Source organism: Podarcis liolepis (assembly GCF_965112155.1).
Source record: "Podarcis liolepis genome assembly, chromosome: 1".
Taxonomy (NCBI): domain Eukaryota; kingdom Metazoa; phylum Chordata; class Lepidosauria; order Squamata; family Lacertidae; genus Podarcis; species Podarcis liolepis.
Window position 1 is genome coordinate 114,913,922 of NC_139554.1, and position 72,089 is coordinate 114,986,010.

Genomic DNA, 72,089 nt, shown 5'->3' on the forward strand with positions numbered 1-72,089 from the left:
GATCTGATTGTACATTGAGTTCTTCAGACAGGAGGAACGTTCCCACGTTATAGAGCAATCCGGAGACGGAAAACTTTTATTAATGTGTCTGTGTAAAACAAGAACGCCCTTTCTCACCAGCAAACAGTGTTTCAGTCTCTCTTGTGTGACTCTGTTGAAGAGAGCCATTTTCTTGTTACATCCCATAAAGCAGGTGTAGGGAACCTTTAATTCTCCACATGTTGCTGAACTCCAATTCCCATCATCCCCAGCCATTGGCCCTGCTCGCTGGGGTTGATGGCTGTTGTAGTTCAGTAATACCTAGAGCCACATAAAGCTTTATAGGTCAAAACCAGCACTTTGAATTGAGCCTGGAAACCAGGGTTGGGAAATATCTGGTTTTCAACACTGTAATATTTCACCAGCAAAAAATAATGACATACCAATATATCACGATGTCTGAAATAAGGGTGGAGCTGCATAGAGCAATTGGCTGGCTTCACGTTTTTTCCTGCATCGTGATCTTTGCTGGTCTTGTGATTCACTGCCTCCTCAGGAGGCAGGGAAGAGCTGAGTCGGCAGTTAACAAGGGCTGCAGAAATCGAAAGAAGCATTGGCTGGATTTTCCCCACATTGTGATTTCTGCATGGCACATACACACACACACCATGATCCATGATATATCGCCAGGTTAAAAATTATGAAACCGATATAACTCTATGGACCTCAAACTGGTTTTGGGCGATATACCCATTTATTGCCCAGCCCTACTGAAAACTAGTTGGTAGTCAGTGCAGCTGCACCAAAATTGGTGTTTATATATTCAGACCATCTTGCCCTGGTCAACGACCTGGCGGCTGAATTCTGCATCAGCTGCGATTTCCAAACCCCTGACGGAGGAAAGGGGACATTCCCTCACCCTTCTGCCCTTGAATGAAAGTGGGACAAGTCAACATAAAGAATAATGTCTCTGGGTATTTGTAGATTGACTTTCGCTCACTACTTACTAATAAATCTACCCATCGTGGTTTCTCAAGTGCTGATGGAACTGTAACATTTTGAGGGTAGATGTCTTCCGAATAAGAACATTGTGGTATGAGGGCATTTTTATGTGTCGTGCTGCTGTGATATGTAAGAATTTGACATTTGGGTTCTGTGAACATGGCAAACTCACTAGTCCTCTCTGAGTTTGACAGATTCACATTGTTCCCTGATTGATGAAGTCTACCTGGTGTGCTCCTCAGTGCTGCGCTAGTTGCTCAGAAATTGCTCTCTCAGACTCAGAGTGCCTTTCCACCACATTAACATATCACGATTAATCCATATTTTATTATGTTTTGGTGTGAGAGATCACAATTATTTACAGATCGTAATAAAGACAGCCATCAGCTTAATAGGTGCTTTTGAATAACGGACAATCTTAAAATCAAGATTGAGAAAAGCCACACAATGGGAACAGTAAAAATGAAACTGCTGAACCCAGGAAAAAAGGTTTATGCCATTACTGTAGGAATTGATAGCTTCAATGAGGGCATAAAGATATCCCTGGCATTTTCCCAAAAGCACACACATCCTTGCAATGCGGTATTACAATGCCACTATGCCAAGAGTGTCCATACTATTAATAAAATCTAGGCTATGAAAGCAATACTCACCAACTGTTGCTATTGATGTATCCAGTTTTCAAAGAGTCACGCATGGCAATGCTTTAATGAACTCTAAAATTACTCTGGCAATGTGAAAGCACAGTGCTTTCGAAAATGACCTTCTAAGCATGCATTTATTACGTTTCCAGATGTTCTTCTATGCTAGAGAACAATTTTGACTACAATCGTACCTTGGAAGCCAAACGCCCTGGCACTTGTACATTTTGGCTTCCAAACACCGCAAACCCGGCAATGAGTGTTCTGGTTTGCGAATGTTCTTTGGAAGCCAAACGTCCGATGTGGCTTCTGCAGCTTCTGATTGGCTGCAGGAGCTTCCTGCAGCCAATCAGAAGCCATGCATTGGTTTCTGAACATTTTGGAATTATTATTATTATTAGTGGTAGAAGTAGTGTTTCTACCCCGCCCATCTGGCTGGGTTTCCCCAGTCACTCTGGGCGGCTTCCAACAAAAGATTAAAAATACATTAAAACATCAGTCATAAAAAACTTCCCTAACCAGGGCTGCCTTCAGATGTCTATGGAAGGTCATATAGTTGTTTATTTATTTGACATCTGATAGGAGGGTGTTCCACAGGGTGAGCGCCACTACTGAGAAGGCCCTCTGTCTGGTTCCCTGTAACCCCACTTTTTGCAATGAGGGAACCGCCAGAAGGCCTTCGGCGCTGGACCTCAGCGTCCGGGCAGAATGATGGGGGTGGAGACGCTCCTTCGGGTATACTGGGCTGAGGCCGTTTAGGGCCTTAAGGGTCAACACCAACACTTTGAATTGTGCTCGGAAACGTACTGGAAGTTGAACAGACTTCTAGAACGGATTCAGTTCAGCTTCCAAGGTACGACTGTACTCCTGACCACTAAGAGATATTGCTACTCTTCTGGCCAGCAAATAATGGTGGTGGTGGTTTGCATTAGCTCTGTGAGTACCCCAAGTTATGAAGTGAATTGGGATAATTCAGAGAAGATTCTCCCATTTTCCAGGTACATCGAGCTGCTGTTATATTAAGTATCAGTCAGATCAGGAAGTAATCTTCTTTCTTTGTTATTTATTTTTGCTGAAAAATGGAACCAAGCAGACTAGAAATACCCAGAGCTTAAGAACTGAGGAAATGGAGAGGTGTTGTTTTGATGGGCACGTCTAGATTTTATCGTACTGAATGATTATCTCAGTGCACTCAAATCACAGAGATTTCGTAGAGGGGTTAAAAAAAATTTTTTTGGATGAACCTTCCCCTATGCAAATCAAAAGAGAGAGATTTATTGCATCCCCACCCCTCAATTTGCAGTTTGAGCAGAATCCTACCCACCAACACTAATCCTTGGAGCAACAGGGTTCTTGCCTGGGGGTGGCATTCCCCATCCCTGGGAATTTATGCTATATTTCCACCACCCTCTTTCCCTATGTACGTGAATATTGCTGAGGGATAAGAGGCTGTATCACCAAAAACACATGGTGGGGGACAGAAGCCTAGTCTCCAACAATGACCCTTGGGAGTAAAAAAAGGTAAAGGTAAAGGACCCCTGGATGGTTAAGTCTAATCAAATGTGACTATGGGGTTGCGGTGCTCATCTCACTTTTAAGCCGAGGGAGCAGGCGTTTGTCCACAGGCAGCTTTCTGGGTCATGTGACCAGCATGACTAAACAGGGTCATTGCTGGAGGGTGACATTTCCCCTGCTTCAGTCCTCCTAAGAGATCCATGCACTACTCTCTGTGATTCCCACAGGTACTGGGAAGAAAGCAAGGAACAATGGGAGAAGAAACCTTCATGTGGCTGCAGCCTCCATCCAAAGGGCAGGTCTGGCCAGGAAAGCTCTCCTCCATCCCCCTCCATCCCTCCCTCATCCCCCCCCCCATTTTCTCTTCCCTTATTTTTTAAATTTTTGTTCACCCCCCCATTTTTAAATTTCTATTTTAAATACATGGGTGTGCATGGGTGTAGCCAGGATTTTTCTTGGGGGGGGGGGACAGGCTTTTGTTAGGGAGGGCAGAACCTCAGATTTGTATTGATTTGTATTTACTCTTATTACTTTGGGGGGGGCAGTTGCCCCCTGCCCCCACCCCTTGGCTACGCCCGTGTGTGTGTGCTCTTTTTTGCTCTTCAAAATATGGCAACCCTAACAATGATCGACTGTCGTATTTATATATCAATGAGGCACATCTGGTGTGGTTGGAAGTTATTCTCTGGTCCTTATCTCTCCTCTAATAAAATACCATTAAGAATCAGTGTACTGGGGTGGTAGACCTGGATCCTTTTCCCAACTAAAAAAAAAGAAAAGTAGAAATTAGTTCACATCTGGGAACAATTTGACTCCTTGCTTAGCTTTAATCAGGAAGGATTAATGATCGCAGTCTGGAATTTAGTTGGGTTCATTTAATGGAAAAGTTGGTGGTTAGGCTTCTAAAATCAAAGATGTCCTTAGAAGTAGTCAGATTAAAGGTGGTGGCAGCGGGAAAGGGAGAAGAGATAGATACCATAAGCTTCATCTAACAGAAACGTCACTATAGTTCAATCATCTATAGATATATATAATATGCTAACTGACCTGATGATCTGAAATGTGTTGCAGCTGGTACATGCGACTCTTCCCATTGTGGCTGCACAAGAGTTGGCAAGCTGCCCCTTGCTTCCCCTTACCATGGGATGGGGGGATGCTGCCTGGAGTAGCAGACAGTGACCGCAATCCAATGGGTGCTAGCCTGGGCCTCCCTCTTTAGTCACAGCAAGGCCTGATGCTTACATGAGCAAAGGCAGGGGCTATATAACCCAAGGGGAAACAAACAATTTAGGAGAAGAGAACCCTGTCCAATACAAGGTGGGGACAACAGCTCAGAGTCCCCTCACTCTGAGACACTGGTGAGGAGCCTTGAAAGAAAAGGTCGGCTAGCGGGAGCCTGTAGCCTCCTCCACACCCAGCATGAAGGCATGTCCCCAGGCCCCACTTTCCTAACCATAGCTGTCAACCGTCCCTTATTTGGTGGGAAACTCCCTTATCCCAGCGCCGTGTCCCGCTGCTGTCCCTTATTGATGATGTCCCTTAAATTTCCCGGGTTTCATGCTCACCCAGCTCGGGAGGGAAGCAGCGGCTCGGGGTCCTCTGCCGCGAGGGAGAGCGTGCGCTGGCACCGTCGTCCTGGCACGAGGAGTTCCATCGTCCTTTCCCTGCCCAAGAGAGGGGGGGAGGGAGAGAGACTCTCGCCCACGCCGCCCGTGAGCCCAGAGACAGCAGCGGTGGTGGCAGCCGAGGAGGCGGCCTGAGGGAGGAGGAAGAGGAGGGGATGGGGAGGAATGCAGAAGGGCGGTGCTTCAGCAGCCGTGGTGGCGCCGCAACCACCTCATGCCTCTCCCAGCACAGAAACCATCTGACTTTGCTCCAGGTGTCACTGGGTTACCATTTCTCAAAAGGAAAGCCATGCTTGTCTTCCTCTTGCTTTCCTAGCTAGGCTGCCTATACTGACAAAGAGAGGAGAGTTTCCAGCATTAGAAGGGAAGTCCACCCCTTCCTCTTCCTGAAGACTCCCGCAACCTCCGTTCATCTTCCGAGCCAAACAGAGTCCAGTGGCCAATTCTGGCTCTGCACTAAGAGCTGCAAGGCATTCCTCTGAAAGGAATCAGTGGGTCCTATAAGGGTCCTATAGTGGCCTTGGGTAGTATCAAAGTCCCAATGTCAGGTGTTTGGCACCATGCCACGTTGTATAATCTAAGGCACACTGGAAGACTCTTGAAAGGAGACATTTGTACATTTCCCCCACCAAGCAGGGGCGTGAAGCACACCCCAAAATGATTAAGCTGCTCCCACACTCTGGTGTTTTGTATATACCTAGCCTGCTTCCGACAACCTGTTTGTTCAGTATTCATCCTGATTTGTTTGCCCACGATTTGTGGGGCAGCTAAATGACGCTGCATCAAGCGTCTGCTATCCCAAGCTTTCCAGCTCATTTCCCCATCACTTTCCTTACAGCAAAATAGTCCAATTTTGTGGTGGTGGGGACATGTTTCTTGTGCAAGGGTGCTAGATCCACTTCAATTTACACAACCTGAATTTGCCAATATGCACTGAATGCCACCCTGAGAACAGTGGCAGTCGAGAAGCACCCAGCGTCAAGACGAAGAAGGAGGAGGAGGAGAAGGAGAAGAATTTGATATCCCATTTTATTACTACCCTAAGGAGTCTCAAAACGACTAACAATCTCCTTTCCCTTCCTCCCCCACAACAAACACTCTGTGAGGTGAGCGGGGCTGAGAGACTTCAGAGAAGTGTGACTAGCCCAAGGTCACCCAGCAGCTGCATGCATGTGCAGGTCAAGGCGGCTCCCTGATTACTACGAATGTCTGAAAAGAACCAGGGCCTTTGTAGAGCTAATGGTTAAAATGCAGGATGCACTGCAGGGCAGTCTGCCAAGCCAAGCAAGCCAAGCCAAACATGGGAGAGAATGTTGTTGGGCTGTGGGAGTTCCACTGCTCCTTTGCACATTTGGATTCACCTTTGGGGAATTTCCAGAAGCAGCTGAGGAACGCAGACCGACTCTGTGTTGTTTGCCAGTAGCGATAAAAGTCAGGTGCAAATCCTGTGGGAAAATGGATGTTTTGCGAGCGAAATATTAAATGAACAGTGAAGCAAACAAACAAAAAAGGGGATTTTTAAAGATCTCGTGTATTAGAATTCTAAACATTGTTTGGTCACTGTGCTGCCAAATGCAGCAGTTCTTTCCAAGGATATCAGGACAAAAGGAATGAGGAGGTAGAAGGGGAACCAAAACAGTTTTATTAACAAATAAACAGCAGGCATGCAAAGCATAAAATAAAACATAGTCGACAGGAGCTACCCAATCTCCCCTTCAGCTGCCCGGAGCCCCAGGTAGAGCAGCAGGAGAAAGACCCCGACCGTCGGTCTCCCAGCATCAGGTCCTTTGATCTGGGTAGAAGCTCTCCTGGTCCCCCCCACCTATGGCTTTTATAGCCTGCCTTGATGTAATCAAGTGCACCAGGCATTGCTCATGATTAGCTCAGGACCCTGAGATGGAATTAATACAGAGCGGCTGAGAGAGTCTCCCACTACCTGCAGCCGGCATCCAGCCAGCACTTGCAACCCAGAAGAACCCAAGAAACTCCTGACAGGTGTGTGAAACACAAGAATCCAGGAGACCTCAAACTGGGGATGTTAAAGGGAAAGGGACACGCCACCTAACTCCTCAAAATACAATTGTCTTCCGCATTTCCACTACAGTCACCCTGTTTCAGCAGTTCTGGACTTCCCACCCACCCATACCAATACAACAAAGCATAGACAGCTGCTACAGATATATGGATGGTATTGCACTCTTGCCTCTAGCTCATCTAGCTCTCCATTCACAAAGAGGTTTGCTTTCCATGTTTATTTTTCTTCACGTTTTATTTATTTTTTTATATATATATATAGATAAATTATTACTGTTTGATACGTACCAAGAATATAACATCTAGTGTAACAGACAGAACAGAGCAATATACAGATATTATTTCAGATTCATCAGAGGAAATGTATTCTTAATCACATTTTTCAACCTCTGCCTTAATAATCAAAATGAATATGGCTATTTGCATTTTTCCACTATACAGTAATTGTGGGATGTAAACACAGGAGCAGTCAATGACAACATTCCTAGAGTGTACATGTTAGAACATGGGGAGGGATGTCTGTCCAGCAAGCAGTTAAACTTCCTGGGGACGGACTTCCTCCGCTTGTGACCAGAGGTGGGTGTGGCCTCACCTGTGCAGGTAAATGATAAAAGCACTTCATCTTCTGAAGGAGCAACATGCCCTCTTGGCTCTCAGCTAAGAGAGGACAGTACTATTTTCCTATAAGATAGATTCTGAGTGTATTTTACCTTTTTTAAGCTGTCTGCCTTCTGGGATCATATTGTGAACAGAACGTGAGTAAACTCTTTTATACTTTTATAAAGACTGTGTCGTGTCTTGTATTTTAAGAGGGAACAAAAGGGGAAATTGCCAGAGTAATTATTATAGAGGTTCTAGCGAACCTGTGCACACGTTACCATTGCGAACTTAAAGGGGAATGTTTATAAACTCTGCTGATATTTTGGGAACTTGTTAGCACAAGTTGGATAAGGATATAATTAGTCAATATATCCTCTCCTGCACCCCAGAACATTCCCACAGTAATCATAAATGATTTCATACTTATTTTAATTTCTATCCTGTCCCATACAGGTGACTATGTTCTAACTCTTTATGCCACATATTTATATCTACATCTAAGTACCTGCCCACATTTATTTACACATCTCCACATACACACACATATTTGAATATGCAACTGCCTTCTACATTTATATACAGTGGTACCTCGGGTTACATACGCTTCAGGTTACAGACTCCGCTAACCCAGAAATAGTACCTCAGGTGAAGAACTTTGCTTCAGGATGAGAACAGAAATTGTGCTCCGGCAGCACAGCGGCAGCAGGAGGCTCCATTAGTTAAAGTGGTGCTTCAGGTTAAGAACAGTTTCAGGTTAACTTCCGGGTTGGCGCCATCGCCGAATGGCGGATTCCCTCCGAGCTCCGGAGGGAGTCTGCTCGACAGGGGTCGGGTTCTGCCGCGCCGGCGACGCGGGGACCCTCAAAACCCACGGGCGCGGATGCCCGTGGACCTGGTGACTCGGCGGGCACCGTTAGCGCCCTCCCGACCCGCGAAGGAGCCTTTTTAAAGGCTACGGAATGGGGGACGGGGAGCGGCGCGGTGCTGTGAGTCTACTGCTTCCCCTGCCGAGCGAAGCCGCATGCCATTCGTCGGAGAGCGCTGACTTCTTCCTTTGAAAATTTGGACTAAAAACCAAGAACAACAACCCGTGAGTAATTTGGAAACTGGATCAAAAAAAATTCCTTTTTTGTGGATTCGGCACGAGCGGGGGAGGTGCAAAGAGGAAGTCCGTCTCCCCCCCCCCCATTGTAAACATTTTAAAGCAAGGATTTGACAACTAAGGTCGAGAGAAGAGTCTTTTTTTCCCTTTTTTGATAAAAGTTATTAATTCCACAGATTTAAAAGTATAAGTTACTGTGCTGGAGGATAAGAGCTTATTTTCTGATCAAGTGCCACCCTTCCCGGGACCGGGAGTGATCCGCGAGAGGAGCCTGCTGAGGAGATACAGAAGATTTTGACAGCTGTCAAATTAGCTGTCAAAGTCGGAAAAAATAGAAAGCTTTGGTTTAGCCGGTTATATTGTTACAAGTTGTTGAAAATAAAGAAGGACCGAAACAAATTAACTTGACTTTTGGACTGGAAGTGAAAGAAATACTAAATAACCAGAATCCCTCTAGAGGGGGTTCAGGGACATTACAAGAATGGAAATAGGTCGGAAAATACTGGCTGACTTGGATGAGGTTGTTTTTCTCATGGGAAAGCTGCGAAAGATGTACGAACAAGGTCATGTTTTGTCTACAAGTGCTACAAATTTGAAGTCAACAGCAAATATATCTATTGAGCTGGAAAAGGACTTGACATACAAAACCCAGGCAGCTGGACAAGAAAAGAAACTAGAGACTAAGGAGGAGGAAGAGATATACGCTGAACAGGAGGAGCAGAAAGGAGGGGCTGAAATGTTACAGAAGGCAAATGAGAGCCGGAGGCCTGCCAAGATGGATTTAAAAGAAAATAAGGATTGGAAGAGGAAAACTTGGTTTGAACTTAGAAATGAGGAATGGAAAGATCTTCTTTTGTGGGGATCTGAAGATCTAGGGACTATTAATTTGATCAAGGTGGAAGCTGGAGCTTTTGGGACATTTGGATCTAAGAAACAGGATTTGAGCTCCACCTTTAAACAAGGAGGCCTGGCTGGAAGGAACATGGATATTATAGAGAGAGTGCCCCTTCGAGACTGGGTGTTAAATACAAGGGACTTTCAAAGAGGCCGGCAGAAAGGGACTGGGATAGATTTAAGGGCCTCGGACGTGAGGTTGCCAGGCTGATAATAGATGGACTAATGGACTATGGTTTTGGGATTGAAACCGGGGAAAGGAGGGTGCGGTTTGGAAATCCAAAGGGGGCTTGATCTTCTTTATTCTGTGTTTAATTCTGTGTTGCTATTAGTATAAGAATGGGGAATTCGTGGAAGGGAAATAGGGTCGACCTTAGAAAAAGTTTTCTATAAATGATTGAGGTACATAAGTTAAAAGTTGATATATAAATTGAATTAAATATAATAATGAATTAAGGTTAAAAATTTAATATAAATATAATAACAAATTAAGGTTAAGAAATTAGAGATAAGAACTTGTTGGATAAATATTTGAACTTGGAATACAAGAAGGGGAGGTGAGGGGAAGTCGTGGAAAAAAGTTATTGAAAATGGGATTGTAAAGGATGAACTCTTTTTTTCCCTTTTTTTCTTTTTGTTTTTTGTTTTCTGTATTATTCGAAACTCTAATAAATATTATTTTTAAAAAAGAGAACAGTTTCAGGTTAAGAACAGACCTCCGGAATGAATTAAGTACTTAACCCAAGGTACCACTGTACTGCTTTCCCTCCAGGAAGTTCACAGCAGTACACTTAGTGTTCATTTACTGACACAACAGCCCTTTGAGGTAGATTTGGCTAAAAGGTTATGTCCTGCTCAAAACCAGCCAGCTTCCTAGCTGAGTTGAGAATTGAACCCATCTTCTAGCCATGAAAGATACTCTAAGAAACCTTCTCATCTGTCAAGCTCCTTTCTAAAAAAAAAACCCCAAAAACAACCATTGAGCTCATTTGATTTATTGAAACCTGGTAGTATTGTTTGATTTTACATTGTGCCAAGTGGGAGCTGGTCACTGTACAAATATCTTTCTCACATCTAGCCAGCCCAGCCCACACTCCTTCAAGGGATGTGGAACAGTGGAAACTTCATTACTTAGATAATGCTAAGTAACCCTGGAATGGATCTACCTTTTATCTGATGTTCTGGGGTATGAAGAGCTGCTCTAAGCAATGGTAGTTCTGACCAGTGAGGCAGAGCCAGAGAAGCATTGACTACAAGGAAAGGAACTCTTCATTTCCGACAGGTCTTCTTCAATTGGAGGTGTCACAGTTTTCACAACCTCCAAGGCCACGTGCATCTTGGACGGCTTCCCTTCATTTAAACCCCTCTGTAAGTTAACGACTAATCAGAAATATCCACTTTGAAGTTCTCTTGTAAATCCAAGGTCGGATTTCTTTCCAAGGTTTTAATGAACAGCACCAGAAAAGGTGCAGGAGAACAGTTCATCTTTTCTTTTCCAAAGCCCAGGCTAATCACACTGAGGAGCAAAACCTTTTTAATGGCTGCGACCAGAGACTCATTAAATGAGAGGACTATATGATGAACAAACTGTGAGCTGTGTGTGGTTCTTGGCTACAGTCCACACTCTATTGAAAAGGAACATATGTATTCCTTACTTTAACACTTGAGTCTTTGGCTCATCTACTTTCTTGAATGGCAAACTCTTTGTTTCCTTAACTTCTGAGTTTTAGAAAAGGGAGGAAAAACTTTCTCCAGAGGACCGAGCATCCTTTTGTCTGAAGCAGAATTTTAATAAATACGTACAATGTATAATTGATGCTTCCATGAGAGTCTTCAAGGAATTTAAAACAGTCTTGGATTTAATAGCAACCAACAGAATTGAGACAGAGTGAAACTATTGCAGCTGAGCACAGAGAAAAGGAGGTTTTAAATTGATGCTGTGTATTATTCATTTTGACAACTGCAAACTCGCAGGAAAGATAGCAGAGAGTCAGGAAGCATCAGCTACACAGGGTAATCCTAATTTATTACTAATACAAAAACTGATCTGAAGTTAAGCACATATTGCCCAGCCAAAAAGAAAAGGGAGGGGGAGAGAAGGAGCACAGCAGAGCAGTCTCCATGTAGCAGCGTTGCAGGGACGCTGCTAAATACTTTGGGTGCAGCATAAATTTGCACAAAATTTGCATGGGCTAATTTATACATATAGCCTCTGTGAAATGAACATGGTGATTGGCTGGAGTTTTACTAGCACTGTGCTTGTGGTGCCCTCACTGCAGTGCCCTAAACAATGGTAAAAAAATTAAGTTTAAAAAGGGGAAAGAGATCTGGAGCCCATCGTGAAGCAATTTGGGCTTCCTGGACCACCTACTATACTTGAAGGAACGCCTCTCCCTGTGTTAAGATCTTTCAAAAGACCCTTTCCAACATAGCACCTCTACCAGGAACGGTGCATTCAACGGTGATACATGAAAGCACCTTCTCTGTGATGGCTCCTCACTTACGAAATGCCCTCCCCTCCGAAATATGATTGGCACATACCTTACTTTCCTTTTGGGAACCAACTTAAAATGGGATGTTGATAACTGGTTGATGCCCAGGATGGAACCAGCATAGCATGAAGAAGTGTTTTAATATGAGTGGTATTTTTAATGCTGTATTTTATCTGCTCTGTTTAGCTGTGTTTTTTATCTTACGTTTGATATTGTAGCTTGCCCTGGGCTTGGTAACGACAAAAAGCGAGTTAGAAATTTCACAAACAACTTTTTAAAAATTCAGTTAACTTACTAGAGAAATGCATTTGCTTTGGGGGTAGGAGTTGTGTGCCATACCCAAATTTCATCAGCCAGCCTCTCCTCATGGCCTGTCAATATGAGATTCCAATATGAAATTTTCCAGAGGCAGTCCAAACAAAGTTCTAAAAGGGCATGAAGTATGGGTCCTATAATGAGTGTATTTAAATATGTGTTTTGTTCATGTAGCCCTAGAACTTGGTACTACAGGAGGTTTTTTAAAATTAAACTTTATTAAATCACAAGGACATACAGTAATTACCAAATAACTCTCTCTCTCTCTCTCTCTCTCTCTCTGTGTGTGTGTGTGTGTGTGACATGGAGAAACTATTATATTCATCAATGTTTGTGATGTTTTGGGCTATAACTCCCATTATGGCTATACCAGCTGGGGCTGATGGGAATTGTATTCCAAAATGCACCAAATTGGCAAAGGTTGATCCAGCTCTGCTATCTATTTACACTGACAGGGGCTCTCTGAAGTCTCCGGGTGAGATTTTTTCAGAGAGAACATTTAACTTCACGACAAACAGAAATTCAAGAGTTGATGGGGATAGATGAATCGGTCGATTTCAGTTTCCTGTCAGGTTCTCGTTTCCCCCCATACTTCAATTCATTTCTCCACATTTCCACATGGGGGAAAAATCCTCACGAAAATTCATTAGCATTTTGGTGCAAATTTCTCCCAAGAGACACATCTTTGGATACTGTTTTACTACATAAACATGTTTTTACAAAGCAATTTTGCATACCACTGCACATTTTTGTATGTTACGTTCGCAAATATGTGCATGTTTGTGAAAACTTTAGTATACACGTTTTTGCAAAACATGACACCGCTGGAAAACATGACCGCAAAAATTCAGAGAAACGCCAATTTCAAAGGATAGTTGTGTTCCAGTCTGCTTATTGTGCCAGCAAATCCACGTCAACAGATGATGCCCTTCCTACCTTTTACACGACTGTTAGAAAGCTGGAAACAAAAGAGACCACCCTCTACCCTACAGTGTTTAAGGGGAAAGTGCAGTCAGGGTGGGCCGAGATGGAGGTGCAAAACATCAAAGTCGCTGTCCCCCACCTCCCCAAGCCACTTTAGAGGTAGAATCGTTCCCTCACTGTGAAAACATGCCTTGGAATATTGCCTCTAGTCGAGAACTTTAATGATCAGAACAGAATGTAGGTGTGTATTTGCGGACTTCTTTTGTGCCTCATCCTTTAACTTCAAAGGGCACAGAGAAACACAGCCAAAGCATCTGCAAACATTAGCAGCCAGCTTTTAGCAGGCACCAGATTACATCCATATAAGCATGTGCCTTTAATTTTATCTGGGGGAAATGTTCTGGCAAAGGGCTGTATTAAGTAAAGACAGTCAGCAGCTGGCCTGAATTGTGTTCCACTCAGTCTCCTTGACCTTGCGATTCACTGAGATACCACTAAGGGGAGCCCTCTTTGCAGTAAACTTGGAAGCCCTTGACTGCGTTGATCAAAAGCTTGGCCATAAAGATAATGTGACATTTTGATTTTCCCCAAATTGTGTTTAATCAGAAGGCAACCAGAGATAAGCAGTTTAAAATGAAATCTGAATGACAATTCCGAGTTTCCACATTTTAATACCTTTTGATTAGGCGGAAGGAGAAATGTAAATGGGTCTGAATATCAAAAGCTTGTACGGGCTTAAATAAAAACTAAAAAAATAAATCGGGTTAAAGCTGGAGGTTTGAAAGTAAAATACTATGTTACAGGGGGAAACTGCCAAACGAATCATCCTGTTAACTTAACCTCTTTTTATTTCACGTTTCGAAAAAGGTAAAACCACAGTTATTGTAAGATAGGCACATAGGGAGAATTTCACCCATAACAAAATCTGTTGCTTTTCATTTAACGCAAGACACGTGAGTTTGTGAACTTGCAAACAGAACATTTGCGTAATTGATAGCTGGGTAAATAACAATGCAAGCCTCATTAACGGTTATTCCTTTTTTTTGGATCTCTTGTTGGTGTAAACTTGGAAATATGAATTTATAAATGTTGAAAATACTTTGGTAATTAATAGCCCTGGGTAAATAAAAAAGATAAGCCTCATTACAAATAGGATTAATTCAGGGTATAAGTTATTATAGTCTGGGACCCATAATTAACCCCTTTCTTGCACTGTAGATACTTGATTTATTGCTGAAGTTGTTCTCTCTGCGGCTCTAGAATGGTACACTGGACACATTCCAAACTATGAAAGTTTAACACAGTGGAATAGGCATTATATAAATTTTAGTGACCTGAATGTACACAAGGGATGGTGCTTAGGGAGTATAGAGCAGAAGCAATATACAGCAAAGCACATATTGCAGTAAATAATACACTTATGAGCTCAGGCTGTATTCCTGGGCACATAGCTAGGCAACTTAAATCTCACTGAAGTAGATGGGATTTTTGCAGCCTCACGGTTTCAAAATGTGGGTTCTCACAATGGCTACAGCTCCCCAGGGTATCAAGAAAAATCTCTCCCTCGAGAGCAAGGGGGAAGCTCAAGAACGGAGGGGCTAGGTGAGCTCCTAGGAACCCAACCTAGGAGAATTCACATGAAAATGTGACTTGGCCACACTGCATTGTCCCTGAAAATGCTTGCCACATGACAATAAAGGTAGGCCACAGCCTCGGGGCAACACTGCAACCATGATGCTCCATTCTTGTTCAGATCCATGTGGATCGTGAGAGTCCGCACACGAAGACCAGGGAAGAAATGGTTCCCCAGTACAATGCTCCACATTTGTTGTTGTTGTTTAGTCGTTTAGTCGTGTCCGACTCTTCGTGACCCCATGGACCAGAGCATGCCAGGCACTCCTGTCTTCCACTGCCTCCCGCAGTTTGGTCAAACTCATGCTGGTAGTTTCGAGAACACTATCCAACCATCTCGTCCTCTGTCGTCCCCTTCTCATTGTGCCCTCCATCTTTCCCAACATCAGGGTCTTTTCCAGGGAGTCTTCTCTTCTCATGAGGTGGCCAAAGTATTGGAGCCTCAGCTTCACGATCTGTCCTTCCAGTGAGCACTCAGGGCTGATTTCCTTCAGAATGGAGAGGTTTGATCTTCTTGCAGTCCATGGGACTCTCAAGAGTCTCCTCCAGCACCATAATTCAAAAGTATCAATTCTTCGGCGATCAGCCTTATTTATGGTCCAGCTCTCATAGCAGAATAAAATTAAATCAGGGGCGAGAACCCTTCAGCTTCCAGCATCCCTAACTACTGACCATGCTAATGGGAATTGGAGTCCAACAACAGATGGAGGGCCACTGGTTTTCTGACCCTGATTTAGCAGGTCATGAAGGAGTCCTTGGACTTGTGTGCTCCCCCCTCCCTTCTACTCTTCTTCCATAAGCTTTTTGTTTCCAGTTTGCTTAACCACAGCTTAGTTCCAACAGACATACTGTGGCTATCATCAATGATGGTTTGCTCGAAGTCAGCCATCTTGACCCCATGGTTTTGTGTGACGTACAAATTTGGCTACTTAATACTTAACCTGTCCACAACTTTACACAGGATCACTGCCAGTTTCATATACAGTGGTACCTCGGTTTACGAACTTAATCCATTCCGTAAGCCTGTTCTTAAACCAAAACCATTCTTAAGGCGCGCTTTCCCTAATGAGACCTCCCGCCGCCGGTGCCCTTCCACTGTTAGACCGAAGTAAAGTTCGCAAACCGGGACACTACTCCCAGTTTTGTGGAGTTCATAAACCGAATTGTTCGTAAACAGGACTGTTCTTAAACTGAGGTACCACTGTACTCACAGGAGGGCCACAAGCTTCCTCCCCCCCCCCCCGGCTGAAATTGGTCCTGGCTCAATATTTCAGCACAAAAGGATGTCTTACACCTGACCTGACTGTAGACCAGGGTGGTCCAACATGCAGCCTGCATGTAGCCCTCGAGGCCTTTTTCAGTGGCCCTCAGCCTGCCCCCAGCCCTCACACTCAAGTGGCATAGCGTGGTTTGCCAATGCTCGGGGGCCACACAGAGGGCAGGGTGGGAGGGAAGCAGACCGAGTACGCATGCGTATTCATCTGCATAATGGCATCCACATCACCCAGAAGACTGCAGCCTCAGAGATAAGAAGAGTTGTTCCAAATGGACAAGCTATTTTCAACAGAGTCCAGCAATGGAATCACACAGCTGTATTGAGGCAGCACTGGGTGTTGAAATTTTGTGCCCCTAACAATTTTGCGCCCAGGGCAACTGCCCCTGTAGTCACCCCACCACAGCCCCAATGCTACACTACTACTCATGCTGCCTTCCCAAAGCTACGAAAGTGAGGTGCTGGGCTTTGGAAAAGAGGCAAAGGGGGTCTGACAGGGCCCAAAGCCTAGTTAGCATTTTCCTAGAGGGAGATGCTCTGAGTGCTGCCATCCAGAGTGTTCTTATGTCACCAGGGATGTTGGGATCTGTAACCCTTGTTCATTAGAGAAGACAACACTGCACATCTTGCCTAGGACAGGATCCAAATACCGACCCTGTCATGCCTCCAAGAGCCCCTGAACCCTGCTCCTCTCCCTTTCCAGTTTACATAGCTGAGGCGCACATTCCCTTCCAAGTTCCACATAACTCCGTAATGGCAGCATTCAAGGCACCAGCAATCCTAGAAGAGGCACATTTTCCCATAGTACATAAGCGCTTGGTGTAAACACAGACGCCTTGAAAATTTGGGGGGCATGGGATGATCGAACCAGAGATGTATTGTAGAGGTAAAGGCATGCATATTCTGAACACAGGTGCCAGAGTCATCATTAGCATAGCATAGTTATTCAAGAACTGCCTGCAGCCCTCACTCCTGTTCCTATTCTCAGAGTAGCAACATTCAAACCAAAATGCCCTTACAAAACATTCCAGGATCTCTCTTCTAACAATCCCAAAGGAACATCTCCATTTGTTTAAACAGTTTCACTTGAAAATATATGCTAGCAAAGAGATTCATGATGTTAATAACATCTACATGTGAACATCCCAGTTGATACCTGGAACTCGTGAGTCTACAGCTATTAGTTTGAGCATTCTTCCTTTTGTGTTGTAATGAAGAAAGCAGCCTTGCTTAAGCTTTTGAAGTCACCATCCTATAGGCTAACGGTATACTCAGTTCTAGTTACAGGTAGGTAGCCGTGTTGGTCTGCCATAGCCGAAACAAAATATTTTTAAAAATCCTTCCAGTAGCACTTTGTTGTTGTTGTTGTTCTTTAGTAGTTTAGTCGTGTCTGACTCTTCGTGACCCCATGGACCAGAGCATGCCAGGCACTTCTGTTCTCCACTGCCTCCCGCAGTTTGGTCAAACTCATGATGGTAGCTTCGAGAACACCATCCAACCATCTCGTCCTCTTTCGTCCCCTTCTCCTTGTGCCATCCATCTTTCCCAACATCAGGGTCTTTTCCAGGGAGTCTTCTCTTCTCATGAAGTGGCCAAAGTATTGGGGCCTCAGCTTCATGATCTGTCCTTCCAGTGAGCACTCAGGGCTGATTTCCTTAAGAATGGATAGAGTAGCACCTTAGAGACCAACTAAGTTTGTTATTGGTATGAGCTTTCGTGTGCACACTCATACCAATAACAAACTTAGTTGGTCTGTAAGGTGCTACTGGAAGATATACTCAGTGACCAAGGGTGGATCCTTATGTAGCCACGCAAAAGAGGGTGATGTTAGCAGACTCAAGGTTTGCAAGAATTCTAAACTTAAGGGAGGAAATGCTAAAGTGAGAGGGGCCACAAAAGCCGAGTGTGCTGAATGGGCAGGGGTGCTGCATGACCAGGGTCAAGGGAAAACGGAATGGAGTTGTGTGGAGAAGAGCACGCCTGCCTGTTCAGCACCTTGGCAGTGCAACCTTTTATTGCAACTCCTACTTGTGAATGTTCTGTACACAGACTGATGGTGCATTAATAGCAATTAATAATTCACAACACTATCTGAATGCCCTCCCAGAAATGAAAAAGGAAACAGAGATTCAGGTTGTTTGGTGTGTGGCTTCCTTTAAAAATAAAAATCGAAGGCTGCTTTTATCTGTTCTTGCAGAATCTGCAAATGTTCGCGAGAGGGGATGATGATCTTGTTCATTATTCTAAGCACTGAGGTGCTACAGAGAGAGAGAGAGTGCAGGTTTGTTCCATAAAATGTACAGTTGCTTTAAACTAAAGCCACCTTTAAAATGAACTGTGTTTTATTGATGAGTAGGTTAAGTAAATGGGCGATTTGTCTTTTAGTCACCATCTGGTCAGGAAGCAGTAATCCTTCCTATTTTTATTCTTGCATTCCTCCGTTCAAGTTGAGACTACTTAAGGAAGAGTATACATAGCATGTGTTCGTAAGCCTGTTGGAACCTCAGGGCAAAGTTAGTGCAGAATGTACGCACACAGACACAAACTGGCCCTACCCCAGTGTGAAACCTCCCTCCTCTCCCATCTTAGTACTGCTGCAACTGGAGCACCCAGGCCCAATCAGCTATTTTGCCAGGAGTTGCAGGCCTAGGTATATGGTGGTTGCTGGGTAGTCACAGAGTACAATCTCTTTCCCTCAACTATTTTTAGGCCAAGGTTGAGGAGTGCAGTCCCTCCAAGTGTCGCTATTTTCCAGGGACAGTCCTGGATTTACAGAAGCCATCCCAGTTTCTGATTTGATCATAGAATGTCCTGCTTCTCCTTAGGATGTCCCTGGTTTCATCAGAGAAATGTTGGAGGCAGTGCCGGATTTATGCATAAGCTAAACAAGCTATAGCTCTCTTGGGGGCCGCAAAAAAAGGAAAAAAACCTGGATGTACATTTCAAAATATAAGATACAAAACAAACAAAATAAAATCTACATACAGCAACAGTGTTTTGTGTTGTGTATGGACCTGTTAGGTCCATGAATGACCATATAGCATATATTCAACACAAAAAACAGTGACAATTTGTTGTTGACAAAGGACAGCGGGACATATAAAGGGCCCCATTACCTTCAGTAGCTTAGGGCCTCATCAAACCTAAATCCAGCCTTGGTTGGAGGGTATGGAGTTATACAACCCAGCCCCCGAACCAAGGAAATAAGTAACTATACAACCTTTAGAAGACTTCTGAAGGCAGCCCTGTTTAGGGTATTTGCATGCCATTCATACAAATAAATCCGCAATCGCAAAATAAATTAGAATCATAGATATATAGAATCGCAGAGATGGAAAGGACCCTGGGGTCATCTAGTCCGACCCCCCTGCAATGCGGGAATCTCAGCTCAAGCATCCATGACAGGTGGCCACCCAACCTCTGCTTAAAAGTCTCCAAGGAAGGAGACTCTCCAAGGAAGTAGAGTCTACAATCTTCCGAGGGAGACCGTTCCACTGTCGAGCAGCTCTTACTGTCAGAAGGCTTTTTTCGTATGTTTAGTCAGAATCTCCTTTCTTTTTTAAAAAATATATATTTTTTTTTATTCAGGATTTTCTTGTTTTACAGAAGTGTAGTGCCTCGTTGTTGTTTTTTCCCATGTAACATTTTTACAAATCCATTTCATTTGTTGAGGCATTAGGGGGAGAAGAAAAGAAAAAAGAAGGGGGTGGAGAGAGGGAAGATGGGTAGGGGTGGGGTCGGGTGGCGGTGTTTCTATTATGTTTAATGTATGTAGAGTTTGGTGTCAGCGTTGCTTGTGTTGTTCACTTGTGTTCCTTTGGTGGTGAGAGAGGTTGGGGTTGCCCTAGGGTGTGATTGTTTGCTTGTGGTGGGAGTGTCCCAAAACCCAACTATTCTGGACAACAGCCATACAAGAAATGTGTAAAATAACTAAGCAAGTAATAGACATCACCCCAGAATTGGCCCTACTAAACATCTTCCAAGACAACAATGCCCATTTACACCACAAAGAACTCATAACCCACCTGCTCTCAGCAGCCAGAAACACCATAACCAGACACTGGAGAGACCTGTCAGGAGTAAGCATGGACCAATGGTACCAAATAGTATGGGAAACAGCCCTACTAGAAAAATTAACTAATAAACTGAAACTGACACGGGGACAAACAGAAGAAGACGCCTTCACCCCGGTATGGCTCCCCTTTTTCACATACACAGCCCAACAGGACAGTGACAATAATCCACCAACAGCATACAAATCAATATGGCTAACCTGATCCAAAACACCCACCCACCTCACCCACACAAAGATCACCACAGAATCTCCTTTCTTGTAACTTGAAGCCATTGGTTTGAGTCCTACCCTCCAGAGCAGGAGAAAACAAACTTGCTCCCTCTTCCATGTGACAGCCCTTGAAAGGTTAGAAGATGACTATCATGTCTCCTCTTTTCCAAGCTAAACATACCCAGTTCCTTCAAGCACTCCTCGTAATTATAATTAGGCTACTAAAATGTTGCTAAAATGGCACACATTTTAAACCAAAGCACTTTCCAAAATTGCGGCAATTTCGAAACCATTTTAGACAGCAGAATGGATGACCTCAATTACAGCGTTTAAAATTTTGCTTCCTTTCCCAGCTGATCTAAAAACAACTCGTTTTGGAGGGAGACGCTGACCTTGTAACTGCCCTGGAACCAGTTTTGATGAAGGGCAGTCTAAAAGGTTTGAAACCAGCCTTTACCCAACTGGTACCTTCCACATAATTCAGCTGTCATCATTTTGGTCATGTGGGCTGGGGTTATGGGAGTTGTAGTTCAAACATCTGGAGAGCACCATGTTGGGGAAGACTGATTTAAACAAACACATACATATTTATATACATACATACATACATACATACATACATACATACATACATACAATGAATGCTTACCATCTAATGCTGACAAACATAATACAGCAGTCTACATCCCCTAGGGCAGTCTTTCTCAAACTCGGCCTCCAGATGTTTTGAGACTACAATTTCCATCATCCTTGTCCACTGATTCTGCTAGCTAGGGATCATGGGAGTTGTAGGCCATAAACATCTGGAGGACCGAGTTTGAGGAAGCCTGCCCTTTGTTGTTCTTGTTGTTGTTTAGTTGTTTTGTCATGTCTGACTCCTTAGGGAACCAGAATTTCATCAGGGAGAAAGCCAGTAATGGCAGAGAAACACCCAAGAAAGGCATTGTAAATTACTCTGGCATGCTTTTACCATATCAACTAACAGCAAGGTCAACTGTGAAATACCAGCTTATGTCAACTATCAAATGTTATCAGATATCTACTGTCAGATAATGGATACTGAAGTCAAATATGTTTGGGTGGCCCAATACCTCTATCAGACAGTGGGAGCATATTTGGCAAATATGTGAGCATTCACAGAACATCTGGAAAACACTCGACATCAAAAGCAGCAAAAGAGAATTTTGAAGAGGAAATTCATTTCAGCTCCTCCTGCCACAAATGTGCCATCTGCAGACAGGATGTGGTCTGCTGTGATTGTTGCCCTTGTATTTTAGACACTCTAATAAGCTTTTAATATTTTTGTCCGAATTGCTCTGGACAGCATATGAAAGCAGAGGACAGAAAGAGTAAGATCATGGTTGCTTTCATCAGTTTTTCAGAAAAAGGGTGGGTTCTGTGTTGAAGTAAGGGTACTGAAATCGCTGCTAAGAAGCTCAAATGACTGACACCCTTCTTTGGAAATAAAACCAATGTCCAGATTTTAACACAAAAAACTTTACTTGCAGAAACTTATGGATGAATTAAAACATATTATTTACAGTCTCATGCTTATCCAAGCATGGACTTACAGTCTCTTCTTCTAACTTTCAAACAGCTGTATTTTCCTCTTTCCAGAGCTCAGCACTCAGCCTTCTGTATCTCAGTTAGGCCATGCCTTGCAGCTCCTATGAGAGATTTCCACTTTTACCTTCTCCTGCAGCATTGCACTCTTTATTTCAAGCAAAGAAGAGTCTATTCAACTTAGCAGTGTTCACAGTGGATTCTAAAAACACAGTCATCTTGCTTCGCATGAAATGGAGTCTCTCCTTCATTAGATACTTCCCATGTGACCAACATTAGCCAATTACACGGGAACTACTAGAGGATCAACCAATCAAATGTAAACACATAGTAATGCATACAAACAATTACAATTTCAGTGAATTAAATTACTATACTTAGCATTACGTACCGTCATCAACTTTTTATCAGGCAAAATTGTGGTGTTCGCGTGTATGTGCTGCATCTCCCTGGGCAACTTTCCGGCAGTCATTGCTTAAGACTGGCCTTTATATAGGATGGTTTCCAATAGCTTTTTACCTGCAAACAGACACTCCAGTTGTCTGAGAACATTTGAAGTCCTTCTTGATTCCAGCAAATGTTTTAAACCTTTGCCTATATAGACCATTCAAATGGCGATTTACATGTACAGCCAGCCCCACCACCCAGCAAAATAGAGTAATCCAGATGACATCACTTTCAAGAGTGGCAGTGTAGCACCTTGGTCCTGGCAGAAGTGTCCCGTGAGGCAAAACCTGTGCAGCATTCTGATACATTGCATGAAGAGGTGGAGGTGAAAGCATATAGGCAGGCTAGGTACTAGCACTGGTAGAAAGCTGAACTGTATGCACCATCACTGAGTCTAGAACTCGCACCAGTTTCTGGTCTGGTGGCCCCAGCAGTTCAGAAGGGCCCCTCAATTGCCTTATCTGGCTGTTCTATCATTTACTGCCCTCCTCATGAGGTCTCCAGACTGCCATTTTAATGGCATAACCTCCAATATTTCTCTGAGGAAAATAGGGACGTCCTAAGAAAAGTGGGACATTCTGGGATCAGATCAGAAATGATGGTGTTCTCTTCCTGCAAGAAATAAGTTATTGATTCCATTATACATGGGTGGTGTTTGGTTGTAGTGTTTTTTTTGTTTTTGTGTGTGTGTGGTTTTTTGTTTTTGTTTGTTTGGTTGGTTTTTTTAAAATCCTTTTAATATTGTCATGGAATTGGCGATTGACATGATACTTCAAATCACGCCAGATTTGTGTTAAAGGTCTCCTTCTTAATGTCTTTATACTATATCCCTGCAGAGCAGTTACCATATATCATGCAAACGTTCCCCATTTAATATTATCTGCGTACTGCAGATTGGCACGAGACCATACTACAGTTTAAAAGAGGAATTGTGGAATTGCATTTGCGAGGTCGGGCAGAGCTTTTAGGTTAATGGATTGTGTTTCTTTTCCCCTGTCCCACAAACTCCCTCCGATTTCTTCCCTCCCCACTACTCACGTTCTCTAATTGCTTCCTTGCTCTCAACATCAAATGCCTTCCTAATTTGAAATAAGAACACAAGACTTGTCTTGCTGCATCAGACCAGCCCATGCATCTAGTCCAGAAAGTTTTCCCAGGATATCAACTTTCCCCAGCCTGGTACCCTCCGGGTTATCACTGGACTGCAACTCCCATAATTGTTTATCAGTGGCCATGCTGGGGATGATGGGAGTTGTATTGCAACAATATCTGGAGTGCCACAAATTGGGGAAGGGGGAGTTCTGTGTTTCTGGAGTCTTACAGATGGGGATGACCATCTCACGTGGTCACCAGGATTCGCACTCAGAGGTATAGAGAGTCTCTGTATAAAATGCTGTCAGGAGCTGGACTGAGGAGGAATGGTGGGAACCACCCTCCCCCTTCTCCTGAACCTTCCCGAAAACAGGAGGACAGTATAGATTTAGAACAGTGGTTTGCAGAAGGGCATAGTTCAGAGGCTGCAGAGGGCAGAAGCTGGGAAATATTGGAAGAGGAACAGCAAGAAGAAGAAGAAGCACCAGGGGAGAGACAGCTGACAGATTCAGTGTCCTTGGAAAGCATTCCTGACCTCCCCTCCCCCAAGACCAGGTGGGCAATGAGAGTAGCAGAACAGAGAGCTCAGAGGCAGAAAGCTCAGATTAGCTGGTGCAGGGGTGATGTTGAATAGGGTAGACGTAGGGGTTGGGACTTTATTTGGAGCAATGCCATTATTTAGGAAAGGTTCCATTCCTTGCCACTCTCTGTGAATTAGTGAATAAATTGCTTGGTAAGAACTTTTATCATTTCTCTGATTCTTGGCTGCCACCGTGGGAGGGATTTGATTCCCCGAAGCTGACAGATGCTTCAGCTTACTGAACATGGCTAATAATCATTGATACCTCTATCTTCCATGACACCTCTATCTTCCCTCTAACCCAGCACCCTTAACAAACTACAACTTCCAGGATGCCCAGGGGGACACACCATTTTCTGGTTTGCCTCAGGCAGCAAAGTGTCTTGGGCAGGCCCTGAGTGAGATAGTGTGAGAGTTGTGGCTGAGTGTGGCATTGCTTCTGTCCCAGATTTAAGAGTTTGTTAGAAAGACTCTCCTCCCTGAAAGAGAGGGGAGGGGTTGTGGTCGGGGCCCGAGCTCCGGCTAGCAGGGGGTGTTGCCCCCTGCCGCCCGCTCACCTGGCTGGCGCTCACGCCCCCTCGGTGGCTATCCAATCAGGAGCCACGGAGGGGGCGTGTTCAGCAGCATTTTGCTGCAGCGCCAGCCTTCCCCGGCCTCATTCTTCCTAACAGGAAACGTGAAATCTTCTGTCAAAGCAGCTCAAGCCAGAATATTGAAAGGAACTGATTGCCAGCAAGTAAAAGCGGAAATAAACTCCAATTCCCATCCTCCCCAGTCAGCGTGATCCATGACCAGGGATGATAGGAATTGTAGTCCGGGAAAATTCGGAGGGACACCAGGTTTCTTCTCTCTTTTTTTGTATATAATTTTTATTAAAATTTATGTTTTACAATTTAAAATACTCATTTTTACATCCGTAATATATCAATGACTTCCCTTCTTCTCTTTCCATGGTTCATTTTACATATCATAAATCGCTGCATATTTTACAAAAACTAAATCATTCAGTATTCCATTATTGCATCCACCAAAGCTTATTTACACTGTTGAATTTATCTTAATGCTGGCAGCGTTTTCAGCTGTACACAATTATTTCCCATATATTCAATAAACGTTTTCCAATCTTCTCTAAACGTATGTTCTTCTTGTTCTCTTATTCTATATGTTAAGTCTGCAAGCTGTGCATATTCTGTCAACTTAAGTTGCCATTCTTCTTTGGTTGGGACCTCGCTCGTTTTTCATTTTGGGGCTAACAAAATACGGGCTGCAGTTGTAGCATACATAAATAACCTTTTTTTTGACACCTGGGAATTTCAGTCTGAATTATCCCCAACAGAAAGGAATTTTGTTTTTTTTGGGGGGGAAGTACTTTTAAACATGTTTTTCAATTCATTATAGATCATTTCCCAATACTCTTTTGCCCTTTTACAAGTCCACCACATGTGAAAGAACGTTCCCTCCACCTCTTTGCATCTGCAGCACTTATCAAATTCAGTCTTAGCAAGCCTACTTGGAGTTAAATACCATCTGTAAATCATTTTCAAGTACAGGTTTCTCACCCCTTATAATGAACTGTCTTTCTGTTAGGAATTAGATGGAACACACATAGCTGAGTCCTCCAAAAATAAGAGGGCTAGAAACCTGAAATATTCAGTCCCCTGGCTCAACTCTTTCTATTTAGGACTCAGCTAGATTGGTAAATAAAAAGCGTTGTATATCCATTATTACGCTGTGGCACCAAATGGCGCTGTGGAAGTTCCGTTTTTGACAATGCAATTTCTCATAACAAAGTTTAAAACATGTTTAACTGAAATGCTTGTGTCTAAAAAAAAACCCCTAAGTGCCGCATATTGATGATCTTCATTAACCACATTCTTGTTGCGTAATTATGGGTCACATAAGTGCTTTGAGGACTAAGGCACATACTTGAGAATCAGGAAGTAGCCGGCTGTTTTGGTAGAGGTGATCAGGAAGTTGGAAGTGCTTGCTTCCATTTTTCAGTTAGAATAATTCTCTCCGCAATATTGGTGCAGCACAGCACGTTTCCCCTGCCGAATTAATTAGCTACAGACAAATCTGCAATGCTAATGTTGTGTGCTATAAGGACACAGTTGGCAACTAATTCTTAACAGAAAGGAAAGTATTCCTTGGGTGGGGTTTCACAGATAGTGTCTATCTGTACTACCTCACTGCTGCTAGCTACCTTATTTTACTTGTCATGTTAGTTTTCAAAATAGTTTGATTGTTTTATGGTATAGTATCTGCTACTGTTGGAAGCTGCCTCATGCCTGAGATTGGACGAAGTGGGGAATATAAAGCTATTCAATAAATAAATAAAACATTTGTAGTGTTTGTATAGGATTACAGCCTAAGAATGTTTAAAAGACAGCTGCCAAGAGGTACTTATTACACGGAACAGATTCATTTCTGGCCAACAGTATCCCATCAAATGTTAATGCATTGTTTAAAGACAGTTGATATTGTGCTTTTTCTTCTTTCGCCAATAAATATTCCTCAGCGTTGCTAACTTGGGTTGTGAACACTACATGCAGCGCTGAGCATGTCTCCGGCAGCCAGAGGACAACATCTAAACAAATTCAAGAATTCAAACTCAAAGGAAACGTAGATGATGAGGGGGGAATTGTATTTTGCCAGTACAAATGTTGTCAGGTTAGGCACTGTTTCACTGGATAGCCATCCGAGACAAAGAAGTGTACAGGAGATTTCGAAGATCAACAAAAGGAACCTGAGCAAATTAATAATCCTCTCCTTCAGAAAATTAAACTTCACTCTGCTAAATTAGTTGACCTTCAACGTTTGCCCCGAGGGACTGGTGCAAGATTGGAGAGCTTATCTGAAGAAACGGAGAACAAAACTAGTCTGAAGCAAGATGGCTAGTGGACTGGATAGTTCCGGGGATGTTTATTTAGACCTCTTTAATGAGAGCACAATGAACAGTGGAGTTAAAGTCAGCTCTTAACGCTGTGTACTAGCTTTGTTTTGTTTTGCCATTTAAATCGGTGCGAAAGGGAAGGCTAAAGAGCAACGCAAGCCGTGCTGCACTGACTTAAAATGCAGCAAAGTTGTTCTTTCTTTTTCATTTCAGACAGAAGATTGTTTGCAATGAAACACGGTATTTCCAAAGAAACAGCAGGGTAGATACAGGATTGCTATGGGTTAATGGTGTGTGTACACCACTTCCCAAACCAGCCCTGAGAGTGCACTGGATCCAGAGTAAACAATGTGTACACAGCCTTAGAAAACCTCCTGCACTGACTCAGGGAACCTTTGCTTTACACGGACTTTTGTTTTTAAATAAAGTTGGTATAAAAATTGCCCGGTAAAATCTGAGGTCTGTCTCTCTTTATCCTTAACAAATATTCCAGCACGCTGCTCCAAACTGTACCCACTAACCTGATCCTAAGCATGAGTAACCAGAAATATGTCACACTAAGTTTGCAACTCTGTGACAGCTTACTTCAGGGTAAGCCTCCTAAACTTTTCTGATTGAACGCATCTCCCTCTGAAGCTGCTATTTGCTCTGTTGTACAGGCCCATGGGCTGAATCTGCAGCTATTTGTAAAAGAAGAAAAGAAAAGAAAAAGAATGAGATGTAATATGCAATTTGGCCCCACGTGTCTTTAGGACTGCATCGTGGCCTTGAACATTTTGCTATGGTGCAAATTTAATTTCAAATTTGTTTGCTTCCAATGAAGGCTGCAACCCTAAGCAATTTTATTCTACTTGTTACCTGGAAATATCACCCAGGTGATCTTGATTTGATGTCACCCTATGGTGGCCACTTAGGCTGCAAAACAAGGCCAAAGTGTCTTTGCATAAAATTTGCATATGGTCCATACATATGGTACCAATTTGGAGTCATCATGTAAATGGAAATACAATGTATTGCAGCATGCAGGGAGGATGATGTAACTAGGTGACCTGTCTGCATGCTCCTTCTGCTCTCTGGCTGAACTTCCAGACACCTTCCAGGCCCCTGCTGCTCTCCCTTCTTAGGGTTCTTGAATTTAGCATCCTGCCAGATAGGGGACTCCTTCAAGTAGAGGTCTCTGCAAAGTAGGACACATGCCTCCAGTGGCGTAGCGTGGGTTGTCAGCACCCGGGGCAAGGCAACTAATTTGTGCCCCCTAACCCGTGGATTTGCGCCCCTAACCCGTGGATTTGCGCCCCCTAACCCTAACCCCCAGATGTTGCGCCCGGTGCGGCCGGCCCCCCCTGCACCCCCCACGCTACGCCACTGCATGCCTCCCATTGGGAGGGGGAATTGCTCTGGAAGAGAAATGTAAACATTGGCATACTCTAAAAGCCCATGTCAGTTTCCCCAAGCAGCTCTTAAGGCTCTGGGTATCATATTTCATTTACATGGAGCTGCTGAAAGTTTTATGGATGGGGGGGGGGGCAGGAGGCAAGAATATAATGCCCCTAGGGTGCCTGGAAAATGCTATGTGTGAACACATCTCCATGAGATGTGTTGGGGGCATTAACTCCCCATCTTGTAACGAATAACAGGCCTCAAGTGCTTGCCACAAATGGGAAGCTTCATCATTTCATAAATCCTTCACTAGCTTATGTAAATGTGGTTCTCTGGCTTTTGCTGAATGTGCAATAGCGGCCCGTTGTTTTCTAAATAAGAAGCTGCTTCCCCGTCATTTGCTTAGCCTTTAGCAATTATATCAAAGGCAACACATAGGACTAGTAGCCTGCAAGTAATAATGACGACAGTGGGTTGCATTCAACGAAGTTTCACTTAGAGCAGAACCGTTGCAATGCATGGACCTAACTGAGTCTTGTTCAGTGGCGTAGCGTGGGTTGTCAGCACCCGGGGCAAGGCAAGTAATTTGCGCCCCCTAACCCGTGGATTTGCGCCCCCTAACCCGTGGATTTGCGCCCCCTAACCCTAACCCCCAGATGTTGTGCCCGGTGTGGCCGGCCCCCCCCTGCACCCCCACGCTACGCCACTGGTCTTGTTTGTTAATTTTGGAGGGTCTACTCCAAGTCAGACTTAGCTGAATGTCGCCCATGGACAATGTAGGAATATAAGCCATGTTCCTTGTTCCTCCACTGTGTACAGTAGTACCTTGGGTTAAGAACTTAATTCGTTCTGGAGGTCTGTCCTTAACCTGAATCTGTTCTTAACCTGAGGTACCACTTTAGCTAATGGGGCCTCCTGCTGCCGCGCGATTTCTGTTCTCACCCTGAAGCAAAGTTCTTAACCCGAGGTACTATTTCTGGGTTAGCGGAGTCTGTAACCTGAAGCATCTGTAACCTGAAGCGTCTGTAACCTGAAGCGTCTGTAACCCGAGGTACCACTGTATTGTTATTAGCCCTTGAAAGTGCTCCAAGGATGTCTCTGTGCACAGAAAAGCCTTTTGCATTTTTTAGTCAACATCAGAGTCATGACTAAGGCCAAGGCTACCCAACATTGTGCAAGGGGGGTTTTCCAGACCCTCCAAGTGCCCCTATTTTCAAGGGAAAGTCCTGGATTTACAAAAGCCATCCTGGTTTCTGATTTGATCCTGGAATATACCGCTTTTCCTTAGTATGTCCCTGTTTTCATCAGAGAAGTGCTGGAGGGTATGGTATGACAGGCTTCCTGGGACTGCTTCTGCTGCCCAGCATAGAGTGCTTCTTTCTCTTTTAAATTGCTTTTAATTTTTTTTATATCCTCTTAATTTTAATTTTTTACTGTTTTAACCATTTTTAATTGGGTTGTAAGGGCACTTGGCGGGATGTGCCTGGGGGGAGAGGAGCGGGAGAGAGCAGGGGGAGGTCCAATTACAGTGGTTCTGGGTAGGGGGAGGTATGGCGTGGGAGGTGGGGCAGGCTGGGTAAGGGGCACACGGCACAGGCAGTTAGTGACTGTGCAGTGTGCCAGCCTCTCCTCCAACCAGGGAATTGTGGTTGCCCTATCAGCCAGCCCTCGGGTCTGCGACTGCTGCTGTTGAATGCCACGTCAGCCCAGAATAAAAACTCCCTCATCCATGATCTGATTATGGATGAGGAGGCTGATCTGGCGCGTATCACTGAAACCTGGGTGGGTGAACAGGGTGGAATTGCGCAATCGGGACAGGGAAGATGTTGAAAGCTAAAGTCAAAACCGAAAGAAGAATGTCAACAACTCCTTGAACTCAAACACCATCTCAAACCCAACACCAGAAGCTGATATTAGCTATCAATTGACATCTGGCAACTTATTCTCTGGTGCCAACCTTGATTCCGAAGGAGGCATAATCCAATATGTCTAGTTACACTTTGTGGCCTCTTCCCTTTGCTCCCAACTGCCATGAGAAATGTGGGAAGAACTGTATTCATTATTCACACTGATAACATGAGAGCTTCCAAAGGCATTGTTTGCAAAATTTCTGAATCAATATGTCAAGTAGCCCTGTTTTGTGTCATGTTATGTGGTGTTATGTCCTAATCTGACATGATAAGATTACACGATGCATTTGATCTTCAGGCAAGAATTCCTTTGAAATGTTTGGCATAACTTAACAACCCATCAGGTCTTGTTTTTATTTTATTATGGACACGTAGGTCAAAATCTGTAAGCAATTTAATGGCCATACATCTCGAACCTTGTCAACCTAGTCCTCCCAGCAAGAGTGCTACAGGAAGTGCTCTCAATGGTTTAGTTCTTCCAGATGCTGAGCATTCACCACTGGTTTCAGAGGGCTGCCTGGGCTGGTCAGCATCCTGGAGCTTTAAACCTGAACTAGCTTCTCCTCTTTTTTTACTCTCTCAAAAACAGGTATAACATCTTTGTTTCTTGTACACATGTGCAAGATGAAGCAGAACTTTCGGATGATCTATCGTTGAAATCTGAGGTGGACCTATGAAACACAACAGGAAAACAGCTCCAGATGTTCCCCAGCTCTCATTGATTCTTTTATCTGAAAGCGCTGGCCTCCGTTCTCCAGAGAGAAAGAAAATTCAGTTTGCTCATTAGCACTTCGTATGTTTTAGGGATGGGCTAACTGTCAATTTTGGCTTCCCTCCATTTCTCATTTTTCAAGCCTGCATTTCAGTTCCCCACATTTCTATATCAGTTTGCAAAAACATTGATTATATTAAAAAGTCCTCATGAAAATTCTTCAGCCTTTTAGTGCAAAATTCTATGAATATACACATTTTTGCAAAAGAGTGTTCTCTAATAGAGTGCCTTTTTGTACGTTATTTTCACTAATGTATGCATTTTTATGCAGGCTTTACCTTGGTATATGCACTTTTCTATAAATTACTTGGCTGGAAAAAAGCACTACAAAATTCAAAGACATGCAAATTTCGAAAGATGTCTGTGTTTCCATTTGTATGTTCCTTTGGAAAGTGTGCATTAGGTAGGTTCATGTTTAAATGTGAATAGTTTTGATCCCCCCCCCATTCTCTGTGTGTGAGGTGGGGGGGGAGCTAGGATGGGGAGAAATTCATACACACACACACACACACACACACACACACACACACACACAACCCAAGACTGACATTAAGCTCACTAGTAACAAGAAAATGAAATGTAACTAAAGAAACAACAGGAAACCAGACTTGACAGATGAAAAATACAATGTAAATATATCTTACTGATTAGACAGCTTATAGTGGGGCCAGCCCTATATTTAGGCAAGGTGAGGTGACTGTCTCAGGTGACAAATGCCTTGGAGGCTGCCTGGGAGGGGGGAGGTAAAAGCCCATGGATCCTCAGGATTTTCACACTGGGTCACCCCAAATTCACCATCAGATCACATAGCATGTCCATGGCTGCAGCCTGCACCAAAAAAATCACCCACCCACCATTGTGTGGGGCCACAATGGCGCAAAAATGTGGTTGCAAAGCATGGATCCACATGGATTTTCAGGATTTTTTGCATTGGGCTACCCCAAACTCGCTGTCAAATCACATGTCTGTGGCCACAGCATGAACCACAAAAACCATACATCCACTGTTTCATTCAGAATATTTTTTTCCCTTGTTTTCCTCCTCTAAAACTAGGTGCATCTTATGGTCAGGTGCATCTTATGGAGCGAAAAATACAGTATTATGTTTTAATTCATCTATAACTATAAGTTTCTGCAAGTAATATTGTTGTATGTTAAAATATGGGCATTGGTTTAATTTCCAAAGAAGGGTGTCAGTCATATATGCATTTTGAGCTTCTTAGCTGTGATTTCGCTGCTCTTACATCAACACCTTTGGCCCTCCAGATGTTACTGAACTACAACTCCCATCAGCCCTTGGAAGCATTGCCAATGGCCAAGGATTATAGGAGTTCTCATTCAGCAACATCTGGAGGCCCAAGCCTCTGGGCTGGATGGACAAATGGTCTGACATGGTAAAAGACAGGATCCTGTGCCCTTGCAGAACCTGTACAGGGCTGGTCGTGCCTAAAAATGAGGTGCCGGCTCCTAAAACACTCCATTCTCACCCCCAGCCATCTGACTTGGTGTTTTTGTGATAGCAAATGCCAATTATTTAAATGCATGATTCACTGATCTCCCATATCTGTGGCATTCCCAGGACTGCTCCTCTGGTTATGTTCCCAGATACAGAAGTTGACCTAGCTATCTTGCGAGTCACACTCAAACTTCAAGATAGCAAACCATGTGTGCACATTCATCACTTGAACTCTGAAGGCGCATCTGTGCTGCTTTCAGGTCTTCTCTCACAGATAGAACAACAAATGAACAGCGATTGCATAATTGCCATCTACTGTGAATTTGGCAGAGTGGGTGCGGTATGGGGAAGTCCCACATTGAAACCGTACATTGTGTTTAAAGAGACTGCCATACTGCTTCACATTTTTAATAAAACAAAATTAAATGGAGTGCCTGCTGCCATAGGAACTGGCAAACTGTAACCAGGAAAATAACCTCTTGGTGGTATGTTCACATTTTAATCAGTCCATCAATTAGCAAACAAGGATTTTTGGGGAAACACATGCATTTCAGCTGTAAACCTTTTCAGACTCTTCTTTCCCCGTTTCAAGAATATTTGCCTCACAGAAACAAGCTACAATGGGATCCTACATAACAGGATGAGAACGGGGGCACAGTTTTGTCTGATTAGTTAATTCCTGCATCTCATTCTTTGTGTTTCCTGTCTGGTAAACTTTCTGTCATCAATGGTGGCGAGGGGGGTGATGTGTGTCAGATGACAAGGAAATGGCTAATGAGAAATTTCCTTTTTTTCCAGGGTACCAGAGAGACTCAAAGCAATTAAAATTGGCCGACGGTAATTAAATATGCATGCTGCTTTTGTGTGAGGCAGCTTTCCCCAAGCTGGTGCCCTCCAGGTGCTTGGACAGTAGTGCCCATCAGCTGATGAGAGAGATGATGAAAAGTCCCTGGTGTGCTTCAACTCAGGGAAGGGAAGGGTATGGAGGACTCTTCGAAGATTTGCCAGCTAAACAGAGAGGAAATGGCCCATCCTGCTCTCATCAGCTTGACCTACAATAGGCTTCCTCAACCTCGGCCCTCCAGATGTTTTGAGACTACAATTCCCATCATCCCTGACCACTGGTCCTGCTAGCTAGGGATGATGGGAGTTGTAGGCCAAAGACATCTGGAGGGCTGAGGTTGAGGAAGCCTGAGCTACAATGAAATCAGCATGGTCACACTTTTCAAACTTTTCTTTAAGGATGATATAAAATCATATTAAATGACGCACACATGCACACCAACATACATAAAAACATGCTGTTGATGTCTGAGAAGTTGAGCAAGAACTGCGATGAAGATGCATGTTGGAGCACACACATTCAGAGACACGAAGAGTCGATGTATTGCATTCTTTCTTTCTTTCTTTCTTTATAATTTTTTATTAAATTTTATTTTTTTTAAATTGACAAAACATCCATCTTACATATAATATATAAAAATCACTTGGCCATCTTGTCCTGAGACTTCTCTCCTTCTCAACTAATGGTTTTCCTAATTATACTCTGATATTGCATTTTGTTATTATTATTATTACCCTTAAATCCAAGTCTTAAATACACCATTTAAACATCATATTGATATCTCTAACCTTACAAAACTTCTTGTAGCCCTACTAACAATGTTTACAATTGTCTCTCAAATACAATGTAAATTGATTCCAGTCTTTCAAAAAGGTCTGCTCCTGCTGGTTCCAAATTTTCCCAGTTAGTTTCGCCAACTCGGCATAGTCCATTAACTTCATCTGCCACTCTTCTTTTGTTGCGATGTATTACATTCTCACTTGGGCTGAGTACACACAAAATGTAATATCCCTCAATCTGGAATAATTCATGCTTGTCCTCAGCATGCTGCTTTCAATCTAGATTAATTCTAGATCTTGCCATCCATAGAGGTGGGCATGGGTACTTGACATGCATTTACGAAAACCCTCCTTTGATCAGGTTATCTACATATTTTCTTCCCAGCACATGCCTCAGGTAAATGAAGAAGGAAGTGGTGGTTGTGATCTTAGTACAGGCCCATCCACAACATCATTGGGCAGGTGTGGATACACAACACACACCTTTGCCAAGACCACTACACCTGTTGCCCTCCGTCTTCAAATGAACACACTGAAGCGCAGGATCAATCTGCAATGGGATTTTATTTTCAGAAAGAAACGTATTTATTTTTTTCAAGAAGTGCTTTTCAGGGGCAAAAAGATACAATAGATCTGGATTGTGTGTGGACTCAGTAGAAGAGACAAGGACTTGGTCTCCATTGACTCTAGAATAAAATGTTGCATAGATGCAGCCGTGGGTGCAATTTGGATGTGCATCTAAAGGTGCGTCCGATTGGTGCTCACACTTCCCAGTCCGGAATGGAGAAGCAAGCTTGTGTATGTGAATCTCGTTAACTGGATCAATGAGAGGGGAGGGGAGGGCACAATGAAGAGACGACATTGCCCCTGACAGGGAAACCTGTTTCTTATGCATTGCATTAATCTGAACACCACATAGCCTTTAAGAAAAACACCCCACCCATGGCAAAGTAAGAAAACGTACGGCACAGTGGAAGCATTATGAAGCTGCCTACTAGTAAGGATACAATAATAGCTCATTTCCTGATCATTAATCCAGACATCACACAATCAGTCAAAGGAATCCATTTTCCTTTGCAGCTATTTTGGAGACTGCTGCCCTATTGTCACCAGTGCAAGGGACCCTTGACTCAGCAGCCCATGTCTTTCTTTAATTAGAGCCTGTGATAACCTGTGGTCAAGCTCGGCTTGCCAATGGCCATCTATCATATTGCCTAAACTCCCTGGCATCAATCTTTGATCCAGAGACAGCTGGAATGGGAGCACCAGTGGGGACACAGGAGGGCATATTGTGCATAAATGGAAATTGCTGTGCAGTGGCCGCTGCCCACTGCAGCCGAGCCAAACGCCCGTGCTATTCCTGCTTCCTAATTTAGTTCTGACCCTGTGTCAAAAACCAAGGGGGTGGCTTGATTGTTAAGGCTCAGCCATCAGATTTTATAACTTTAGAGCCCCCTATTTGCAATAAAATAGAAAGACAAAGAGGGGAAATCAAACTCCACAAATTGGCCAATATCTTTACTGATTCCAAACAAAACTTCACATTTTGTAAACGTTGGGGCCCTTCACAGCTCTTTAATGGGGCTGCATCTTTTAAAAAATGAGGACAGGGAAGAAACAACTGTCAGTGTTTGTGGCGCCAACATCAAACCAGTTTTCTCTCCCATTTTGCTCCATTTGAAACCCAATGAAGAGTTCCACAGAACTCAGAAACTTGCTCATTGCTTTGTGACGTTTTGTCTGGTTGCTTCATATTTTCTGACATTACAGAATTTGAAATGTTTCCAATGCAATCCAAACGTAACTGAAATCCAAATGTCAATATTGGAATGGATTCTGTGTTCAGACAAAACAGAGCCATGTTTTTCAGCTATGAATTCATTTCAGCTCCAGTTGTGATGGCCTCTGGTCTCTTTGTGTAACTGGCCTTTTATGAAGGGATTTTATGACAGACTGATGAATTTAAGTTGTGAACCTTGCAAAGACAAAGGGCAAAAGTGAATCATAAAGTGTCTTCTTTGGACAGTGAACGGATTCTACCAATTCTACTAAAGTCAATAAATGTTGCAATGACACACACACACAATCGTTTAAATGTAAATACAGACCAATGTTAGTAGGTAGAAACCATAGTAGGACTTTAACTAAGACTATAATTCTATACATGCTGATCTAAGACTATGTCCCATTGAACTCAATAGGTCTTACCTACAAGTAGATGTGCATGAGATTGTGCTGTCATTAAACAGGCCCATCACTGAACATCAGTCCACAGAATATGTGATCCGGTTTCAGGCAATTGACGCCCGCGTAGCTAGAGACGTCTTGCAACTGTGGTAGTTCTTGATGTTCTTGTGGTTTTGACACCGAACCAGGACATTTAAAAGTGTAAAGAAATGAATGCTGTTATTTGACACAGTGGCACAGTCAGAAAAGAACGAATGGGCTGAAGATGAATGAGAAATGCATTGGGGGGGGATGAAACACCTAACAGAAGTCGCCAGTTTTAACAACAACAACAACGCAGGCAGCTTTGGGATATAAAGTAGCATTAAAACCATGCTGTCAGTTGCCATTTTGGACTGTTTCCACTATGCCTTGAGCAAACTCTGCAAACTGAAAGTCATCCAGGGCCTGCCAATGCATTCAGAATGATATTGACAGCATGGTCTCCAGGCCTCGATGCCCTGGGGCTGCTCTAGCCAGCCAGTGCAACTCCTCTATAGACATCCGATGAAATCCAAAGAAGAGAAAGCTCTTGTAATGGGTTCCCTTCCTCTTTGGGAGCTTCTCACCAACAGCAATGTCCCCTCTCACAGGTCAAATGAGCTTTTGGGGTGGGAAAGGGGAGTTCAAGGAAACATCACTGGTAGTTTCAAGAATCCTACAATGGCGACACTGCAGAGCCCATGCCCAAGATACATTTGCCTGGCACCAACGCCGTTGCCATTTACATGCCAGACTAAAACTGCCCTGTACTTCACAGTCTTTGATGGCAAATGTTATTCAGTTATTTATTTGTTCAAATATTTATATACTGCCATGTTGCAAAAAAATAATAGCAAGAGTGGTTGTGTGTGTGTGTGAACATTTAAAATCAGACATCATATGGCAAATAATATGGGCCTCCTTATTTTTTGTTGTTTGTTTCCCTTTGTGAGGAAGGGCAGAATTAAACTATATCTATTTACCATGGTGTGAGCCCCAATAAACCCAGTGGGGCTTATTTCTTAGCAGAGGTGTAAAACTGCACTGTAAACCAATAATTAGAGGGAGTGGTGATCTGAAAGAGAAAGGCTGGTCTCTGTCAGTTAACCTGTAAGGAAACCACCTTGACTGCATTTGGATAAATTGCCTAGAACGCTTGTGGGAACTACTCCAAGGGTGTTCTTAGGCAGAACTTGGATAAGCATTTGTCAAAGGCTGTGTAAGTCTACCAAGTCCCACCGCAGTGCCAAGGTTTGGGTTTGATGACCAGAGAAAAGTCCCTTGCAATCCTACCATTGTTCCAGGCGACAGCCCTTGAATTCAAAGCTATTAATAAGAATCCTGGCTGCTGAAACTGGCGCGTGCATTCTTATTCAAGGAGGGGACTTTGGTCTATGTCCCATCTGCTCAAGGATATTAAAAAGAAGAGGCCATCCAACTCGAGCGAAGGTATTTTTCAGCATCTAGGGATGAAGCACTGCAAAAAGGACACTAAAGCTACAGTGAATTACATTTAATAATCCATCCAGCGTTGTCAGATCAGTGCGTATTCTTTATAAATCACCCAGTCCAGGGAGAAATTCTTCCAGCCAGGTTGCCGAACATTTCATATAAGGATATATATCCTTGTGGAGAAAAGAAAACGGGGCTATATACAGGATCTTTACTGAAGCATTTAGCCCAAAAGTTATAGTAACGCTCATGGCAGGAATCTTAACTGGAGATGAAACTGACGTTACAGAAGAATAATTTGGCGGGTAAGAATCCCACAAGCACAGCTTGATAAAACCTTGGGCGTGTTCACAAATATTTCAGATTAGATCAATTTGCCAGCTTTCTTTCATGTTTACTTTTTGAATTAAGGAGTTTCTAGATGCAAAGTTCCATATTCTTGACACTTCTTAGTGTCTTGTGATTGGTCTGATTTTGACAGACTGCTTTGATTTTGGCAAATGTGTCACCCGTCAAACACTAATTGAACAATGGGGGGGGGTCTCGGGGAGCGCGACTGATGCACTCGCACCAGGCGCAGAACTGGCATGGCAGCTATGACATCCAGTGGAAGAGGCTGGGGGGAGCACAGGATTTTGGTGTCTCACAGGAAGCCACGGAAATTTGAAATACTAAAGTCTACCACTGAATTGAAATTGCACATGTTCTAGAGGTGTGTACGGGGTCTGTGTGGGAATGAAATAATGAGGCAAAGTAGTATCATCATCCCCCACCCATGCTGAGTCAAAGTTACTTTTAAAAAGTTCAAAGCTTTATTTAAGCTTCTGAATTATATGTTGCTTTCCTTTAAACAAAATAAAAGCCCAAAACTCTTCAGAATTCTGCAGGCAGCATTCTAGACAGCCTCGCATTGTAAGACCTATTGGAGACCTGGAAGGCCCAGCAGAGGACACAAGGAAGCACTAGAAAGGGAAGGGTGCTGTAAAGCTGCAAAGTTTTAAAAGATGATGTAGAAGCAGTATGATGCTCCACTTGGCCACCTCTAAGAAAGAGCATGAGACCACCCACGCCATCATAAAGTTTTATGAAAAATAGTTAATCCCTTTTAACTTTCCCCACAAAAATCTCCTGGACCCGTTTGTCTGCAGTTTGGCGGGCATAATTCTCGCTGGAGGGGTTCCTATGCCTGTAAATTTCATTCACTTTTGCCAAGAGGGAAATGTTCTAGCCATTTTTAGATTGCCCATTGTAATGTAAGGAGCATGCAGAGCTTTGTTTTCTACGGAGCGACTCAGAATCCAAATTGCAGATCAAAGTGGAGAGAACAACTCACAAAGAAAGCAGAATTTTATACATAGATACAGGTTGGAGCCCGTTACATACGCCTAACGTGTTCTTTCATTCAAATTCACCAGGAAATGAAACCGCATTTCATGAGAAATATCAAATATTAACTAGCCCTATTAAAAATTGCCACACATTAAAGACTATCTTCTTGTGAACCGCATATGTGGAAGTATCAGGATTCCTCAAAGACACCTTGCTACCAGTCCCATTGTTCCTCTGCAATGTATAACAGGAACTTTGGGTGTGTTCCACACTTTCATTTCACACAAGGAGTGCTGGTGTGAAATGGCACTGCCCCATGAGGCCTAAGTGTAGAACAAGCCCCAGAATCCACTGCAACTTGAATGGGATTCAGCGGTTGCGATTTAGAGCTCTCTGGCATATGTGCAGTGCCAGATTTACATATAAGCTAAACAAACTATAGCTTAGGGCCCCCCCACTCTCTTGGCCCCCCCACTCCAAAAAAACTTCACTATTAATATACTTCTTCTTAATTCTATTTCAGTTCAACAATTACTTTGATAAAATACATATTTTGTTATGTGCAAATGACTTTAGATACCTATTAGGTCCATAATTACCATATAGCACAGGCATCCTTCAACTCGCCCCTCCAGATGTTTTGGGACTACAACTCCCATCATCCCTAGCTAACAAGACCAGGGGTCAGGGATGATGGGAATTGTAGTCCCAAAACATCTGGAGGGCCGAGTTTGGGGATGCCTGATGTATTCGATACAAAAAACAGCGGCAATTTGTTGCACTTCATGGCCCCCAAGCCCTTCCCCTGAAAATAACTTCACACTGACACGTAATTTTTGTTTAAGTTATCGGGCAAAATTTAGGCCACAACTTTATTGATTACAGCAAAGTGAGCGGTGTTGGCTTAGGCATTGGCAACAGACTATAACGGATTCCTGCCTCTCTGGCTGGAAGTCTGAAAGGGTAAACACCAAACGAGGGAGCAACATCGATGAAGACCAACTGAAACTCACCCTGGGGTTCCTGTGGTCCTGGCATGGCCCTAGCCCCTCAAGCGGACTTCAGACGAGATCCAGGACCCCCAGATTCCTTTACTGGAATACCTTTATTCATGGAGGGGCAGGTGATGCCCACACCTCCCCTCCCACACACTTCAATAAGCCAGTGACTAACTGCCAAACCTTACAAAGTTGTGACAATTGCTAAGGGGATAGGCGAAAACCAAGTGGCTATATCCAGTCTGCGAAATGGAAAAAATTCCTACCCAGCCCCTGCTCCAAAGCAGGTGACCCAATCCAAAGCAAAGCAGCAGCACCTAAAATTAGGGAGGGAGGGCGGGTGTTCGGCAGCACGATGCAAGTTCCCCCAGTTACGCCGCACTGCCACTTTTATAGGCCCCAGGAATCGCGGCAACTGCCCCGATTGGCCCAAACAGCCTGGCGCGATCCTGGGGCCTAACGGTTAAGACTTGGGCCATGCCTGGCAACAACTCTCCCAGAGGGGGTGCCTTAGGGGCCCGCGCGCAACCAGGACCCTCATTAAGGAGGATCCCATTTGTTGACAAAGGACAGCTAGACGTATAAAGGGTCCCATTACCTTCAGTAGCTTAGGGCCTCATCAAACATAAATTCAGCCCTGCATATGTGCCCAGTTTTCCTTCTAGGTGAGAAAATGTGAAAACAACCATGGACACAACCAGTGCATTTGACAGTATTGGCAAGTTCTGGTACTGCTTGCTTCAAAAGAGCTGGCCGTAACTCCATTGGCTTTTCTGTATGCCATAGGAATATGCTGAAGGAATATTGGGAAAATATTTGCAATACAGGACATTTGACAAAATACGAATAGGAACCCTCTTTAAGCTCCTGATTGTTCCTTCATATGGAAGGACTCTTGGAATCCCTTCCAACTCGACAATCCTATGATTCTATGTCTTTACGTGCCCCACACCTGATTTCACATATGATGCCAAATGTGGGGCAGGTGGGCATAGTTTGTGGGGAATAACTTTGAGGGCCAAACTCATGCCAGGCCTGCGTGCTGGACTTTCCTGACTCCAGCTCTACAATGATTGCATTTTTAATTTCCCTTCTTTGGTTAGGTTTACCATTTGAACAAAAAGAGGTATCTTTTGTCTATAAACCGTGTTCTACACCATGTAATTTTCTAGTAATTCATGATCTGTAGGGACAAAGCTAAGCAGCTGGTTCTTAGCTTAGTACTCATTAATTCCGCCCCCCCCCTGCATTTTTAGAAATCTCTGAGGTTTAAAATAGGCTATTACTACTAAAGTCTCCCCTCCCCTGGACCGAGCTTCATTATTAGTACGAATATTATTGAAGCATTTCTGGTCGTGTGCAAGGTTCAGTGGCTTGCGCACTTAATTTGCATGCAAGGCATTTATCTGGTTTAGTGCCTGCACTTATCAGGAGGATATAAAGTGGCAATGGTAATAATGACTGCCCGAAACAAAAGACAATGTTCTTTCAAAGAAACAAACACTATAAAAACCCTTCCAGTTTAAGGTCTGCCAGAAAAGATGAGATTCTTCTCTGCTGACCAGAAACTGCAGGTAATTTCCACACACACAAAATGGAATGTGTGTTTGCCTGTTCCTTGACTACAGTATAAGAACTGTTCTTTCCTAGACCATCATTTCATGATAGCTACTCTCTTGAAGATGCCTGTGTGTGTGTGTGTGTGTGTGTGTGTGTGTGTGTGTGTGTGTGCATTTTGCCACAGCAGCTTACAACATCTAAAATATAAAATATAAACTGCATAATCACAGGCATAAGGATAGCAGTAAGAACTTTTCATATCACTGTGTCACAACCAGCCAGAAGATTAAAAATGAAGGTTACAGCCTCTTTAAACCCAGGGGTGGCCTGACCAGAGGGGTGGAGCCATGACAATAGCCTCTGCCATTTACCGGGGTGGGGTGAGATGAGGGGGGCAAGATTACATATTTTTTTTACCAATAACATTTACACTGGTATTTTGTATATACAAATGAGGGTTTTGTGCCAGAAATCGGGAGCACCATCATTGCATGAGAAACAAGCGGTAAAAATGAATAAAAACCACCTCGCTTCTGTTGAATGGCATGACAAAAATAAGGAAGGTTATTTTTAGGAAAGTAAAAAGCAGCTGTCTGACATAATGACATTGGTTGGGGCTTCATTACATGGGAGTAATTCTCACTGAACTCAAGGAGCTTTCTTCCGACTTAGACATGTAGGGGATTGTACCATTCATATTAGTTTAAGATTTGCATCAGAGGCTCTGCCTCTCTGGGCCCTTGTCAGCAAAGATCCAATTGAAGGGTACCGGGAACAGTGTGGTAAAGTATTTTATGCAAATTAGGTTAATCTGCATGTGCTGATTTGCCTCGGTAAATGTTAAGCTTGCATCAGAATTTTTCTGATGCCCCCTAGAGAATGACAAAATGTAGAATGTTTATTTTACTTGTATTTTTAAATCTTAAAAAAAAGTATGCAGTGTTAGCATTCTGTCCTAGTACGCCAGAAATTATGTGACCAGAAATATTTTGGGGGCAGGGATTAAAGTGCCCTTAATGTCGTGTGACATTATGCAGAAAATTTTATTGGAAGCCTTTCAAGGCAATATCTGTACTTCTCCCACTAGCGTTTAAATTTGTTTAAACGTACTGAAAATTGCTGAGATGTCATTTTTTTGTTCCTCTGCATCTCCAACTTACAAATCCAACTCCATTACATAAATGCATTTTCTCTTTTACTTGCTAGCCATAATCACCTGGGGGTGGGGGGATAATTACAACTTTCAAACTGTCAGGCTTCCCTAATATTGCATTTGGAGTTATCATTATGTATGAACTTATGAAACAGACAATTTTTCACTGTGGAAAAAGTTCTGCATCACTTCACTGCCACCAACAACGCGTGAGCCTCCATTAACAGTGCTGTGTTCAGGGGAACCTAAAGGCTGTGTACCTGATTCTTCTGAGAGAGTGCAGCCACATCCAGAACAAATTGCCCACCTTCATCCAGCTTTCCCAACCCTTGTGGTTTTCTATATGACTTGGGGTCTAACTTGGGATGTTTACCCTCATCCATCCCAAAGCTGCCTCCAGACACCGTACTATAACACAGCACCTTCTAATGCTTAAACATCATCATTGAGGATAGCTAAAGAACACTAAAAACATCTTCACTTTTCTCTGGCCTTGAGAAATATGTAGGCATGTTGAATAATATGCATCAGTCTCAAAAAAAGAAAGCATGCTGTGGGCACATGTTTTACCTTCACTGCCAGAGGCATTGGATTGCAGATATTAATACTGTGCAGCTTGAAGGAATAGGATGAATAAAAACTGGCTCCTCTTGGAATAAAAATTGTCCAGTCCATAAATATGGTTCTAACACTTTACTAACAGAACTTTCTTCAGTCACAAAAACAAATAATGTTACATGTCCAAGCACATGTTCAGCATCTTAAAAATATAAAATAACTATCCAGAACTAAAATCGAAACTCGGTCTCTCCCCCATTCCAGCCTCCATTAGCCTAAGGCTGCTTTCTCCTGAAGAGACTCATTAGCAGATCTCCAGCTGCTTGAGAACAAAGGCTACTCTCTCAAAATGGAGATTTGCAACTGAACACCCCTCTCATGTGATCTAAAGTTAAACACCATGTGAGAGAGCAGCAGAGATACATCAACAGTTAATTATCAACCCATTAGGTACTCAGGGAGCTCTTACTTAGCTTCAATGGAATTCCCCATGTTCCCTTTAGCAATACACACACAGAGCCATTTTCCATTTCAATGCGCAATTAGACAACTATACATAACACATTATGCCTCTAAATAACTGTTACTGGGAATAATAGGTGGGCAGAGTGGTGTTGCACTCCTGTCCAGCTTGCAGGCTTCTCCCACGCATCTCTGGTCAGTCACTGTGAGAACAGGATGCTGTATTAGATGAAACATTAGTCTGATCCAGAACACTTGAATTCTGTTCTTCTGCTAGCACCTATGCTATAAAAACATGTTGAAAGTGGTTTCTTTTCAGAAGGCTATGTGAAGGTGGTTGGGAACCTGGTTAGGAAGCCCTGGTGCTTTCATGCAATTACAACCCCCAAAGTCCTTTCTGAAAGAGAGCCGTGACAATTAATAATTTTATTAGTTTTCAATTACAGTCCAATAATAGCCTCATTATACCAATGCCAAATTATAATACAATTAGATACCATTCAGATACCAAATTATATAATTTAGGTTGCCCCCTGCATGCTAGAATTGATGGTTTGATTATTTTCTTTATTTCTGCATTCCAAACTCTTATTAATTTCAGTTACACTCCAGTCAAGATTACAATCCCTTATGCAACAACTGCAATATTAGCAACTTCCATTCATATTGACACATTAAATTATTTATAAAACTACAGATGAAGCACTCAAACTATATTCTTATTCTACGTGTGTGTGGCAATTATTCTGTCTGTGATGTTTCTTCCTGTCCTTGTAAAATGCTATGTCTATCTTTTCCTGGTTGTTGCTGTTTTCCATCATGCCTTGGGCAGAGCTAATATCCCATTGTTGTAAGCCATGACAACTAAGCAGTTTTCAAACCAGCTTGAGATTGGCTGTATAGACATGCCTTAAAATGCAGCAGATTCCTCTGAGTTAGTGTGTGCTTAAGGTGTAGTTATGGGGGGGGGTGCGTATGTGCGTGCACACACACACACACACACACAAATCACCTCCAAGTTTCAGCATTGCACAGCAAGTGGTATTTTGACTAAACATAACACACTCAGATAGGTGTTTCACTGGTTCTCAGAAGAACAAATACTTAAAACCAGCTCAGGTGAAAGCTTGATACAAAATGGTTCGTGGCAAAGTTCATACCTTAAGTTGACAGAGCGGTGCAGATTATTGCAAGGACAATGGCCCGCGTACGTCAACCGATTTGCAAAATAATTTATGTCACCTTCTCCTCCATTATTATTATTATTATTTTGCAAAGGACATACACTGTGTCACCACTACGAAGCTGCCTCTCCCTTGAAAGCCTAGCTCAGCCTTTTTTTTTTGCCTTCCTTCCTTCCCCTCCCACCAGGCCAAGGCTGCAGAGCCATCTGTGGAGAGACAAACATGCATATGGCCATCATTTGTCCAACGCTTTACACAATGTGAAGGTTTTTTTTACAACCCCCCCCCCCCAACTTGAAACGCCAGCCCATGTGGCAGATGATGTATGTGTTTCTTCAGGCCTGTGATTACCAGCGCAGGAATGCTGTGCAGTACTCTTCACCTCATCAGTTCCACAAGCTGCACTCCAAGGTGTGTGAAGCATTTGTAGCAAGATGGCTTCTGACATGTAGCCAGGCAGAAGCGTTCTGCTGTGAATATTTGACTCGATAGATTTTCTTCCAATCAAGGTCAGATTTTGACCCGCTGGAATTAGTGTGCGGCTGCGCATGTGTGTGCATGCGGCCCGCGCGTGTATGTGGGTGGATTGGCAGCGAGATGAGATTTAGTGCAGCAAAACAGCAATTTGAAACCCAGGATGAATGAATTTGAAGGGAAGGGTAGCAAAGGGCACCAGGGGTTGTCTGGCGCCTCTTAAAACACCCTTAACGCTATAAGGAGAAAAGGAAGATTAATCCAGTGTGATGCACAACTTTTTAAAGTGGAAGGACAACCAAGGGGAGATGGGGGGGAATCAATCTGGTTCCGATCAAGTGATTTACCTACTGGCTTTCCAAACACAAAAACGTTTTTTGGGTTTTTTATGTCTTATTAGATGTTGTGTTCTGACACAAACCTGCATAAACTTCCTTTTTGTAGGTTTCCTTACTGTAGCTTGAACGTTGGCCAAAACTCAACAGTAAGCGAAGATTGTCTGGCAACTGTGGGTTAGTTTAATAAACGCTATTCATTCATAGGTACCGCTCTGGCGGAAAGGTAAACGGCATTTCCGTGCGCTGCTCTGGTTCGCCAGAAGCGGCTTAGTCATGCTGGTCACATGACCCAGAAGCTGTACGCCGGCTCCCTCGCCAATAAAGCGAGATGAGCACCGCAACCTCAGAGTTGGCCATGACTGGACCTAATGGTCAGGGGTCCCTTTACCTTTATTCATTGCTGACTTAAGACATTCCAGTAGCGTGTTGGTATGGGTTGGCAGGTCAACTTTTTAAGCAACTCTTCAGTGATAGTGAAATGAAAATTTTGCGTTAAGTTTCCAAATATTAAATTTAAGAATCTGAGAATTTTCCATTCGTAATTGATTTCAGGAACTGGGACATTGAAATTTGAAGCAAGCCACATTGGGAAGTAAGGAGGAATGAATAAAATAATGTTCTTTGAATCTTTGGAATCAGGTTCAAAAACACAGCTGTATTGCACAGATGTAACCCACCAAGCAAATCCAGCTGTAGTGCTGCAGTAGTTTCCCTACCAACTGGTAGAAAACCTATGGCCCTTCAGAGATTGTTGGACTCCAGTTCCCATCAGGCCAAAAGCCCATCTTGTCCACCATTCTGTTCTAACAGTGGTTAACACCGGATGCCCACAAGCAGTAGAGTTGCATCATGAATTTGGGCTTCGAAACCTGAGTTTTGTATGCGCTCTTGCTACTTGTAGCAGCTTTTACTAAACTCCTTTTAATATTATGTATTTTGATTTTATAGCATTTTATCTTAAGTTTTGCACCATCCACTTGAGGGGTCACGTTGTTGGGACAGACAGGCAGGGTATTTTTGATAACCACCTAGAAATTCTAAAATATTTCGGCTCTTAGCAAAACTGCTCTTTTGTGTGTCAGAATAAGATGATCTGTTCTATCACAGGCCCACAACCTTTTATTTAGCTCCACACATACAGAGGCCATGTGTCTCAAGGCATCTGTTCAAAAAAACAAAACCCCATTCTTTACCAGAGAATTTCCCACCCAAACTTGCCTCTGGAATGCAAGTGACACATTTCTCCCCTTCCTCTAGAAAGTAGATGGGTCTGCCATTTAAGCCATAGTGGCAGCGGAGATGTACTCAGTGAAGTGTAGGTGGGTTCCCATGAGGCAAGACACAGTGATAACAACAATAACCTTTATTGAACTAACAGAGCTGGACAACAGGGGCAAAGCAACTGCTTATATACATTCCTGAAGGCCTGGGCCACTCCCACTCCCAACGTGATTGGCTGTCTAAACTTCCAAGCTGCGAATCATAACTCACGAGTTTAAGGGCCAATGGCAGAGGCCCAAATCCTGAAATGTTCTGTGACTGGATATCATGTATCAAATCAGAGCACAGGGGCTCAGAATCCTTAGTCCAGACTCAAGCTCAGGCAAACACAGACCACTGAATACATAACACTCAGGAAGGTGCAAGAGTGTTGCTTTAGCAGTGCACTGCTCCCAAGTATATTTGCCTGTGAACAGGAATACTGGCACACATCTATCAGGATTTTTCTTTGTGCATGCATCCTGTAAAGATGGATAGATACATATGTAAATAGAACAGCACCAGAGCAATAAAGGTGAATAAAGCCCAAACTGCAGCAGAAGTTGACTCTGATGCTGACATAGGTTATGTCTTGGGCCCTAAACATAGTTACTGGTACTTTCTTGACAACTGCAGAATGGTTATGAAGCCCTTTGGAATAAGTAATATGCAAATGCTTAATTATCATTAACATGCTTAGAGGCCCATTCATTGCTTTCAAGACAACATCCATCTATTCAAGGCAAGTTGCTCAGATGCCCCCTAATTAACTATTAATCATGATGCAATTTGCTACCAAGGGAACTGGTACCCATGCAAATGTTTCCTTTAGGTGATGTCTATGCAGCAAAGTAGCCATGATGGAGACACATCCCATGGGCTAGAATGAGGACCATGCCCAATTCCTATAAAGCAGAGGATGGACAGAAAGGGGGAAAACAATGCCTGTTCTCTCTTCCTCCCTCCCCCCACCCCACCTCACCCCAGCAAAAAATGCTTTTTTCCAGCTTAAAGGTTTTGCCTAAGACCTCAAAGCTGCATTAGGAGAAAAAGGATCTAGGTCAGGCATAGCTAGGGATCATGGGAGTTGTAGGCCAAAAACATCTGGAGGACTGAGGTTGAGGAAGCCTACTTCAGAACAACCTCTAAACAACAGGATTTTTTCTCCATGTGATGACTGTAACATTTATTTTACTCTATCTATGCATGTTTATTTTTTTCAAAAAATCTACATGTTGTTGGGTTGTAGAAAACATCAAAGCTTTCTTATTGAATTTTTCAGTAAGAAAAATTTGCAACCATACTTTAAAATAGGCATAGGAAAACTCGGCCCTCCAGATGTTTTGAGACTACAATTCCCCTGAACACTGGTCCTGTTAGCTAGGGATGATGGGAGTTGTGGTCCCAAAACATCTGGGGGGCCAAGTTTGCCTATGCCTGCTTTAAAACATACAAAAATTAAAATGCTAAAAACTTATCAAAATCAAACGCACACACCGCTTGATAGTAAATGAACCTCTAAGCAGTTTACGAACTACGAAGTCAGCATGGATCAAAGAGCTCCACTTGACATGCTCCAGCAATATCCATGCAGAAGGACACAAAAGGGTCAAACTGAAGGAGGCAAGAGGCAAGAATGATTCCAGCGCCTTCTACCAGTACAGAAACCTTTTCAGAGTATCTGAAATGAGATCCCCATTATCTCCAGGCTGGTCGCCAAATGCTAGTTCAAAGAAGAATGTTTCAGCTAAATCAGAGGAATAGACCCAAAGGGAGCCTAAGAAAGCCTTTAAATTAAGCTGTTCTGCTGTACCACAAAATATAAATTCAACACATATATTGTAATGTAGACATGTTTTTGATATTACCTCTTAGAACTCCCTGTCGGTTGACATCAGACAGCTTCCTTCACTGTACTCTGTACACTGTACTTTAATATTTTGTTGGAAGCTGCCCAGATGGGCGTGGTATAAATAATAATAATTATTATTATTATTATTATTATTATTATTATTATTATTATTATTATTCTATTCGGTGCCTGCTAAAAATATTTTTGTTTACACAGGTCTATCCAGATATCTAGAATGTTGGTGTATCTTTCAATCTATTTTTAGTTTATTGCTGATTTTAATTTTTGGGGTGTTTAAAACTGTTGTTTGTAACTATTTTTACCAATAATTCTATTGTTTTATTATTTCTGTAAACTGTGGTTTTTTAAAAAACAACAACAATCAAGTGTTGTAGAAATTTTATGCAATGAGATAATAGATAGTATTGATGAAATTAATGGACCTAACTTACTCATGCACACTAATTTCTTCAATTTTGCTCCAAGTAAATCTTAGTTGAATATCACTCATGGACATTGTATATGCTCACACCAGATAAGTGAATTGGTTCTGTATAGGGTTACTTCTGGAGGTATTTTCAAGAAGTATGCAACTGGTGCAGAACATTGACTTTCAGCAGGGTAGATCACTGACCATCGCTCTGGTTTGCAATTGCCCCGCCTCCTCCTCTAAGTCCACTCCAGGGCTTTCCCCCAAGCAATCAGAGACTTTACCTGTGTGTAGCCTGACACTGCTCCACCCTATTCAGCCCTCTTCTGATTCTGGGAGATGTAGGGAGGGAAGCTTGTCGCAACAGGAGGGGGAGACGCCTGTGACTCTTCACCAGCCTAACTCATCTCTACCTACTGGCCTCCTTCCTCCTGCTCACCTGCTTCAGTTTCTGATTCTGGACGACTCTCCTCCACACTCTGTCCCAACTTCAGCTTCCAATAGCTCCTCTTCCCCATCTTCTCCCTCTGACCACTTGTCGCCCCACCACTGTTCCCTGGGCTCCCTGAGCCTTCTTCCCTTACTGGTTCCCCTGCTAGTTCCTCTCATCATTCATCTACATCCAACCAGCCCATGACACTGTCCGGTAGCCTACTTCCACCCCTTCCTCAGCACAATTTAAGCTGCCAAGGGAACCAGGAAGGAGCACAAGTATTGTCCTCAAGTGAGGTGAGCAGTCAGGCAAGTCTTCAAGGCAATCAGGCAAGTCTTCAAGGAAAGAAATGATGTCCATGCAGGCCTCTTCCCCAATGTTCACAGGAACATGGACAAGCCGGGGATGGGGAAGGGGTATTCGCAAGTTCCGGGGGGTTGGGCAGCAGAGTACGGGAAGCCTTTCCTGCAGTGCAAGTAACAACCTGATTAATCAATTGTTGGTCTAAACTGCAGCCTAAACCTTTAATGGATTAATTACACTGATTAAATATTACAATTCTAACTATCAGTGGTATGAAGTGTGCACAGCTTCCATTCCTTGCTGCTGTAAGAATACATTGCAATTCAATGGCACTTCCAAACTTCGTTAAACGGCAGTTTGATTAGCTTTCAAAATTAATTTTCCAAACTTTGAAACGCTAAGCTTTTTAAACAAGGCATACACTCAAGGCAACATGATTGCATTAGTTATTGGAATGCCACTTCCTCCGAATTAAAAGAGCGTAGGAAGTACTTAGTCCTATATCCTTTGAACAAGCGTTCCTGATTCTTAACCTAATTCAAATGGAGTGTTCTGATAACTCAATTAGAGCAACGGAAAATGGGGTAATACAGGGGACTGTGAAGAAGACAGCTTAGTTTACAAAAAAATATTTATCTGCAATAGTCTTACAGCCTTGCAGCTCATCTTCCTTTAGTTATTGAGTTTGCAACATAATTCACTCATCTCCATATCCTTAAGTGCAGTCTGAGTGGCTCAAATAGATTTGTGCATGCTTTATTTGCTTATAATAGATCAGTATTCTCTTGCTAAATCGTTTCTAGATAGCTGGGATTTCTAATCTGAAAGACACTTCCAAACTGAGTTAATGCATAGTGTCAGACTTTAAGAAGAAGTTAAAAGGTTGATGGGATGCTGCTGAACAAGACATGCAGTCATTTTCTGCTGCAAATTGGCATCCGAGATTACTGTTGATTCAAACAAGAAACATATCTGAACAACACCAACACAAGAAAAATAACAACAAAGAGAGCCACCACGTTACAAAGAATAAATTCAACTGGACATGGGAAGCATAGGCAAGAACCTATGGTGGTTGTTCCATATTTGAATAATTATTTTTCTATGAAGAACTCAAATCTGAGCACTTTAAAACACACACACACACACACACACGCAGAAAACACCTTTGATTTTGAGTGACAAAGCTGAGCTAGCTGGGTTTATCAATCTGAGAAGGGCAAAAATGAGGCAAGGAAGGGAGTGCTCTGAATGGGATTTGATGGTTCTATTTTGATTAAGTTTTTGAGAGTTTGTTTGTTTTTAATCTAATAATCCTGAAGCAGGGCAAAGCCTAAATGATCAGCTAAACTCAGCATGTAATGAACAAGATTTAGAGGAAAGGTTGGCAAACTCTTTTTTGCATACTGTGCTTATTTACAGAAATATACAAAAATTAAGGCAGAGCGGAAACTTTCATGGTACTTCAAGCCATGGAGGAGAGGAGATGAGGCTAGGGTGTTTATTAAATCTGGCCTGTAAGAAATTTCTTCTTTATCCTTCTTAATGATGACTGGTTAGATATAGAAGCCCAAATATTTTATTCTGGGCGAATCTGAATCATGTATTCAACTTTTAACTCTACAGAATAAAATGAATATTGCAGTAAGAATCTGAAGACCCCAAGAGAATGCAAAAGGAAAAATTACAGAAAGGTTTTTGCAGAGTTGTCATAAATTTTATTGTTGTTGAATTCTGATACAACGTTGTTTTTCAAGGACACTTTAGAGTTATGTTAAAACAGCATGCAGGCTAATATTACAACAAAGCCCACTCTTAATTATTTCATTGTAATGTGTGTTTGTAGAATTAGTCACAAGGACATACTCTTGGGCTACAACAGTTTTGGCAGTTTTCAAACAGAAAGTGTGCAGTGCATCCAATTTTCCAAAGTCGTTACTAGCCTCTTTTAAACAATGCACAAATCAAAGATCCGTTTGCCAAATTTCTGCCACCAAAGAACATTCAGGTCATCAATGACCGCCTCAACGTCGGAGATGGAACAGTTGCCAAGCTGTCTTTGTCACGCCCCTCAAAGTAGTGCTGCTCTATTCTTCTGCAAAATGCAATGAGGTTGCTATAGCCTTTCACTTTCTCTGATAGTTCGTCACTGATCAGCTGGGTAGTAAGGATTGTAAACAGGTGCCCAAACACCAAAGCATCTAATTCAGTTGGCCTAGGAGTAAAGGGGAAAACAATATTCTGAAAAGAGACAAATAAACCATTGCATTTCATACTAAGCATCAGTAGAAGCTCCACATATAGACCACAGAGTGTGCTGAACTGTCATTTTAAAGGACAAAATTCTACCAGACACCATCAGGGAGGGGATTCATAACAACAACAACAACAACAACAACAACAACAACAACAACAACAACCCTCAGGGAAGGGTGATTGCTCAGTAGTAGTGTATATACTTTGCATTCAAAGATCCCCACGTCCAGCGCTTGGTGTTTCAAGGTAGGGGTGGAAATTTCTCCTGCCCTGAACCCTGGAGAACTAGCAATCAGTGCCATCAGTCCTGAGCTCTATGGACCAGTGATCTGACTTGGTAGAAGACTTCTTCCTATGTTGTCTACTACCTCTCCTGGTTCCTCTGGCATCCACAAAATAAAAATATGAACCCATTTCTACTCTTTGCTTCAAATTTGGTTGTCAAAGCAATTCCACAGCGTAGGAAATAACGGAAGCAGTGGCAACAGCACATCCACTCCGGGATTACTCCACACACGTCACATTTTATCATCAATGTAACTTGGGCTTCCTAGTACTGGAATCATTTTTGCATTTTAAAAGGCGGCTGTACCATTCTCGAAAGCAATATTTGAACTTCAAACCTACCAGTGTATGGGCAGAGCAATCCTAAGCCCAGCCAGGGAGTAAAGGTAAAGGTAAAGGGACCTCTGACAATTAGGTCCAGTCATGGCTGACTCTGGGGTTGCGGCACTCATCTCGCTTTATTGGCCGAGGAAGCCAGCGTACAGCTTCCGGGTCATGTGGCCAACATGACTAAGCCGCTTCTGGCGAACCAGAGCAGCGCACGGAAACACCGTTTACCTTCCCGCCGGAGCAGTACCTATTTATCTACTTCCACTTTGACGTGCTTTCGAACTGCTAGGTTGGCAGAAGCAGGGACCGAGCGACTGGAGCTCACCCCGTCGCGGGGATTCGAACCGCCGACCCTCTGATCAGCAAGTCCTAGGTTATGTGGTTTAACCCACAGCACCACCCGCGTCCCTAAAGCCAGGGAGTAGCAGGGCTCAAATTAAACTATCCGTACATACCGCAGAGCTATACAGCAGAGCTTCCTTTTGTGGCTTGCAGGGGCTATCTGCAGTAAACACTGCCAGTGTTGGGCTGATAAACTATGGCACCCTTTAGATCAGGCTTTCTCAACCTCAGCCCTTCAGATGTTTTTGGCCTACAACTCCCATGATCCCTAGCTAGCAGGACCAATGGTCAGGGGTGATGGGAATTGTAGTCTCAAAACATCTGGAGGGCCGAAGTTGAGGAAGCGGGCTTTAGATGTTGTTGGACTACCAGCTCCCCTCAGCCCCAGTCAGAAGAGCAAACAGAGATGATCAGAGCTGTACATCTGAAGGGTCGCCATATTGGCTGCCACAGAGCTATAGGGTAAGAAAGTATTTTCCCCAGCCTAGGCACAGTCCTAGTTCCATCAGTGCAAACAACGCCTGCCTTGCCCTTGGATGTGGTTCAGATAAGAGAGGGTGGGGTGGGGGAAAAGATGGGAAGGACGTGGCAGAACAGACTCCACACACCCATTCACTTGGGAAAGGGGGTGCAGGTTTTTTTTGGAGGGGAGAGGGATTGCCTTCCTTGGCTCAATAAGCACTCCACAACCGTCAACGACTAAAAACTCCTTAATATAAACATGAAAGCAACTTACTTCTTATTGAAGAAATACTGCTGCGTTCCAAGCCTTTGAGAAAGGGCTTGGCAACACTGATCTACATCTTCTAGCACCTAAAATAGCAAACAGAAAAAGAAAGCAGAATGCATTTTTTATTTTTTTGCCAGGTGGCTACAGGACCATACAAAACTAGCTGCATGTTTAGAACAGATTGTAGATACCGGAGAAATTTGGACTTCAAATAGAAGAGCGTTGCAGGTGGAAGCTGAAGTGAAATGCAAAACAGCTTCAGGTATGCAGAGATTCGTTTTTGTGCCCAATGTGGTTTGGGGAAAGGGAATCGCTCTTTATTCTGGTACAAACACTGCATGAATCAGCTCTTGGGGATTTCTCAGAATACACTGTTTTCGTAAAATAAAATAAAAAACCAAAGAAACAATAGAACGAACAGGAACGACTAATACAATTGGCACGTTTCTATAGCTGTAGCTAGTCTTTAACCAGAATACGTAGGGTCACATCTCTGTGCATATTGGGACTTTCCAGTTCCCCCTTTGATGCCCTCCCCTCTCCAAACCTCTTCACTCCAGAGCGGAGCGGCAGTTGATCAACTTCTGCCACCAGAAAGAAAAGATCCCAGTTGCACACACTGAAGAACTTCATGAGCAGGTCTCTCCCCAACCACATTTTTATGCTAGCTCTTTAGATGGCTTTTAATTATTAAAATAGGGGAAACAAGCAAAATTCCTAATTCAGCTGAAACACGCCGTGGGGAGGATACTGAGGACATCACCATGGGAATCCCCATGGACAATCCCATTTCCTTTGCAGGATTCTTTGGGAGAAGCCATGTGCTTCTTCCCAGCAGTCACGAAATTAAAAGACGCCTGCTCCTTGGGAGAAAGGCGATGGCAAACCTATACAGCATCACCTTGCTAACAAAGGTCCGTATAGTTAAAGCTATGGTTTTCCCAGTAGTGATGTATGGAAGTGAGAGCTGGACCATAAAGAAGGCTGATCGCCGAAGAATTGATGCTTTTGAATTATGGTGCTGGAGGAGACTCTTGAGAGTCCCATGGACTGCAAGAAGATCAAACGCATCCATTCTTAAGGAAATCAGCCCTGAGTGCTCCCTGGAAGGACAGATCCTGAAGCTGAGGCTCCAATACTTTGGCCACCTCATGAGAAGAGAAGACTCCCTGGAAAAGACCCTGATGTTGGGAAAGATGGAGGGCACAAGGAGAAGGGGACAACAGAGGACGAGATGGTTGGACAGTGTTCTCAAAGCTACCAGCATGAGTTTGACCAAACTGCAGGAGGCAGTGGAAGACAGGAGTGCCTGGCGTGCTCTGGTCCAGGGGGTCACGAAGAATCGGACACGACTAAACGACTAAACAACAACAAATGTGCTTCAAATGTGCTTTCAACATATGGTGTGGATGGGACCTCTATTTCCAATGAGTGGCCTTTCTTTTCTTTTTTTTCCTTTTTGCTAGCACAGAAGAAGCTTCCTTCTTGAGAATAATTAGGACGGATCTGGAAGAGGAAGCGCATCTGGATTCAACCCAACCATTTCATATGCATGCAGATGTAAATCAGCTGACTAAGCAGCGCAATCCTACGCATGCTTAATAAATTATTTATTTATTTATTTTTACCCCGCCCATCTGGCTGGGTTTCCCCAGCCACTCTGAGCAACTCCCAACAGAATATAAAAAACAGAATAAAATATCAAACATTAAAAACTTCCCTAAACAGGGCTGCCTTCAGATGTCTTCTAAAAGTCAGATAGTTGTTTATTTCCTTGACATCTGGTGGGAGGGCATTCCACAGGGCAGACGCCACTCCCGAGAAGGCCCTCTGTAACCTCACTTCTCGCAGCAAGGGAACCGCCAGAAGGCCCTCAGAGATGGACCTCAGTGTCTGGGCTGAACAATGGGGGTGGAGATGCTCCTTCAGGTCTACTGGGCCGAGGCCATTTAGGGCCAGTGTGGTGTAGTGGTTAAGAGCGGTAGTCTCGTAATCTGGGGAACCGGGTTTGAGTCTCCGCTCCTCCACATGCAGCTGCTGGGTGACCTTGGGCCAGTCATACTTCTTTGAAGTCTCTCAGCCCCACTCACCTCACAGAGTGTTTGTTGTGGGGGAGGAAGGGAAAGGAGAATGTTAGCCGCTTTGAGACTCCTTAAAGGGAGTGAAAGGCGGGATATCAAATCCAAACTCCTCTTCTTCTTCTTCTTCTTCTTCTTCTTCTTCTTCTTCTTCTTCTTCTTTAAAACACTTTGAATTGTGCTAGGAAATGTACTGGGAGCCAATGCAGGTCTCTCAGAGGTTAAGACCCACTGTGCTCAAATGCGGATTATTTCGGAAGAATTCTGTTTAGGGTTGCAGCCTGAAACTCATACGATTTATTGACAAAATTTCTTTAATCATGTGGCAACTGTTCTAAGATTATGGATTACGTATGTGTATGTGTGCGCACATTTGTGCACATGTACTAAGAAACCAACACGTCCTTGAAGTCTTGTTTTTTAATATTTCATTACTATAGGAACCATTCAGGTTTGGCACATAACCGACTGACCTGATCAAGCGACTTGCTGCCCCAGCCAATAGCTTTCATTTTACGTCGGATCTCCCATTGTTTCTGATAGGCCAGAATACGATTCAAGGGCCAAGGATAAGGAGATCCATATCTTGGATGGGTAATCTTTAAAGTGGGGAAAAAAATGTCACTTTTACAAAGAAAAAAAGATGCTGTGGCTTTTATTGCCATGGCACTGCTTTCATACACCATTTTATGCAATTATTTATAACTTGCAGCTAAAAAAAAAAGCTTTTAAAATTATATTAAAAACATTTTCACTTTGAAACCAGTGTATCCAGTAATGACATAGAGCTCCCCCCAAAATGTGTATGCAAGCAAAATTAAAGTGAAAAAAATATGCTATCATTAGTGGTATAAACCTCTATGTTTCATTTATGAGTAGGGACTTGCAATTGTGAGCAAAAGTGTTTTCTCATTAAAATTTAATTAAGATAAATGTTGCAGAATCACTCACCTCCTGGACTGTAGCATCATCACACCACTGAAGATACAGCTAGGAAACCAAGGAATACTAAAATTTCATAACATGTAAGGTTACACAGACAGCTTATTCCTTGCAGCTTTGTCTTTCCTCCCTACCAAGCAAGCCATTAATAATCATATTTAGAACACAGAAAGGTGGTTGCCAGTTCTGTCATGGAGCAGGCACAAAATCCCATTTGACAGAGAAAACGGAATTGAGATTGCAATATGTAAATTAGCGGCGTGCTGCTTTTTGAACCTAGCTGGAACCGTAAGCCCACCCTTGTGTTTTATTAAAAAATAAAGTAGGTAGGAACTCGCTTGCAGCATCACAAAGAAAACAGCATTCTATTTCCCCCCACCCCACCCTCCAATCCCCAATATCATTCATTTCACAAGACTGACAAATTACTAGTGTTTTGCCATACCTCTGCTGTCAAAAGCATATTATTGACTAATTCCATGTAGGCTTTCATCTCAGCTTTTTGGACTTCATCCAACCCATCACTAAGTGAATGGCCCTTAGGCAAGGAGAGAGAGAGAAAAAAGAGGGGGGTGAGAAAAGGAAGGGCAGGGAAAACGATCCGTTTGGGTCCCTTCCAAAGCCCACTCAAGTTGAGGGCTCTGGCTCACTCCAAAAGCTCCCTGCATTGCAACGTTACACGTTAAAATGCTGCTTTGTAGATCATAAAGGCAATTGAAGTTTCACAGAAAAATGAAACAAATACTGCAAAGTTCCTAATACAGTGGTACCGTGGAAGTCGAACGGAATCTGTTCCGGAAGTTCGTTCGACTTCCGAAACGTTTGGAAACCAAGGCACGGCTTCCAATTGGCTGCAGGAAGCTCCTGCAGCCAATCAGAAGCCACGTCGGACATTTGGGTTCCAAAGAACGTTTGCAAACCGGAACACTCACTTCTGGGTTTGCAGCGTTCGGGGGCCAAAACGTTTACCTTGCAAGGCGTTCAGGATCCAAGGTACAACTGTATATATACAGCTCTATAATAAACCTTATATATTTACAAAAAGTACTGGGCAATACTCAATTATTGTGCCCTGCTTGTGCAATGGACTTCTGGTTACTCAAAGGGGTCTTCCCACCTCTCTCCACCCACCTTGAAAACCCCATGCACCCCAAAAATCTGATCCAGGGAGTTGGGGAGTTGAGGTTGAAGACAAGAGGGAAGCAAAATGAAATCCTGTCACATCTGCTAGTGCAATGTTGGATTCCTATAGTTTGAAATGCAATATTTTAAAGCTGAAAAGCGCCAGGTAGACTAGTATGCAGGATTTCCAACTATCCACCTGTTTTGCTTCTGCTTTCAAGCCAAGTAGCCTTTCTAAATACCACAGCCTCCTTGTAAATAAACCTAAGTAAATTACGATGATGCAGATGCCTTATAAAAACGCACCGGCATTGATCCACAGGGCTAAAGAAAGAAAGCAGGAATCAACGTGAACATTGATTACGTGGAATTTTAAGATTCAAACAAAGTGAATCTCTGTTCCGCAAGAACTAGTGTGTGGAAGCCAAGGAGTAAGTGCGACTCCCAGGCCTGCCAAAATGGCGGGAACCCACATGCAGCAATCTTCTAGACAAGAGCGCAGGATCAGAAGGGCTACTGGAACTTCAAAGGCTCCCATCTTCAAATAACTGCAGCACTGGAAGGGAACCAGGCTGTCTGATGAATGGGGAAGCCCAGCCAAATGGGCAGGGTATAAATAATAAATTATTATTATTATTATTACCTTGCAAAAAATATTTTTTGGGTGGGGGGCTTCAGAATGCAGCTATAGTTGGAAGAATAATTCATAAATATGTGGAAGAGCTAAAACCCCACCTAAACCAATTAATATTTTTAGGTGGAGACTGTGGAAGGCCTGGTATATGTGCAGACACATACAGGAAGACAGGCGTTGTTCAAGGAATTTTCCCATTCAGACAACATTCCAACACATTCCTTTGATAAAAGCAGCAGCGTTCAAGCTTTTTTATATATAGAATTGTCAACCTATAGTATCTCAACTAAAAAGACAGACAAGTAACTATTGGAATAAACCATGATGAAATTTGGCCACAGGGACAGAATTAGCCAAAAGGCTCCAGAAAAAGGACAGGAGACATCAAAGACATATGCACGTCTACTAGACGCTTAAATGACTCTGTGATTAGTTGAAATAAAAGCACTTCAAAGTAACAGGAAGGAAATCAAACATTTTATTTTATTGTTTCTTGCATCTGGCTCACGGACCCCTGATGCCCGTCCATGGACCCTCTAGGGATCAATGGACCATAGGTAAGAAGCCAGGATACAGATGTTATATAGCATTCGGGACAAGGTGGAACTCTGTAGGACACCACAGGTCAACTCCCATGGTGCCAAACAGCAGTCCCCCGTAATGACTTTCTGGAAATGGAAGTAGAAGAAGAGTCACTGAAACATGGTACCCCCAGCCCCTTCTCTCTCTCTCTCTCTCTCTCTCTCTCTCTCCAGTATCGACAGGCTCCAAGAGCTCATGGAGAACAAACAGGGTGACACTCCCCGCATACCTGTCCTAACTAATGTTATTAACCAGGGTTAACCAAGATGGTTTCAGTGCCATGACCAGGTCTGGAGAAAGACTGGGATGAATCCAAGTGATCAGCTTCCTCTAAGCAGGGCTGAGGAGACTCTTGAGAGTCCCATGGACTGCAAGAAGATCAAACCTATCCATTCTGAAGGAAATCAGCCCTGAGTGCTCCCTGGAAGGACAGATCCTGAAGCTGAGGCTCCAATACTTTGGCCACCTCATGAGAAGAGAAGACTCCCTGGAAAAGTCCCTGATGTTGGGAAAGATGGAGGGCACAAGGAGAAGGGGGCGACAGAGGACGAGATGGCTGGACAGTGTTCTTGAAGATACCAGCGTGAGTTTGACCAAACTGCGGGAGGCAGTGGAAGGCAGGAGTGCCTGGCGTGCTCTGGTCCATGGGGTCACGAAGAGTCGGACACGACTAAACGTGCCCACGACTAAACAACAACAAAGCATGCCTGAAGCTGTACCACCTGTGGGCACCTCTTTCTGAGAAGGAAGCGCTCAGAAAAATACAGGCGCACACGTGAATGATATATCCATGCCCCTCTGGTTCACAGAAAGGACAAAAACAAAAGCATTTCATGTTACCTATTTTGTATTCATTCTCACACACACACACATACAATCTCTCCCTGTCTCTGTCTCTCTCGCACAGGCAGTATTTCACACCAAGAAAAGATTCTGTCCTGGATTTGAAGGGCACCAGATTTACTCAGCTGACGAGAAAAGAATAAGGGACATGACAGAGGAGTAAAATCTTGCCTTCAAGAGTTAAAATGTTTAAATGAACAGCCACAAAAATATCCTTCTGCAGATGTGAGCCTGCAAAGCTCTCCCTCCTTTCCCCTCCTCTCTCTGCTAAACTGGAACCTTTCCTAAAGCTTGTGAATAAATTATTTTTGTTATGAGCCATTAGAAGAAGCCTTACTATGCAAAATAAATGATGCTATCCCGTCTTCTAGAGCTCTGGTTCTTAGGATAATTTTATCAACACAAACTTAATTAGCCCAACTGCTAAAACAAGAATTTGCTGAGGAAAAATAGGTTTCGTATATGCACCTTACCTTGGCTTTTACAAACTGGACAATGGGGCCAAGTTCAGAAACAACTTGATTTCCTACGTGAATAAAGGGCACTTTCCCTGCGAGTGAAAAAAGAAAAAGCAGCACATTTTTAACTCATTGATCTAATTAAACCTGAGAGGTTGCTAGATGAAATCAGCAAGAGTTCAACAAATGCCATGTTAAGGGGGGGGGGGGAATGTGCCAAAACTTCTGCGCCTTCATAGCTAGTATGGAAATTATACTTCTGGCATTTGTTCCATGTAGTGATTGTTGATCCCATCCTAAATACAAAGCCCCGCGAAATGCAAACGCCTGGAAGCAATTAAAACATGTGGATCATTGTTGGATATCTGAATCCCTTTGTGTCCGAGAGATGCTCTCCATCGCAATCGTTCTGTGATCTGCACAGCCCACCCTGACCCTCTGCATACCCGACAAGCAGAATCAAGGAACTCTGGACTGAACACCCTCAGCCACATACCCAAGAAGTAGATGGGCATCTCCCTGCAAAAGATTCCCATGCTTACTTCTGGTTAGGTGCCAAAATCACAGCAGAGAAATGTGTGTGGGGGGGGGTTGCTACAGCGCACCTTAAAAGAGTCTTCAGATATAGCACACAACTAAACCCGAGAGCTGCCCATCTTCCAATATATCTGCCTCATTTTTGTGCTGTAAGCCTGCAGTGACAACTGACTGCCACCCTTCGACTCCGTCAACTAGTTGTCAGTGTATTCTTCAAGGCATTTCAAAACCGATTAGACTCAGTAGAGTAACAATTGATCAAAGACTGCTAGGACACAGGTTTGACACAGGTTTGCCATCTCTCCATGGCATTCAATGCCAACCTTGATCTGCTACGTATCTTGATATTCCACCCATTTTGTCTCTAATCTTCTGCTCATATGTTAACTCCTGTTACTTGCAGGTTAAATTGAATATTCCTGCCTTGAATATTGTTGTGTGTCAGTTTTGTCGAGGCATCACCACTTAATCAGGTGAACTACACCCATTAGGTTTGTGTATTATATACTTTTTAATTTTGTTTAATGCATTTATAGGCCCCCTTTATCTTCCAAGGATCTCAAGGTGGTGTACATGCTTCTCCTCCTCCACATTTCAGCCTCACAACAGCCGTGTGAGGTAGGCTGGCGAAAAGATGGTGACTGGCCCGAGGGCTGAGCTTCAGGCCTGAGGGAGGATTCAAACCCTGGTCTGACTATGAGAGCTGTAAAACAGAAATGGCCCTCCTGTACCAACAAGGGCTTGGCTTTAGTTTCATGTACAACCTTTGGTGCTGCTCAGCTGCAGAAAACTGAGCACCGAAAGGAACTTCATAGATATCTGAGGTTGAGATAGTATGTAATCCTGACACTCCTGCAGTTATCAGTCTATTTGGTGAAGGACTTTGTTCCTTGTTCTATTTTTTTATTGCTGCCGAGAAAGAAGATTTAATGTTTTAAAGGCATGATTGTCACACTTGCACATCATACTAAACCAAGGGTAGTTGTGCCCTCCAAACAATGCTAGACCACAACTCCCATCATCCCTAACCACTGGCCTTGTTGGCTGGGGCTCATGGGAAATGGAGTCCAGTGCTATTCATGTTCCCCACTCCTCGTTTGGTGCAACATGAATGAACACAGGCAATTTTTGGACTTGTCTGCTCCTCCCAGGCAGAGGAGTTAGTAAGCTTTTGGTTTCTGGTTTTGCTTAGCCACAGTTTGTCTTTCAGTCCCAGCAGAAACACTGTAGCTAACGTTAAACTATGGCTTGTTTGAAACAAACCAACTTGAAAATATGGTTTTGCATGACATGCAAACACAGCCCCTGAATAGTTAATACTGTCTAGCTGTCTATAGAGCTTTACTCAGGTTCAAAGTAGCAGTCACAAGAATCGATGCATCTGCACTATGGCATGCACTGCAAAAAGAATGCAGGGTCTTTTTGAGCTTACAGATCTCTCAATGGTTTTATCGATCCAGACTTTACTTCCACAAAGCTACTATATAAAGAATGGTCTTTTGGTGTTTCTGCGGCAGGAGTCAGCGTTTCAGTGCTCTCAGAAGGCTCTTAACAGATGGACAGAACGAAAGCAGAGCCAACCATGAAACCCTCAGGAACAGAATCCCATAAAAGAGAAGAGGCTTTCACAGCCAAAAGGTGATAATTCAAGTAATTTTTACTCAGTGTAGAGCCACTGAAAGCAATGAACATTACTGAGTTAAGTCTGTTTAGCAACAGAGACTCCCCTCTTGGTTTCAGGTCCTAAGGAAAGGAAACCCCCCAGGTGATAAATTTAGGGGGTTGGGCACACTGTTTCATCGAGTCCACTCTTACAATACTTCTAATCAACTCAACTGATAAAGACCCAACTCAGACGTTGCTGTTGGCATAGCTGGTTCACTACAATCGATGCGCACAAGTGTGCAACTATGTTTGCCTCGGGCTGGGCACTTCCATGCTGCTAGCTCTGTAATAAAACTCCAGCAATATGGGAAACTCCTCTCTGATAATAAACAATATCACGCATGTGTCCTCCATCCATAAATACATTTTTATCATTATATCGCCCTCTACAAGAGATGCAGTCTGCGTCTGGAATCAGGGTCAATTTCCAATCAGTTGTCAAAGCTCTGGTTGTCTATGAAGGATATTCAGACAAGTCAGAAAAGCTGGTAGGAAGAGTGAAGTCCTTTGCAGTAATTTGGAGCCGTGAATGTAATAAAACTGCACCAAACCACCACAAAAGGGTCCATGCATGTCAATTCTCAAGGCAGCCTCAGAGGCTGGCCTGTTCTTCATCAAATTCTAGCTGCCATAACGTCTTGTACTGGTTTGTCAGAGAGGCCCCTTCTAATATCTAGCTCTCCATGGGGTCCTTTTGAAGTTAAAAATCAGACTCTCACAACCCCATTCACTATGATTTGAATCATTCAGTACTTAAACACATGGAACTGTCTGCCTTGGCCCTATGCCTACTGTTATAATGCAAGCAAATAAAAAGGAAGAAACACATTATTTTCATTCCTTTCTAGCAGAACAAGATGCGAGCTCACAAGCATTCATGGTCTGCGTGATGAGATACTGTTGCCATAGTTTCCAACCACAGGTGTGATGTAAATGAGTGTTGCACTTACCAGATGGGGACATATATTCAGCATTTGCCCTACAAACCACCTGGACTGGCAGGTTGCACATTTGCAAAAAGGCCTGGAAATAAAAGCAGAGCAAATGAAAAGATTGCACTGGTTATCTGAAGGCAATATTTTTAAAAAATTAAAATTGTCAGGAGTTTTAACCTACAATATAGGTTTTTCTAAACGCTGGTTGCCAAAGCAGGTAAATATGGGACTTGTCAGTATAAGGTTCCAACATTTTGCACACCAAAATCCCCATTTTTACTACTCTAGTTGCTGTTACAGCAAATACATTAGTATCGAAGATGGTCTGTATTCTTTATTCAATTACTTTTGCATAACCAAGACAGCCTGCTGTTTTAATGGCCTTTGAGTAAGTTTAGCTGGTTTAAATTGTAACGCTTCAAAATTAATGCATTTTTTTATTGCTAATACCTTAGTGATTTGGATGAATTTGTCAATAAATTTGGTAGCTAAATGCAGATATCGGTGACTGTTCTCATTTTCGACAGGAGTACTTTTCACATGTTTAAGAAATTTTGTAATTATTACGCTTCTGCTAGCTTGCAAGTAGGGATTTCGATATAATGAAATATATTTTACATACTTGTTTACATACTTGAGCTCTTTTTTAACACTTGTATATACTGTTTTGGTCATCTGCTTTGAGCATAATCCGGAGGAGCAGCATGCAAATAAATTGTTGGCGACGATTATATTCCCTTTCTCTATACCATACTGAAAATGAGAATATTTTTACATGAAGTGTGTTTTTGCTTACTGTCTTTCATTTATTGTTTCATACTTTGTTTTATTTCCTGGTTCAGAAGTAATGATTCCTGCAGCTTTAAAATGAATGAATGAGAACACAACCAGTGCAAACACTGCTACTTTTAGCTATCCTTCCAGGCTTAAATCTATTTGCAAATAATTGTGATTTTATTTTCTATCCAACTCTACCCGCAAACTAAATGGCAGCCCACTATGCATTTAAACGTATGAAGCATGGAGAAATGTGCTCTTTCCCCACCACCACCAGTGGTCAAGCATGAAGAATGCTCAGCCTATAGGATAGGAAGGTGACGTGCACCTGTGTCCCATAACATTACTCAGCTGAGCTGCCTAAAGGCTAGATCCTGGCTCCACAAATGGATTAGAATCATTAAGATCTGAAACTGTGGATTGGGGAACCCTGGACTGTGAGAAATCTTTTTGGCCTCTTCTAGCCACATCTGAAGCAAAGTCCTGTCTAGGTTACGCCATGTGGATCAAATCCCAGAGAGGGCTCTTTTGCCACAATAGAAAACTAAAGGTAAAGGTAAAGGGACCCCTGACCATTAGGTCCAGTCGTGGCCGACTCTGGGTTTGCGGCGCTCATCTCACTTTATTGGCCGAGGGAGCCGGCGTACAGCTTCTGGGTCATGTGGCCAGCATGACTAAGCCACTTCTGGCGAACCAGAGCAGCGCACGGAAACACCGTTTACTTTCCCGCCGGAGCGGTACCTATTTATCTACTTGCACTTTGACGTGCTTTTGAACTGCTAGGTTGGCAGGAGCAGGGACTGAGCAACGGGAGCTCACCCCATGGCAGGGATTCGAACCGCCAACCTTCTGATCAGCAAGTTCTAGGCTCTGTGGTTTAACCGACAGCGCCACCTGCGTTAGGGAGACACAAATGGAGAGAAAGGTGGCAGTGAAGCACTTTGGCTAAACCACCCTTTGTGCCCTGGCCATAGATTCATGCACAGTAGCAAAGCATAAGGATCTCCACAAACATTCAAACATGTGTTGGGCAATGATAGGAGAGAATGTGCCCCTAAAGCAGTGATGGTCAAACTCGGCCCTCCAGCTGTTTTTGGACTACAACTCCCATCATCCCTAGCTAACAGGACCAGTGGTCAGGGATGATGGGAATTGTAGTCCCAAAACAGCTGGAGGACAGAGTTTGACCATCACTGCCCTAAAGGAACAAGGGTACATGGGATGCCCATGTACCAAACTGTTTTGGGTTTTTTTAAGCTGCACATTATTGATCTTACAAATATATTGAAACAGATTCAAGTTAAATCACAATGAGTAATATTTTAAACGCGGCTCCAGAATATGCCAGCGTGACAGGGGAGAAAAAAAGGGGATTTGCTTTTTCCTCTTGTTCTCTTCCATGAAAAGCACAACAAAGGGGGAGCTGGGTAATGACAACTGAGGGATTATTCTCCAATTTATCTGGGGTGGAAAAGCGTGTCTGGAAAAAAAAAAACCCTGGACAAATGTACGAAATATTCCAGCTTTCCTATCAAGCAGTAGCAGACCCTGTAAAGTGAAAAGTCTGTCTGCAATTATAAATGAAAACTGTTCAGTATCGTACTTGGAGTGACAGATTATATTCCTAATCCAGTTATGGTAATAGCCACATTTGTAGTTTAACATAAATTAAGAGCTTAATTGTATTTGTGACTACTTTAAACAAAGTAACAAATTCCTTTGTACCTGTAAATGTAATTTATTGCAAAGCCAGGTTCATTTTCCAAAACAATCTATTTTACACTGCACTGGAATGCTGCTATAATGGTATAATGTAATTCCTGCTGCAGAATGTGAGAAGGGTGGACTCACTGGTAACACAGAGGAGGGTTTGAAGATAAATGAAGATGCTATTCATTCAGGGGTAATTTCATCTTAGAACCATATGAAAGATGTTTCGCTCAGACACAGTGGATGCCTGGCTAGGGATTTCAGTCTATTTTCAGCTACAATGTAATGTTGTTAAATCGATTATGTTGATACTGTATTTCTAATCATGAAGAATTCCAGCTATTATTCTGGTTAAAGAATAGATTGTCAGGCTTTCATTATACTGCTCAGACCCTCTCTCCTTCTCTCTCTCTCCATGGTGAAGAGCAACAAGCACAGTTTCAGGTCACAAAGTTGAAATTATAAATTCACATTTCAAGTCACAAATCAGTAAAATCAAGACCAGGTTGCCTGCAGAGTTGTCTTTTTTTCCTGCATAGTAATATATAAAACAGTCTTCTTTTTCATTGTTAACAAAAAGCAAGCTGCTGACCTTCAAATGCGTCCTGAGACTTCCTCTTACACGGCAACATTTTCCTCAATCATGTTTCTGTTTCAGGGGAACAGGGACATCCATTCCTACTCCCTCAACTCTGGGAAACAATGCAGTTTGGAACACTGCGTAGAATACGGTTGTGCCAATATCATGGTCTCCTATTGGCTAGTGCCCATGCCATCCTGTTGCAATGACTTAGTAATGTTATGGCCCATATTTGAGAGGACTGGGGTGGCAGGTGACTTACACAGCTGATTAGAAGGGCCTCTCAGCTGGCTAGTGGCAGGGTGACAGACAGTGGAACCTCATGTTACGCACCATCCTCCTTGCAAACACTGCAGGTTACAAGCTTTGCTAACCCGGACGTAGATGCCCCTTGTTGCGAACATTGCCCCGGGATGCGAGCGGAAGTCGCACACCGACAGCGCAGAAGCGGGAGGCACCATTAGCAAAAGCATGCCTCATGTTACGAGCGGTTTCGGCTTGAGAACGGACCTCCAGAACAAATTAAGTTAATAACCGGAGGTACCACTGTACTCGGAAACATCTCTATTTGCTGCACGGCCAGTTGCAAATTATCTCAGGTAGAAGGGGCTACAAGGCCTGTGGGATGTGACTGCCTGTGCTAGGTGAGACTCACTATAAGGAAGCCCCTGACAAGAGATCGCTCCCTTCAAATCCATACACACTGCCCAGGCTTGCACCCCAGGGAAGTCACTTCGGTGCTGCTAACACAGCAGTTTGACTTCACCCCCGGGGGCCCACTCCATTGTCCCTCAATGGAGGTTTGGCAGATAGATGCCAACAATGTTATTACAGAGTGTTCCTAGTTCATGGTGCAAAAAAATACAAAAAGGTTGTATCCAATTAAATTCTACTCAGAAACAGGTCCAATAATTTTAATCGTGTAAATTAGCCACGTCCATTAATTTCAGTGCTTCTACTCTGAGTATGACTAACATTGGATCCAACCCACAGAAAGCGAAGTGACAAGAGCCTGACTTCTCCAGTGTTTAAAAACCCCTGCACTTTGGCAAGAAAAATAGAGGCTGGGAATTATTTTTCAAGATGCTCCTCTACCCTTGATTTCAAGCAGGAAAAACATATGGAAAAAGAACAGCTGAAACAATACTAATAGTGCAATGTCTACTCAGAAGCCAGCCCAGCTGATTAGGATTGCAGCCTAAAACTTTCACACTATCAAGCATATCCCATTTTTTAAACAGCAAGAAATCAGAATGAGGGAAAAAACCACCTAAAGTAGACTCATGCAGCCTTCCTTAACTGTTAGCTATTCACATAGTAAGGTAGAAGTGGATCATATTGAATTGGTACTAAATATATTCACCCTCACATACAAAGAAACAGCTTCTAAATGGAAGCTATTCCAAATTCAACACATTTAATTGGTGTCACCCCCCTTTTTTGCAATTTCTCATATTCAATAGTGATAAAATTGAACTTTGGTAGTAAATGAATGGTATCTGGGGCCTATATCAAACCACTATTGTGAATTCTACTGAAGCTGGCTTTCAACTTAAATCTTCTGGCGGGTAGGAATAAAAAAACAGAGCGGAATGGTTAACTTTGGGTAACTTTGGACTCAGTATGAAATGGCTGTGGCTTTTGCTATTGAGCTAGCTCAAAGTTTGGACCACAAGGACTAATATGCCTGCAATAGAGTTATGGGTAGAATATGAGCTTTTGCAATCCTGGATCATTTAAACTCCAGTATTTGGATGTAAGGTAAAGGTAAAAGGTAGAGGACTCCTGGACGGTTAAGTCCTGTCAAAGGTGACTATGGCGTTGTGGCACTCATCTCACTTTCAGGCCAAGGAAGCTGGCATTTGTCCACAGACAGCTTTCTGGGTCATGTGACCAGCATGACTAAACCGCTTCTGTCGCAACGGAACACAGTGATGGAAACCAGAGTGCACGGAAATGCCATTTACTTTCCTGCCACAGTGGTACCTATTTATCTACTTGCACTTGCATGCTTTCGAACTGCTAGGTTGGCAGGAGCAGGGACGAAACAACGGGAGATCACGCCGTCGCGGATATTCGAACCACCGACCTTCTGATTGGCAAGCCCAAGAAGCTCAATGGTTTAGACCACAGCGTCACCTGCATCCCAGTATTTGAACGTACAGCATTTCCGCCCCCGCCCCTGCCGCCATTCACTCTAAAGTGCAACAGAACTTATTTACCTTTGTAGTGAAACTCACAAATTAACAGACACACGCACTCAGAGAAAGAGACAAGGGTTAAAACACCACAGATTAATCAACATCCTGAGACCCTTTCAGATGCTCAGGTGTACAGTGGTACCTCAGGTTAAGTACTTAATTCGTTCCAGAGGTCTGGTCTTAATCTGAAACTGTTCTTAACCTGAAGCACCACTTTAGCTAATGGGGCCTCCTGCTGCTGCCACGCCGCCGGAGCACAATTTCTGTTCTCCTCCTGAAGCAAAGTTCTTAACCCGAGGTAATATTTCTGGGTTAGCGGAGTCTGTAACCTGAAGCGTATGTAACCTGAAGCGTATGTAACCCGAGGTACCACTGTATAGGTGCCTTGCAGATGTATGACAAAACGTGTCCAGGGGTGGGGAGACAAAGCCTGCCACTCTCTTCCTAAATAGTTTCAGAAACTCCCTCCTTCCAAATGTCCGAAAGGGGCTCTTGTTATAAATGATGACCTTCCCAAAAAGGTGGCCTCCAGATGTTATTGGACCGCAGCTCCCAGAATCCCTGACAACTGATCCTCCTTGCTGGGGATCCATGGATACCCAGGAGACATCAGGAGCCATTCCGGTGCCCAAGCATCTTAACTTGATCACTGGCTGATAGCCAGGTGAGAAATGCGCCTTGGCACCTGGCAGTTTTTGTATGGCCTGGCCATATATCAAGCAGCTCCACAAGAAACACATTCCACATTATGGGTGGTACGCAGGTGGCGCTGTGGGTTAAACCACAGAGCCTAGGACTTGCCGATCAGAAGGCCGGCGGTTCAAATCCCTGCGATGGGGTGAGCTCCCATTGTTCGGTCCCAGCTCCTGCCAACCTAGCAGTTCGAAAGCACGTCAAAGTGCAAGTAGATAAATAGGTACCGCTCTGGCGGGAAGGTAAGCGGCGTTTCCGTGTGCTGCTCTGGTTCGCCAGAAGCGGCTTAGTCATGCTGGCCACATGACCCGGAAACTGTACGCTGGCTCCCTCAGCCAATAAAGCGAGATGAGCGCCGCAACCCCAGAGTCGGCCACAACTGAACCTTTACCTTTTTACCGCAACTAAGTTTCACATCAATCTAACCAAGATGTAAGAAGAATGTTTTGTTCTGTGAACCGCCCTGATATATAGGGTGGTATATAAATTCAGTAAACAATAATTACCATTGTCTCCACCACAACATGCAAGTCTGGACATCAGAAAGAGATAACCAGACTGATATTTTCATTAGTCATTGCTTAAAAATAGCTAGTAAACTAACTTTAACAGATTGGAGCAATATTGTTATTTAGAAAAAATAAGTATTTTTTTTTTAAAGGAATCAGCAGTGTATTCTTAATACAGATTCTTAAAACAGATACCATCCCCTTACATCAAAGAAAATTGTTCCATAAAGTTTAAAATCAGATATCTGTTGAAATCATATTTATAGTCATGGCTACTATCAGCTGTCAGACCAAAGAATATTGAAGATAAAGAAGTTCTTTTAATATATTATGGTTAATTTATCATCTAAGTGACATGTGTAGAACAACAAAATGGAAATAATCAAACAATATACTCCTTCGGGAGGGGGGACCTTGTTTTAAAAAGATTATTATGCTGATGAAGGTAATTATTAACACTTGCTCTATATACACATGTGTATTCCAAAAACTATAATATAGGGTTTAAAACTTTTAATGGTGTAATCTACTTCTTTATCCAAGGGTTAGCTAAAATGATTATATATTACACCAATATTTGCTTATCAAAATAACAGCACTTTCCACATTAGTGGAAATCAATATTATTAACGACAATTGCACCCCATAATTGGGGGTGCTTGTGATCAGTGTCACCCATCAAAATTAGTATTATTTATGTACTTTATTCACTTCCCCCATCTAACACCCCTTTTTTAATTAAAAGGTGAAAAACTCTTTTTAAAAAGATTGCAGCATAGTTTTACTAACATGTAAATTTCTTGCTTTTTTCAAACATTTCTCTGAATGTGACTTTTTACATTTTGGGCTTTATTGTTATGTATTGCTTTTAATAAACCTTTACATCTTTGTATGCTTTCTGATAAGCACAATCCTGTACATGTTTACTCACAAGTAACTCCCGTTCAGACACAGTAGGTCATATTCCCAAGTACATGTGCCTAGGATTCCTGCCTCTGTGGGATTTACTTCTGAGTAGTCATGTATAGGATTGTGCTGTAAATCTCACTTAGTTCTTATTTAATTGTGCTAGATCAATGTCCAGTGAGTGGACCTATTAAAATCAATAAATAGACTTTCAAGTCCATTGACTTCATGAAGTCTACTCTTGAGTATGACTAAGGCTGGCTATCACCCTCGGTTTTTGGTCTTTTTTACATTTCACGTAGTTTGCTTACGTTTTAAGAGTGTCATTTTAATACAGGACATTGAAACATTTCAAAACGATTATGAACTTTGTTTTTTCAACACTGCAAACAGTTACGTCACTGTTCCCTCCCCCCCCATTTATAAACGAGAAAAGATAAAACAAAACACCTTTTTAACAGTGCTGTTCAGCTCTGAAGACACTACTATTATTATTATTTATTGAATTTATACACCACCCTATACACAGAGGTTTCAGGGTGGTTCACATCTGTTTGTTTCAAATTCCAAGTACAGTGGTACCTCGGAAGTCAAATGGAATCCGTTCCGGAAGTCCGTTCAACTTCCAAAATGTTCGGAAGCCAAGGCGAGGCTTCCGATTGGCTGCAGCCAATTGATTGAAGCTCCTGCAGCCAATCGGAAGCCGCGAAAGCTGCAAAAGCCGCATTGGACATTCGAGTTCCAAAGAACATTCGCAAACACTCATTTCCGCGTTTGCGGCGTTCGGGAGCCAAAACGTTCGAGTCGCAAGACGTTCGGCAACCAAGGTACGACTGTAGTACAATTCCGAGTAGTATTAAGTTTGTATCTGCCCTCTATGGTACATAAAATATCCTTTTTCACTTCGACTTTGGCTCAGTTTGCATGCAATGCTAACCCAAACCACTTCTTC

At 43.1% G+C, this 72,089-nt stretch overlaps 1 protein-coding gene and 1 long non-coding RNA gene across 2 annotated transcripts in view; one reads left to right on the top strand and one right to left on the bottom strand.

The window, feature by feature from the left end:
• The first annotated feature begins 7,412 nt into the window (after window positions 1-7,412).
• Window positions 7,413-31,109, top strand: LOC310704301. The gene is made up of 2 exons (XR_014524710.1): window positions 7,413-7,551; window positions 30,768-31,109. It is a non-coding gene; the product is annotated as an uncharacterized lncRNA (long non-coding RNA).
• Window positions 31,110-51,717: 20,608 nt separating this feature from the next.
• MTX2 (metaxin 2) overlaps window positions 51,718-72,089 on the bottom strand; it is a 39,939-nt gene continuing 19,567 nt past the window's right edge. Inside the window, exons 4-10 of the mRNA XM_083497381.1 lie at window positions 63,777-63,849; window positions 60,640-60,716; window positions 57,431-57,523; window positions 56,995-57,033; window positions 56,517-56,642; window positions 53,972-54,048; window positions 51,718-52,237 (exon numbers count right to left, since the gene is read on the bottom strand). Of these exons, the coding sequence (XP_083353507.1) occupies window positions 52,027-52,237; window positions 53,972-54,048; window positions 56,517-56,642; window positions 56,995-57,033; window positions 57,431-57,523; window positions 60,640-60,716; window positions 63,777-63,849 (696 nt within the window). The 3' untranslated portion in view covers window positions 51,718-52,026. The remainder of the gene's footprint in view (window positions 52,238-53,971; window positions 54,049-56,516; window positions 56,643-56,994; window positions 57,034-57,430; window positions 57,524-60,639; window positions 60,717-63,776; window positions 63,850-72,089) is intronic.